Genomic DNA, 72,089 nt, shown 5'->3' with positions numbered 1-72,089 from the left:
TCATATTTTCTCTCAAGTTTGGAGAGGGTTTTGTGGGAGACTTGAAGAAAGGAGTTCATCCTCCCCAAATTGGAAGTGGGTCTTCTCTATTCTTCTTCCTTTGCTTAAATCAAGGTTTAGTATCTTATACCCATTTGATTTCTATCATTTTAGGTATAGTTTCTTATTTCTTGATGTGTGGCTAAAAGCCCCAATTCTTGGGTGTGATTTAGCAAATATGTGTTAATATTATTGTTGGGTCTTGCTTGCTGATAGGTTAGATGCATTTTAATGGTGATTTCACCTAGTGGTTGTGGTCTAATTTAATGGGTTCGTAGTTGCAAATACAAAACCACCCATGTGTTTTCGGCTTGCCCGAGAGGGAGGTTGCGAAACCAAAACCACTAGACTGATGGCCTAAGGAGTGGGTCGACATGAGGTTCAACCCGAGAGGGTGAGCCCTAGTCCCATATCCTAACACTCAGCTCGAGAGAGTGAGTGGGGTAAGGTGTAGGTTGGTCTTCATGTAGGAAATGGGTGTCCGAGAGGAACACATTTGAAACGGGGTAAATTGCCCGAGAGGGAACTTATTTCCATCTAAAGCTTAGCCTAGTCACTATTATCTTGCAAATTTCCTATCGAAAGCATGTACCCAATGATTTATATCAATATATATTGCGGTCACACCCCAAGAACTTCTCCCCATACTTGAATTTTCTCTTTATTTTTGTTGTTTTAGCTATACTTGTATCAAACCCCCATTGATATTTGATAGTTTGGTGTCACTCACTTGAATTTACTTTGTTTTTAATCAATAATTTCTCAAACTAAAGCTAACTAGAACGAAATTGTAGCCTAACTACTATTTTCACTACCACTCCCTTAGGAAACGACCCTAACCTTTGGTTGGGTTACTATATTATTGACGATCGTAGACACTTATACCATAGGATAGTGTCGTTGGTCACGATAAGCATCATACCTTCATTTGGAACTTCCCCGGATTCGCAGAGATGTGGGTATCTCTTCTTCATATCTTTCTCAACTTCCCAAGTAGCTTCCTCAACAAAAGGATTTCTCCAAAGAACTTTGACTGATGCTACTTCCTTAGCTCTCAAGTTCGAATATGATAAGCTATCCTTGATACCAATATCTTCAGTAGGTATAATAAGTGAAGGATCGCCCATGCACTTTTTTAACATGGAGATGTGTAATACCGTATGAACTGCTAACTTTTGTGGTAGCTCTAACTCCTAATCTGCATTGCCAATCCTCTTAGATATTCTGTAAGGACCAATATACCGGACTAAATTTCCCCTTCTTGCCAAATATCATAACACCCTTCATGGGTGAAACTTTCAAGTAAACCCAATCATTTAGTTTGAACTCTAAGTCTCTTCTCCTAGCATCTGTATAGAATTTTTGACGACTCTGTGCTGTTTTCAACCTCTCTTGAATAACTTTCACCTTCTCCATAGCTTGATGAACTAAGTCTGGTCCTATCAACCCAACTTCACCAACTTCAAACCATCCAATAGGAGATCTACGTCTTCTCCTGTAAAGATAAGGAGCCATCTGGATGCTAGAGTGGTAACTATTGTTGTAAGTGAACTCAATGAGAGGTAGGTGATCATCCCAATTACCCTTGAAATCAATCACGCAGGCCCTCAAGATATCTTCTAAAGTCTGAATAGTGCGCTCTGCTTGACTATATGTCTGAGGATGAAAAGAAGTACTTAAGTTCACCTTAGAGCCCAAGCCTTTCTGAAAAGATTTAAAAAACTGTGCAGTAAATTGTTCTCCTCTATCTGAAATAATCGATACCGGATGCCTATGAAGTCTTACTACCTCTTGAATATGCAACTTAGCATAATCTTCTGTTGAATAGGTAGTCTTTACCGGTAAAAAGTAGGCTGATTTTGTCATTCTATCAACAATCACCCAAATAGAATCATGCTGCCTGCGAGACCTTGGTAAACCTGTGATGAAATCCATATTGATCATCTCCCACTTCCATTCCAGAAGTTCTATATTATGCGCCATACCACTAGGCCTCTGATGCTCTACTTTAACTTGTTGGCAATTCGACCACTTAGCAACAAACTCTGCAATGCCCTACTTCATACTACTCCACCAATAAACATATCTCAAGTCACAATATATCTTTGTGGAACCCAGATGGATAGAATAGCTGGACCTATGAGCTTCCTCTATGATCCTCTCTTGGAGCTTATCCACCATTGGTACACACAACCTACCTTGATACCTCAATACACCATCTCCTCATTTCTCTTAAGCCATTACTTTTTGGTTATGAACATTTGCCTTCAATTCAAGAAAAATAGGATCTTGGTCTTGCTTTTCTTTCACTTCTGACACAAATGATGATTCAGCCCCAATCATCACCATTACTCCTCTTTCTGTGGAATCCATTAGTCGAACTCCCAATCATGCAAGCCTATGCACATCTTTTACTAGTTCTTTATTCTCTTCCTCAACATGGACAATACTACCCATAGACAACCTACTTGAGGCATCAACAACAAAATTAGCCTTACCTTGGTGATATAGAATATGCATGTCATAATCCTTAAGCAACTCTAACCACCTTCGCTCTCTGAGATTCAACTCTTTCTGATCAAACACATACTGAAGACTCTTGTGTCACGCCCCGAAAAAAGGGGCGTAACTGGCACTCGTTACCCTAATACATCGAGGTACCCACTGAAACACACTAGCTAAACCAAACTTGTGAGGCAAAAAGATTGGGCAGCACAACCTCTAAGAAGTGACGTCTGGACCGAGAGGTCATGACCTGAAAGAGAATAACCATACAAACAATGGTAGACAAATTGGAAAAAAAAATAAAGATGTACTATCTAGCCGACGAGGCTACAACAAAAAAATATACCTACTTACACACATATATATACATGCCAAGACTATTGGCTGGAGGTTGAAACATATAAAAAGAAAACCCAGAATATTGTGTCCACAATAGCCTCTAGAAGTGACATAAGCTCTGTCGAGACAAGGCCCCGACTATACCCAAAATGTACAACAAAAGTAAACATCCTCTGAAAGCCCCAGGATAAGATGGAGCTTACCAACTCGTAGTTGAACCTGAATCCTAGCGGGTGAGTCGATTAGAGTCCTTGCCTGTACCTGCTCGCACAAAACAAAAGCAGCGTCCCCAGGCAAAGGGACGTCAGTACGAATAAAAATATACTGGTATGTAAAGCAAAAAGTAAAATCATAAACATTTACTGTAAAAGGGTAATAGAGATACCACCTGAAACTGAAACCCAAATAATCTCTATTGCTGACCTTTAGCCCCCTACTACTTCAATATGCACGATATGTTCATATAATCGTATGTCGTGAATATATATATATATATATATATATAGAAGCAAATGCATGACATACCCAACCAAAAGTTAGCTATGGTGGTGTTTTTCGGTAGCAAACCGACATCATATTCACCAACTTGTGGCCATCTGTGTCTCATACGTATAAATATCGGCAATAGGCCCCATACCTCCCGATTATAGCTCAGGAGTAGAATGCATAGCATGTCATGTCATGGATTTATAACACCTAGGAGTTATTGTTGTCATGTTGCCAATCTTGGCCCGTTTGTAGTCTTGTTCTCATAACCCAATAATAACTTTCATATAACATATAACAATCTCATGGAACTTGATATGTTCTTCCAAATAAGCTTGAAAAGTTAACTCAAATTTTAGAAGGATAACTTAACCTTGTTGATATTTATAACAAGTTTAACGTGACTTACTTAGTTCCTAACTTGGTTCCTAGATAATTTATAAAAGAAATATTTCAAAAACCAAGTGTTCTAATAGTTTACATTTAAATTATATTTGAGAGTTTTGAAGGTCTTGAGCTACTTTAAAGATTTTTTTTAATAATAACCTTAGTGGAAAAAGAGGGTTGGTCACAAGTAGTAAGGGTCTCGCGTGACATTTTAATTCACATCACCCAAGGAAGAATACAAATTCATACGTGCGGACATATAATCAAGGAAACTGTTAAAATGACATGTAGATGTCGAACACTCTATTTATCTGAACAAGTGAAATATCAAAATAACAAAATCATGAAAATAATTCAGCTGAGATCTCAATGTCTTTCACTGAAGGTCTTTCTAGCAAGAGAATAGCAAAATATCACATTCGGCGTTTTAGGAATTTCCCAGGAGTGGTGTTAAAATGAGGGACGTAGCTTCACCTTAACATACTTTTTCAATGAACTATCGAATGGTCGTAGCTTCTTCACGAAAGTTGTTCCTTATGTCCTAAACTTCGTAAACACTATATAAACACAGCTGGTACACACCTATAAACAGTTCATAATTGTTCTTAAATCAGCAGATTTGCAAATGGCCTCAACTTGACGAAATTTCCGTAGAACTTCATAAAAACGATCATAAAAGAGTCTGGAGATGATTACCTTAGTTAACCAAGTGTAACCCTTGAAGAAACACCAATAACTACAAATTTATATCTTCAAAAACTTGCTCCAAACGCAGCTAATAGAAGGGGAAAACGATTGCCACGTGTAGAGATCATGTTTCTAGGCACGGGGGAATCTTTAATGGTAGAAATCATCAAAAACTGACCTTCATCATGCAAGTACTCCATAGGAATCCTCTCTTAAGCTTTATTTCTGTTTTGGAAGTAAAATTAAATGTTTTCATGGCTTAAAACGTTGAGTAAGCCGACATACCACATTTTTGACCCAACCCGGATTCTGCCCCGGCAGTCCGTAGTAAAACCATAACTTTTTACTTCGATGTCTGTTGGATATGGGGTTTTGTGCATTGCAAACTAGACTCGTAGACCTTCGATTTAATGGGTGATAGGTCTTCTAACTCTTTATATATTGGGATAAAATATCTAAGACATTTGACCCAAAGTTAAGAAAATATTATTAGAGAAACTTCGATAACTTTTGCCGACTTTAGTTTCACTAATTTTCTTGACTTCCAAACTTAACATACAACCCTTGTGTTATTATAATACCTCATAACACACTATTCTTAGCATGTTTGACAGTCATAGGCTTATCCACAAGGTATGAGACAAGTTAAACCTTTCAAATGGGCGAAGTTCTACCCGAGCCTTTTCTTTTATCATGAACTTTGTTTGAGTGGTGCCTCTGACCTAAAACTTTAGTTTAGTTCCTTGATATTGCCACCTACTTGCAATCTTAATATCCAATGTACGATTCTGCACTGCCTCAGTTGGAGATGTAGGTCTAGTCCAATTCTGCACTGCCTTTATTTTCTGAGTATCAACTCTAATTCCATCTCTGTAAACAATGTGGCCGCCCAAGAATGTCACAGACTCAAGCCAAAACTCACACTTAGAGAACTTGGCACACAACTCTCTATCCTTTAGAGTTTGGAGAACTATTATGAGATGACTAGCATGATCTTCTTCATTCCTCGAATAGATAGTATGTCATCAAGGAACACAATAACAAACATATCTAAATAACGCTTGAATACTCTATTTATATGGTCCATGAACGCTGCAGGTGCATTAGTTAAACCGAACGACATGACCAGAAACTCATAATGACCATAAGGGGTCTTGAAAGTTGTCTTTGGAATATCACATTCCCTTACACTTAACTGATGGTAGCTTGATCTGAGATCTATCTTGGAAAAACAAGTAGCACCCTGAAGCTGATCGAAGAGAACATCAATTCTCGAAAGGGGATACTTATTCTTGATGGTAACCTTGTTCAAGTGACGCTAATCTATACACATTCTAAGAGAACCATACTTCTTCCTCACAAATAAGATCGGAGCTCCCCAAAGTGAGACACTTGGTCGAATAAAACCTTTATCTAGGAGATCTTTCAACTGCTCTTTTAACTCTTTTAACTCTGCTGGTGCCATCCTATATGGCATAATAGATATAGGACGAGTATCAGGAAGAATATCTATATCAGACTCTATTTCTCTCTCAGAAGGGACTGGAAAGATCATCTAGAAAGACTTCTGGATACTCTTTTATTACTGAAACTGACTGAATAAGAGGTATCTCAACACTACAGTCATTAACTCAGACTAAGTGATAGACACACCCCTTGGAAACTAAATTTCTTGCCTTCAGGTAAGAAATAAAATGATTGTTAGGCACTGCTGAACTACTCATCACTCTATAACTGGCTCATTAGGAAACTGGAACTTAACAACTCGAGTTCTACAATAAATTGAGGCATCACAGGAATGAAGCCAGTCCATACCAAAAATGACATCAAAATCTACCATGTCTAACTCAACTAAATCAACCATGGAAATCTTGTGATTAACGGAAATAGTACAATCACAATAGACTCTCTCTGCTAGAATAGACTCACAAACATGTGTAGAAACACTAAAGGACTCAATAAGTTTCTAAGAAGAACATCAAAATTCATCGCAACATAAGGAGTTACAAAGGATAAACTCGCTCCTAGATCTAGAAAAGCATAAACATCAAAGTTAAAGACTTGGATCATACCAGTGACAACATCTGGTGAATCCTCTTGCTCTTAGTGACTAGTGATAGCATAAAGATGGTTTCCTCCTCCGCCTGCCCCTTAAGTAGCTCCTTTAGATGCATCTCTGTCTGGTGGAGCAAGTGAAGAAGACTGGGATCTATTTCCCTCATTACCGTTACCCTACTTGTTCTTTGGACACTCTCGCATAAAGTGACAATTATTGCCACACTAGAAGTAACCAGTGGAGCCATCACGACACGTCCCTAAGTGGTTTCTACCACACTTAGCACATGCAGGAGGCTTACTAGCACCTTGTTACATACTACCTTGAGAATAGGCAGGTTTAGCTCTGAATTTCTGATTATTGTACTCACATTTGTTCTTTGATCCAAGTGCGCTAGTAGATGATGGAGCAGGTCCCTTTTGTTTTTGTTGGAGGGAAGACCGGTTTGCATTAATCTTTTGCTGCCTGGACTCATTCCCTGATGTCTTAGCCCTCTTATTCTTATACTCTTCTCTATCCCTCAGCTTGTCCTCTTCAACTTGTTGCACATGGATCATTAGCCTTGCTATGTCCATATCCCCTATCAGCATAGTTGTGTTGCCTTCCTTGTTTGACAGGCGAGACAACCAAGAAATGAATAAACTCATTCAGCTTCTCATGTCAGCAACCATCTCCGGAGCATAGAGGGAGATTGTGTGAACTTCAGACTGTACTCATGAACGCTCAAAGAATCTTGCTTAAGAGTGAGGAACTCTCGTACCTTTGTTTCTCTCAGGTCTCAGGGGAAGAAACACCCCAATAAGGCCTCCTCAAACACAACCCAACTCACCAGTGGTGTACCCTCAGCTCGGTTCTTCTTCCATTGATCAAACCAGATCCTAGCGACACCCTTCATTTGGTATGCAACTAGTTCCACTCTCTCAGCATCAACAACATGCATGATCTCAAAAACCTTCTGAAGCTCCTCAATAAAGCTTTTAGGATCCGCAATAACACTTGTACCTGTGAAGCTTGAGGGATTCATCCTTAAGAACTCACAGACTCTGGAAGTACCAGCCACTTCCTGATTATTCTCTCTCTATTGCCTAGCTTAGTTGGTCATAAATTGGCTGAACATCTGGATGGCCTCACAGAAGTCAGTATTGGTGTCCTCTCATTGGGGTTGCACTTCAGGTGCATTAGGTAACCCTTGTTCCTGTGGTTCAATATTTCTTCTAGCCAGATAACCTCTGACAGCTCTTCGTGAAGGCATGATCTGAAAGACACGCACAAGCACGAGTTAGAAGAAACTTTATAGATATTAACTCTATCACACGAAGTGAATGTGAAAGAAGTGAGATAGTTCCTAAGTGTCACAGCCTCTTAATTATAGATGTGGTGTACTTCACACCGATAACTAGGACTCTACCTACACGGATTCATATACTCCCTAGGACTCTTGAACTCTATGCTCTGATATCAAGTTTGTCATGCTCCAAGCCTAAACCATGGGCGGGACTGGCACTCAAGAACCATTGATGGCCCCAAGCGAACCCTTGGTCTGGCTTACTACTCAGCGAAAGACTTAAACACAAGAAAATAGTCTCGAATGATGAACGTATGAAATAAACTTAGAATGTCTTAAAAAAAAGCATTCAACTAGCAAAGATGGTAATCAAGTCTCAAAACATAAGCCAATAACAAAATAGTGACAAATGAACTAACTAATTGTCTATCTATGAAGCCTCTAAAACTGAGATGGATGTCGGGACAAGACTCCAGATCATCCTAACAACTGAAAACTATTAAAGCAAGAGCAAGGAGGCTCACCAGAAGACTCTGAATGTTCAACTGGATCAACGAAGCGTTGGATGCTGATCCTGGTTACTTGTATCTGCATCATAACAATGATGCATGACAAATGGTGTCAGTACATTAAATGTACGAGTATGCGAGAGGAAACCTAAAACAAGACATAAGCTTAAAAGGAACTGAACGAACAAACATGGTCTCAATTCAACACAACTGAACTGAACTCATTTCAATATAGAGTAGTATAAAGAAGTGCAATATAAGGAAAACCTTTTTAAAACATGGATAACAACTCTGTGTATTTAGAAATACAATAGTAACTCTGTATGTATACAAGGATACAACATGAACTCTAAATGTATATAAAAATACAATTAGACCTGTGTATATAATAATACAAAATACTTCTGTGGGAGTTTCTCTAACCGACAACCATCACTTAAGAGCTATCATGATGATACGTCATTTTGCCTCACGCTGCCAGGGACATCCTATACCTTACCGATGGTATAGGACCTGACTACTAAGTGGATCGACTAGTCTATTCTAAAAAGCACTAAGGAATCATCTAAAAGTATGACCCTTTTCTATCCATGATGGCTACATGGTTTATGGGGGCTGGGAGTTGTTTGAACTCTCCCCTATATCGGTGTTCAATACTACTCTAGAAATATGATACTAGCTCTTATGTTTAAAAACATAACTTCGTTCTGTGGTTTGAGATAATTGCTCAATACTTATTTCAAAGACTATTCATGGAAATCAAAGTTTCCTCTCTTACTTAATTGTGAAAGCATTTACTCTTTACTGAAAACTAGCTCAAAGGCTCCTTTTGAAATCTCAGTTTTCTTTCTTGTTTAAATGTAAAAACATTTTACTCTTTGGGAACACATAGTCCCGATATAGTCTTTTGAAGAAATGAACTTCAGTATTTACTCTTTACTCTACTCAAAACTCAAGTTTTGAAACAAAGTTAAAACATTTGTAAAAGACTTTTGGAAAACTCTATGAACTTTTCTCGACTTAACTCTTAACTTTTCTTGAATTGAATTATGGATTCAAGGCTCATGATCTCATGTTACTGGTGATTTCATTTTGTTTAGACGTACCTTAAAGTGTAAAGATCAACTAGAAAACATAGGTACTTTACAAGGGAACTAGTACAGAAAGAAGTGGGAAAGGGTAGAAGATCTGGAGTCCCTAGCGCTCTGAGTGGCGCGGGGCGCCAGAGGTTAAACTTTAGACACTGGCTTGGGGCGCACTGGCTGGCGTGGTGCCCCAGAGACCATACTACAGATGCCTGTGCGGGGAGCTCTGACTGGCACAACGCCCCACCCCTTTTCCCCGAATTTTGACGAATTCTCTTGGTCGTTTTTCAACTCTAAATCCTCTAGATTCAATTGGGTCTTTCCCCAAACATTTAGATTCGACTATATAACCAAAATATGCAGGAATCTAGTCAAAACAATGTCTAATTTCATGAATTTAAATCAAGAACTTCTCAACAACTTCAACAATCAAGAACCCAATAGAAACTTCAAACAAATCCATCAAGAACTCAATTTCTATACTTTTAAGAACACAAATTTGCTGAATAAAATCATGATTGGCGTGTGGGTGAACTAACCCAACGCTATGTGATCTCACATACCTCGTAGGGATCTTTCCTTGGCAAAATCCACAAGCAATTCTTCAAGAACTTGGCGATTCCTAGCTTCTTCTTCTCTTTTCTCCTCTTATTTTTTCTTCTCTCAAAACCCTCACTTAATTTCAATAGCGTAAACCGAATTCCATCGGTTGAGACCCCAACTTAATTACCAAAAACGAATTTAATTAATTGGGTAATGAAAAGACCATAATACCCTTCTAAAATCCGGTATTGACTTTCCTTAACTAGACAACCCAACTTCAAATGGGAATATCTCCCACATACGAACTTGAAACTGAGAAAACTCAGCGGCGTTGGAAAGATAATTCAAAGATCTTTCCTACGGTATCCTGTAGCACCCCTAACTCATCCTGATCTTGGAGTTATCATCGTTTCAAGTTGACCCAAAACTCATACTTAACTTTGTCAAACTTTCCGAATTTGATTATTTCCAAAAATGATTTCTTTCGAATTCTAAGTCTTTCTAGTAGCGGGAGTATCTGCCACAGAATCTTAAGTACCCTGAAAATGCCTGCATTGAACTTCAATGAGTACGTTGGATTGAAAGACAATCTAATATTTTTGTCAAATGAAAAACTGTAAAATATGTGTGTACATGTATATTACTTAATCGTGGTTAAATTTTATGGATTCAATTCTTATTATAATTTTTAACTTGCTAACTCGTTTATGTGTGCTATTCAAGTAAGAAAATACTGCTCGCATTATATACTCCAGATTATTCTTAAAAATGATCCGCATGTGTTTTCCATCCATTGTACACCAAATTTGAAAATACAAAACGTTCGACTACGCTAGCAGCACGGCACAATCCTCCAACTAGAATAATGAAGTAATTCTGAAGATAAATAGGACCCGAAACTTATGATTAAGGATGAAGGAATGCTTACCACAATCCTTGTTGATAACATGATGCAATTTCAAATGGCAAAAACTTGTTAAAGTATTAACAATGAGCTAGCTTAATAAAAAACACAAGATCATTCTATAAAGTAAACATTGGGCACGTGTGTGCACGGGCACACATTATCTAGTATATAATATATAAGTATCATTACATTAAGGTTGTTCAAATTGGATGTTCATTTGAGAATAAATATGTACTAATTATAATTTAATTAGTTTTTCATTAATAATTTGACTTGAATTAAAATTAATAAACAACATTTTTGAAATTTTTGGTTTTAAATTATACTAATATAGAATATTTAAATTTATTTTTACTCTTATGGTATTAAACAATTCATGTGGAAAGTTAAAATTTGATTTTTATTTAATAAGAAAATAATAGCTTTATTTATAGCTCAATATTAATATATGGCAAACTAAAAGCATAATTGATCATAACTATTAGAATAATATTATAACCAATAAAATTGTATATCAAAGCATTTGGTTAATATGATCATATAAATAGTAATAATCTATTAGCATAACTATTTTTAAAATACATTAACAAGTTAATAATAAAATTTATAAATTACTTTTAATTTAAAGTATGACATTTAAATATGAATACGAATACTAATAATATAATATTGACTAGTGTGAAAATGACTAGATAATTGGATTGAAGTAGGTTATTTTGAAAAATAGAAAATTTATATTTTGATAATAAAGTATGGGTAGATTAAAAGTTGATACTTTTAGATAGATAGTGAGAAACTTGAAGAGGAATGTAGACACTTTATACTTTGTACAAGGAGTTAAGAATGGATGAAGAAAGATTGGGATGTTTATGGTGCTCAAGTTGTCTCTTGGAAGAATGAACGAGGAGAAGAACTACGGACGGAATATATGTTTCGCTTTCATAGGTGAGATCACTTGCCAATGTGTTTTTTAAAGTCTATAATTTATTCAACAGCCTTAGTTTGTCTATATATGAAGCTTGGTACAACAGGGCAAGTTCTGCCGCTGACACAGAATCTATGGTCATTAGATAGTACCCCTTTGGATCCATCTTCCTCTGGAAGCCAGTCATCAGTTGACCTCATCTTTCAGCCATTCGGAAAGATTTCAAAACATTCCCTAGTAGGTATGCTTAGGTTCATGATGCCGTTAGTAAATAATCAATCTTTTTAAGAGGCTCACCACATTTATGGTGGTCTCATGCAGTTTTGAGCTCCGGCTACATGTATCGCTGGGTCCTGGAAGGCTAACATTGATACCGTCTGTGAAGAATACTGATAACAATTCCCTTTCCTTTATATTTGGTCTACGCAACTACTTGTCCGTATCTGATATCAGGTCTCAGCCTGTGCTTGTCTATTCATATAATCATTACAGCTGAGCCTAAAAGAATTGTTCAATACACTACTAAAAAATCACTATTTGCCCCCCTAAAAAATGTTCAATAGCTACTCCCACAAATATTTTGATTGAATCAGTGAAAAAAGAATAAAAAGTACCTCTTTCACACAAAAAAAATTGGAAGGTTCTCACTATTTCAGTCATATGTGTTTCTTACCATGCATTTTCTCAACGAGCTAGTTCGGTAAGAAATGAGTGGGAAAATCATATTCTATTACAAAAATATTCCACCAATACACGATGGGAAGAGACCTTTGTAGTAGTGCTAACATTTGACTATGTTGAGCTATCTTCCTGTATAGATTGATTTATTCGGTTGATCTGTAGTGAGGTGCGGGTTGAAGGACTAGAGACACTTGACTATATGGATTGTTTGCTACAGCGAGAGAGATTTACTGAGCAAGCTGATGCTATTACATTTGATGGGGAGGTATTCTTCTGTGTCTAACTAGTTAATACTTGACAAGGCTTCAGGTTAAACTTCCTTATTGTGAATTCTGGAAATTTGAGTTTCAGTTGTTAGTTTATCTTGAATGGAGCAGTTTAGTTTTTCCTTTTCCCCAGACAGACAATTGTAAGGATTTTTTGTTGCTGAATATTGTTAACCGTGTCAGGTCCACCATGTTTACTTAAGTACACCTCCAAAAATTGCCATCATAGACCATGGGAAAAAGAGAACCTTTGTTATGCATAAGGAAAGTCTACAAGATACAGGTCTGTACAATCCATACACTCACTAGTTACTTATTTTTGTATCTTTTAAAATTGATAAATCATTTTGGCTGACAGTTCTTTGGAATCCATTGGACAAAGTATCCAAGGCTCTCCCTGATTTTGGTATGGAGGATTACAAGATTATGATGTTAGTAGATTCCACAAACTTTGAAAAGCCAATGATGTTCTGAAACCTAACCAAGAATGGAAATGCTGTCAAGAGATTGCTGTGGTCTCTTCGAGCTATTGTAGTGGGCAGTTGGATCCTCAAAATGTTCTTTATCAGTTAACTTGAGCTTAATTTAGTTACTTATGGGGCTTCCATTGTGTTGTTATGTATGCTTTGATGTGTATATATAGAGAGCAGTACGATGATCCTGCTATTTTTCATTTTAATGTTCCATGAGTTGACCTGCCCTGTTTATTGATGAGGTCAATGAAACATGAAGTTGTAGTAAGATAAAGTGAAGTAAACAAGGGTTTGTGTGGTTCTCTGTAAATTGCCTGACTTCCTACTAAGTTGAATTCTTTTATTCTCTGAGTAATTATACGGGGTAAACCGCATCTAGCAAAAGGACAAACGAGACCATGGCATGTGATTGAGTCTGAATCTGAGAGATGCTTGTCTTGGCACGAAAAAGTTTGGGAGGATCATCCCCAACGTGACCTAAGTCGATATTGCATCATCACAACCAAGGCAATTCCTTAATTGAGTAGCCTGTAGTACCGCTCCTCGGAGGAAAACCATTATACACTTGTGGCATCCTTATAATGACTCTTCTGAAGATCAACAACCAGTCTCGAGCGTTGCTCTACCCTTCTCTCAAATGGGCAGATTGTTTTATTTATCGAACTCCCAAGACTAGATTTGTAGAAACAATCTGATCTAGCTTTGAGAGCAATTAATACAATTCTAAGGACAAAATTAAGAATAGCAAGAAGAAAGTAAAAGAAAGAAAATAAGATAGAAGGGTAGACACAAGAAAGGGATAAAAAAACAACTAATTCAATACAGAAATGACCTCCTTTGAATATTTTATCAAACACCTAATCTATTAGAAAGACCTCAAGGGAATTAGTATTCCCAAAAAGCCCTTCTTTCTAATCTTCAACACAACCAAAAGCTTAGAGAATCATTTCTCCCATATCATAATGGGATTTGACTCTTTAGCATTGATGAATATTATCAATGGAGTTTGGGAAACACCTTGGAGTGTGACAATAGAGGTCAACTCTATTAATATGATGAGGAGTTCTATATTAGTACGAGTACAACATTCCTAAAGGGAAGGGAATACTATTGATGATTTTTTTTGCAAACTGGGTGTTTAATTTTACAGGTACTCTTGAGTTTAAGAATTTTCATGAAGTGCCAATGGTTTCAAGGGTTTCGTTAAGAGCTTTGTTCAGAATTTCGATGGTACAAAGTGTTTCGACTTCGAGCTCTGTCTGATATGCAAATAAAACTTCTACTTTGACACAACCTCTACTTGTATAACCTACACTTAGATTCTTCTTTCTCTTTTCTTTTTTCAGTTGTATACTCACGAGAATACATTGCTATTATGAAATACAACATAAGACAACAGTACAAGTTCAAGTGAAGTGTGTACTTCACAACTAAGGCTAAGGGAGGTTTATATAGAAAGGTTTATGCTCTTGAAAGGAAAATCCAAGGGTATTTCTCAATCAAAGATATTGAGGAATTTCCTTGATTGGGGGAATTTGTTGATCCATGTCCATACTAGATATGTGCATGGTAAAATTGCTTTACTTTCTTCTTGTGATAATCTTCTCGATTCTCGACTTGATTATCGTTCCTTCCTTCTCTTGATAGCTTTGCGTGATTCTTGGATAGGATTGATGATCTTCAGATTTTGTTATGAGTCAAAATAGGATTGATTACACCATTGGTAGGTTGTGCGAATCTAGATTCCCTTGATTAAGAAAACATATCTCTTTTCATTCTTTGTGTTGCATGCTTGGTTAATTACCTTTCTTTTGGATTTCTTTGTATGCGAGGATCACGATTAATTATAAGTGTCAATAAACAAAATCAACTTATTCTATGGTGTTAACACTACCTACATCGATAAGGGAACACAAAAACAAGCACAACAAAGCCAAAGTTAGATAAAGAACTCGAAATTGGAGAACCAGAAAATGCAAAAGTGGAACTCGTGCATGGAGTCAAAAAATCAACTCCATCACCAGGTTCCAACCTTCAAGGATGTTGTGGCCCGAAAATGGACACAATTTGAGGTTTAATAAAGCCAAACCAGCCCATTCATATTTTTAGCTTTCAGTGTCAAAATAGTGATCAAAAGGGAAATTGGTGGGAATTACCAAGGGAAACAGAAGATTGATTGAACCTGAAATGTGCTCACGAACTTTCCCAATGTAAACCACAAAAAAACACTCAATTTTGACAAGAATCGCCCTCAAAATTGCCAAAAAGCTGAATTGGAAAAGAGATTATGCATGTTGAATTTGTCTTTAAAAGAGTGAACTGCCACGTAAAATTTCCCTTCACGAAGGCGTTGGCCTCCCGACGAACGCGGAGGTCAACAAAGTTGATCCTCCGCAAAATCAGCGAGAGGCCCGCGAATGTGAGGGTTAGGGCAAGTAACCCTTCGTAAATGCAGTAGCATACCCGCGAATGCACAAGCTTGAGGAGAAGACCCTGCACGAACATAGCCAAGGCCTTGCAAATGTGGCGGTTAGGAGGGATTGTCTCTGCTAATGCGACTAAGGGCCCACGATCGCAAAGATGAAATCAGCATTGCCCCAGCAGTACTACATGAAAAGTCTACCAAGGCTATCAAATTCTCCGTTGGTGTTCGAAACTCGTTTGGAACCCTATTAACGTTAAGCAAATATGCTACTAGACTAGAAACAGTATTCCAGACTTAAAGAAATTGATGAGACAAACAGTAGAGGTTTTCTGTCAAAATGTTGACCAAAGTCAACACTTACAAAGAAATACCAAACAAAAATGCTAAATGCTACTAAATCATCATGGCTGCCTTGGGAACCGAACCAAAAGTCATTCTAGATCAACCTCGGCATTCCAGAGATAATCGCTCTAACGAAACTTGATTCCGGGAACATTTACTAATAAAGTTGACCGAAGTTAAATATTAAAGAAAACTCAAAAGCTAAAACACATAATCGCACCAAATCTAAACGGAAGCCTCAAAACCTTAACTGATCATCACACTAGATCAAATCGACCGTTTCGAAACTGATGAAACCAATAGAGTTTTGATTTGATGTTATAGTCTTTGGATGTTGACTAAAGTCAACTCTTTCAAACATTAAGCCTCCAAAACTCAAAAAGTAGCACCAAACTCAATCGAACGCCTCAAGAAGCATGTCACCAAACCCAACACTGCACAAACGTTATAAAGAAGCTACAAGAATGGTGAAATAGTAAGAGCATGCCAAAAGCATAAAAATTACCCTGAGGGTCATTACATCAAGCATTACTGTTTTTGTAGGGCTTTTAAGGTAGTCCTTCATCTTATCCCAACACTTATTCTCAATTAGTAGAGGCTTCATAGAGAGTTGATTCAATTCTTCTTTTCATATGTTTGACTAATTCTATTATTATATTAAGTAATTTTCGTATAGCTTACAAGACTCACTTATTTTAGTAAAGTTCCTTAATTTAAGTTTTTTTTGCACATGTGTTTAGTCTTCCACTAAGTAGTCAGGCAGGTCAAGGATTCGGGGACCAACAACAATTTTTGAATGTTAGCCATGTCTAGGGTGTAGGATCAGAACATGAAAAAATGAGATTTTTCAAATGACTGAAAGAATATGTACGTATCAAAGATTATATTGAATCATTAATTATAATGTATTCATTTAGTCTAAATTGTATTATTTTGAATAAAAATATTTAGGTTTATGATGAATACTCAAATTTCAAACATTTGCAATAAGTCAAAGAAGTTGCATTTGACCCTAAATCTCAAATTCACACTATGAAAAAGTATTGTGTGAATGGTTTTAAGTTTCAATTTGAAAAAGTTTCTAGGTATAAGAAAACTAACAATAGCGGTGTGTGTTCAAGGTGATGTTGGCAATAATGGTCAAACTATTGAATGTTATGGTGTCATTCATGAGACTATTGAAGTAAGATATTTAGGTTGACGTAAAAAAATATAGTACTATTTCAGTATAAGTGGTTTAACCCATCACATAGAGGCACAAGGATGGACAACCAACATAATACAATTGAAGTAAAGCACACCAGATAATACAAAAATTATGAGCTTTTTATCATTGCACAAAATATCTAAGCAAGTGTATTACGCTTCCTATTCGTTACGTTAAGATAAGGTCGATTGATAGGTTGTTATAAAGACTAATCATGTGGGAAGGATTACAATTGGTAATGTGTTAGATGTGGCATACAAAAATGATGTCACAGTTGTTCAACAACCAATTGATGTTGAATTGAATTCTACACTAGAACATCCCCAACACATATTAAAAGAAGTTTTAACTCAGTGTCTTATAATCCAAAAAATGATAAGTGTAAAAGAATTCAACTATCTAAAAGATAATTACTCTAATCGTTCCTAAATCTCCAATTATTTCTCAAGATAACAAAATGCTAGGTAAATTCCCAAGAATAAATCCCTAAGTAAAATCATAGCAAAACAATTTCTAAATAATTTTTCAGACAACTTGGGGATTTTTCTATAGATTAAAAAGGAATTTTTTAAACTTTTTTTTTTTTAGATACCTAGGGATTTGCCTATAGATAATGTTCTTTTGGATATTTTTCCCTAGGTAATATCGCAACAACTAATTTTGTGCAAAATAACGCTAACTTTACCTGCAAAATTTGTTGGGAGTATATGATTCACAAGTAATATATTCTAATATTAAGGAACTTAATAATTTCGCAAGAAAATCCCAAGTATTATATGCGACAATATTTTCCAAATAATATCCCCATTTAATTTGCACTTTTCTAGTAGTGAAAGCATGAACAAAATCGTTGAGGAAATAAAAAACAAGTATTCATCCTCGCTCATTGGCCTTAGTGTGTCCGGTTCTTCAAGAGGTTCCTCCCTTAGCATCCCTTTAGTGAACATATTAGATTTTTTATAACTAATTTTGAAAGACTTTATAAGTCTTTAAATTATTATTTTAGTATTTATGAATATTTAATGTAGTTTGTTATTATATTATGCATATAATGTTTATTGCTTGGTTTGTTACGGAAGGAATGAATTGACGGATAGGGTCCTTTTATTCGTCGTTTTTCTGATTTTTTGTTAGAAAAACTTTCCAAAAAAGCAACGCAGTCTATCGTTTCTCTAAATTCTTTTTAAGAAAAGTGATGCAATCTGTCACCTATTAAGTTTTTTTAAAAAAAATAACAACAAAATGACGCAGTTTGTTGTTTGAAAGCGACGTCATCCGTCGCTTTTTGAAAAGAGTCGAGGACAGAAGAGATAGATGTGAGTGCGTCATTTTTCCATCGATTTTGACAAAAAAAATAACGTAGTCCGTCGCTTTTAGTAGTGCTTATCATGGAAGAGAACCCACAACATTATCCACTTAGATCTATTATTGAAGACTATAGATATTTGTTGCAGGTCAACAAGTCCATGATTAGACATATTAGGAAGATGCGAAATATAACGTATTGATTTTTTCTCTCAGAGTTCGCATTTTAGGATATCGAGTGTTTTCTCCCAGAGGACATGGTCAATATTACTTATGAACGATTTCAATTTTTTTTTTAATTTGTCTTTTTCCACTGTAAAAAAAATTCAAGATATTTATTTGAATATTACCACCATATGTCCAAATACAAGATAGTTATAGAATTAATGACACCATTTAGAGAGTAATTGAGGATCGGTCCATAATAATACCAGTACAACAAGATAGTACCTGAATTATCATGAATGTCATGGTTTAATTTTTGCAAGTGCCTACACCATAAAACATACATCCGAATGATGCAAAAGAATTGTCCCCAACTTGGTGGTTACATCTTATTTAACTCCACATTATGATATACCCAAACCCAACCAACACCATTTAAGTACAAAATATCTCTATTAATAAACATATGGTAAAGATAATGAGCTAATATTTTTCTTGTTTGGTCAATTCAAATAAATACCACTTAAATCCCTAAAAATGATTCTATATATCAAGGTAACGGATTAACATTTACATTGTCTTGTTCAATGCTATTATAAATAAACATTATGCAGCATGGAACAAAACCTATATTTTTAAGGGTTTACCTTTTATACACCAGCGATGTATTTTTGCATTGCATAAATGATATCGAACCGTCCTAATAAGTGACATTAATAGCATGGAATTTAAAGTTGATTATCTTATGCATCTTGTTAAAATAAATTGAGAGTGTAAAATTTTTTTATATTATCAGTATATAAAAGTTAATTAGTACTTGAGGATAACGTACATTAATGAATGAAAATCTTAGTAGCTCAGTTGGTTAATTATCTGAATTTTCATCTTAATTGTCAAGGTTTAATTCTCCACCTTATAATATCCTTACACATTTCTTTTTCCCCCATGTTCATTTTTATTTTATTTTCTTTTTTAATTAAAAAAGAGAAAGTCCAATGAATTTAGAGTAAACCCAGATGAGAGAATACACCCATTTTCTAAAAAGTAAAAGGAGATATAGAAGACACTATCGAATTTTCTAACTTCTATAGAGGGAGCTATACTTTAGAGAGGTCCCTTCGTATATATCTTCAATATTAATCTTTCACTTCTTAAGCCTAACCATAAATTAATGACATATAAGTATTATTCTTTCTTTCCAATTTATGTGACACAATTTGTTTAATTCTTCCATTACTTTTTTTATAATTTAAAACAATTTAACTTTAAATTTTCCCCTTTACTCTTATTAAAATGATCACACGAATAATAAAAAAAAATGTTTTAGACCATAAATTTTAAAAATCTTATTTTATTTTTTTAATTCTATTTCCAATCAAATAGAATGGACATTAAACAATTTAGGTTGAGGATACGTAGTGGGGCCCTCATTACAAAAAAAAATGGTTCTTTCAATTTAAATATGATACAAATATAGATGAGAGTGAGTTGCTAGGATGGTAAGCATCCTCACTTCCAACCTGAAGGTTGCGAGTTCGAGTCACTAAGGGAGCAAAAGGGGTGGGAGCTCCCTCTCGTATTGGTGTTTAATTGTCTAAACCATAAATATTTTACTCCCAAGAGAAATAATTTTAGGGAAGGCCTTATTATAATACATGTTATTATCTTACAGCTATATCAATTATTACTCTTATTAAGAATTTGGTTACTACTAATCCCGCCAAACACCATTATATATAGTTCATGTCTATCTCATACCCTTTTCTTGTACTGGAATATAATAAAGAAACACCAAAAAATAAGTTAACAGATGATTATCATCATATTAAGTATTTTTTAAAAAAAGTTTCACTATAAATACAAGGGAAAATGGTCTGAAAAATACTTCAACTTTGGCCGGAATTGTTGTTACGATACCAAACTTTATGGAGGACCTTTTACCCCCTGCACTATTTCATAGTGTATTTTAAAGGTATATATGTGCTGTCACGACCCGAGAGCACCCCCTAGTCGTAACACGGCTTACTCGACCCCAAAGGGGTCTAATACAAACCTCATAGCTCATTCATTGCATAGACAATAGAAATAGTACTATGGAATTAAAACTTTTATTTAAAACCATACGATTCAAAACACTCATTAACAATTTTTCAAAAGACACAACGAAAGTCTAAGTCTCACATGGCCATCTTAGACAAACTTTAACAAGATAGGGTCACGGCCCTTTACAATCGAAGTCTAAACAATAGTCTTAAAACATAAGGAACTAGAAACAATAAAAGTCCTTGTCCTCGATCTATGAGGACATACCAAGTCTTGGAGGAAAACTCTATCCAAGCACTTCAATCCTAGCTAGAATCAATCACTTGCCGGAACCTACACTTGCAGTAAAAATAGCAGAAATATGCCATTTTTTAGAAATACCATGAACTATGCATGAGAGACATACAATACAAGTATAATCATCATACAAGTCATAACTCAACATTTAGACAAGATCATCATGTAAACCATTATGCTTCTCCAACTCACATCATGCTTATCATAACATCATTAAGGCAATTTATGCAACTCTTTACAAGATCACATTTAAACAAGCTCAACAAGACAGCTCATGAAACATTTAAGCAACTCATCATAGGTGCATATGAACATGAGGAACAAAATCCATGAAAACTCAATTTTTTCTCATATAAACATGAATTCGACTAGAACATACATAACATAAGGAGACCATGGAAACTTATTTTCACATAAGACTCCAAAACATGAAACAAGCTACAATGAACTCTTGGTCTCAAGCTTGAATAGGAATAGAAGGAAAGAGATAAGGATATCAACACTCTCTACAACCTTATTATTCATCATACCATCCCGCACTTAAGGGTAAACCCAACTAAGGATAACATGAAACAACATAACAAACTCAATAAAGCATTCATGACCATAAGGAACTATCACTTACCGATACCTTCATCCGGGTTTTCCCCCTTGTCCTTGTTAGCTTGAAACACATAGAAACAATTCTTCTTTGGAGCATTAGGATCCGGGCCAACATAAGAAGCTTGTTTGGCCTCCCTTCCTCTAGCCATAAGAGTAGGACAATTTCTCACTTGATGATCACTTTGGCAACACCCATAGCACCCACTAGCACCGGCTAGGCACTTCCCATGATGCCTCTTCCCACAAGTGGTGCAAAGAGGTTTAGAAAATGGAGGCCTGCACCTTTCTCCCCATTAGCCTTAGGAGCACTAAAAGAATCTTGGTTAGGAGCTCTCTTCTTGAACCTAGGTTGACCTTGCTCATCGGACTTTCCCCTTTACAACTCCCTACCCTTCCTCTTAAGTTTGGACTCCTCAATAGATTGAGCATACACCATAAATCTAGAAATGTCCATATCATTATGGAGCATTGCCGTACGACTCTCTTCCTCAACTAGGTCGGATATACTCGCCACATACCTACTCATCTCATCTCTAGGGTTAGACACCAAGGATGGAGCATACTTAGACAATTGGGTAAATCTCAAAGAGTACTCTTGCACATTCATGCTACCTTGCCTAAGATTGATAAAATCCTCCATCTTAACCTCTCTTTTATCACGGGGGAAAACCCTACCCAAAAATGCTTCCTTAAACAACTCTCATTCAACGAGAGCCGCTCCAACTGACCTATTGGCCTTCCATTAAGTGAACCAAATTTGGGCCACATCCTTCAATTGATAGGCGACAAGTTTCGATTTCTCAATATAAGTCACCCCCATAGAACTAACTACCTTGTACACGTCATCAAAAAACTCTTGGGGATCCTTTCCCATCTTAGATCCAAGAAATATCAGAGGATTCATCCTCATAAAGTCTCTCAACCTAGAAGCCATAGTACTCACATTGGGGTTCACATTAGACTCAACACCCCTATTTGCTTGAGCCGTCATGGCTTGAGCTTGAGTAGTTACGGCTTGAGCCATCATCAAAAGAGCCGACCTAACTTCCTCATTGGTCATAGACGGAGGTTCAATTGGAACTTGATTTTCTTGATTTCCTAGAGGAACTTGGTCACCTTGAGGACCTAGGTTACCTTGGGGAGGAATTCCCTCGTTCACAATCTCCTCTTCCACCCTTCTTAGGTAAGCCCTTGTATTCATATCCTATAAACACAAGAGAAGGGTTAGGAAAAAGACATCTATAAAGCTAAACTCTAAGGAACGACTTCAAGAATAATGAAAGAAGTGTAACTTCCAACGTCCTATAGCCTCTCGCTCATAGATGTGTCGCGACTCACACCGATGAACAAGACTATATTAGACGTGGCTTGTGAGATATCGATCCTAAAAACCATTTCCAGATTCTTATGCTCTGATACCATGTTTGTCACGACCCGAGAGCACCCCCTAGTCGTAACACGGCGTACTCGACCTCGAAGGGGTCTAATACAAGCCACATAGCTCATTCATTGCATAGGCAATAGAAATAGTACGAAATTAAAACTTTTTATTTAACACCATACGATTCAAATTCATTAACAATTTTTCAAAAGACATAGCGGAAGTCTAAGTCTCACATGGCCATCTTAGACAAATTTTAACAAGATAGGGTCACGACCCTTTACAATCGAAGTCTAAACAATAGTCTTAAAACATAAGGAACTAGAAACAATAAAAGTCCTTGTCCTCAATCTATGAGGACATACCAAGTCTTGGAGGAGAACTCTATACAAGCACTTCAATCCTAGCTAGAATCAATCACTTGTTGGAACCTACACTTGTAGTAAAAATAAGAGAAATATGGGTTAGCACATAGAAATGTACTAAGTATAATGACCATGCAAAAACATGCTTTAAAAGGGACATTTTGGTTGAAAACCATGCATTATGCCACTTTTTAGAAATACCATGAACAATAGCATGAGAGACATACAATACAAGTATAATCATCATACAAGTCATAACTCCACATTTAGACAAGATCATCATGTAAACCATTACCTTCACCTTAAGTAACCCTCATACTATACCTTGTGCAATGCATGGATGGCGTCCCATACCACCATCCACACCAAGGCACCACATTAAGTCACCAAAGGTGAACTTACCATTTAGAACAACTTGGAAAATGATAGATTGAACTTGAGCCTTAACGTTTGGATTAGTGTAACTTGAGGTTGATGTCTAGACTGTTTTAGAACCTAAGTAGGAAAGGTTGAAGCCTAGGGTGCAAGTAAGGGCCTAGACTAGCAAGATTGAGCCAAAAAAACCTTGTTCTTTGAGGGGTTGTTTGGAGATGAGAGTACTTGATCGCCCAAATGATTGGGTGAGTTGCCCTTGTGCTCTAGTGATCGCCTAGTGGACTGCCCATTTGGCCTAGGTGCTGGACCAAACGACGAGCTAAGTGGTAGCTTACAAAGCTGGTTGGCGTGTCGCCCATTGGCCCCCTCCAATCGCCCAATGACCAGTCCATTTAGTGAGCTCACTGGAACAAAGTGCGAGCCAAGGGTGCACTTGGTGAGCCCAAGTGTCCAAAGGGCGAGCTTGGACGGGCAAGGGCAGAATTTTTAAGTTACAACTTTAAGGGTCCTTTGTCCTTTTCCAAAGTTAAGTCCTTATTATTATATTCCTTTCCTAACAACTATAAGACCTTTTTATGACCTAAATCATTTCATTTAAGCCACTCCAAATAGAATAAAAATAAACCCATCTCCTCTTAAATATTTCTCTCTCTAGAAGTTCCCGAAGAAGATAAAGAAGAAGTGGGAGCTAAGGTTTAGATTCAAGGTGGTTTCTTCATCAAATTTCTTAGGGAATATTATTAAAGGTATGATGATCCTTCATCTAGGGTTATCTTTCACCCTAGAGTCAATTTCAATGAAGTTTTCAAAGTTTTCAAGCTCATGAAAAACCAAGGGTTTTACTCAATCTCATGGGTTCTTTCATCAAACGGTTTCAAATGTTAAATTATGATTAGATTGATGTTTAATTGAGGATTTAAGATGAAAATACTCTATGAACCCATGATTTCTCTCAACTCCTAAATTGTGCCTTATGAAGTGGGTTTGTTGATTATGAATGAATGTTGATGGATTTATGCCTAGATTGATTTAGATTATTGAATTGTATCATCATCTATGCATAATTATGGTGAACTGTCAGTGAATTGAGGATTTGTGATCATAGCCTTGAAAGGGAAAGTTTGACCTAATTACATGTTGAAGTAGAATTATGCTTGAGCTATGGATCCACTTGAAAGGTGGAGGTGTTTAATTACTTTGTATATTGTGCTCATGGCCTTGAAGTCATAGTTTGAGGGATTGAAGTATTATCATGATATTGTATATGTGAATGTGATGTGAAGGATTTACATGTGATTTCAATGATAGAATGATGATTATGTTTAGAAGCTAATTGTGTTAGGATCGAATGCTATCTCTCTATTAACACTCATGGATGTTGATGATGGAATGTGAAGGGTTCTATAATTTAATGTTGAATGTGATCTCTTGAATTGGTAGGAATAGGCATCCTTTTCTTATATGATGAATGTATCTTCACTTAATGTCTTAATGTGTTGAATTGGTAGACCTAATGTTGGTTGCCTTCTCATAAATGAATGAAGTTCAATGAAAATGTTAATGAATGTGGAGTCTATTGAAAGGCTATTTCTCAATTGTACACCAAAATGATAATGACTTGTTGTGAAAGGACTTTCTCGCAATAAGGGGATTCTTAGGTGAAAGGCTATTCTCATCTTTGAATCTATGAGCTTTCCAATGAATGAATGTTGGGATGGTATGGATACTCATCCGATAGTTGAGGTGGAGTATCTAGTAACAATCCCTATATCCCATTTTAGTGAATGTTGGGTTTTGATGGATGCTCATCCGGGAGTTGAGGCAGGGTATCTAGTAGCAATACCTTATCCTATAATGAACTAGTGTAATGAATGTAAAGTACTCTGTGGGGAATAATGCCAAGCACCGAGTGGATATGAATTGGGGTGGATGCTCATCCGTGAGTTGAGGCGGGGTATATAGTAGCAACCTCTTGAGATGGATGCTCAACCGTGAGTTGAGGTGGGGTATCTAGTAGCAATCTCCCTATCCCTTAACTATGTGCCCACATAGGTCTAGCTAGTGGATCCACTTAAGCTAAAGAGCAATGGTCCTACCTTAGGCAAGTAGGAATCCCTTATCCGGTGAGAGTGACACCGGTATTCCATGAATTGCTCACATGGTATATGTTGGTTAAAGCTTACCCCCACAGAGAATGTTAATGAACTATGGATTCTTAAGGGTGTACTACTTAGTGTGGGTGGTGGTATGGGATGCCATCTATGCATTGCACAAGTAGGCATTTGAGAGGACTCATGGTATGTTCTTTTATAATGTTAAATGAAATGAATGGGCTCTTATGATGATGTTAATAAGAATGTTGGCTTAATGTATAATGAATGAAGGTGTTCTTAATGAAGCTAATGAAGAATGGGTGACTTAAATGCTTATATGTTTAATGTGAAGATGGATGCTATACTTGGATTGTATATATGGGTACTTCCTTGTTATGACTTCTTGAGTATGAATGTGACTTCAAATGAGTATTTAGTGTGAGTAGTAGTATGGGATGTTATTTGCACATTGCACAGGTATGACTTAGAGTTGTCTTAGATTTTGGTTTTAATGTGATGATATTACTTATGTAATGTTTATGCCTCTTATATGCTTTATTGTGTAAAGGTGGAAAGTTTGGTGACCTTAAGGTGATACCTTAGTGTGGGTGGTGGTATGGGACACTACCCATACATTGCACAAGGTATAGCTTGAGGGTTGCTTGAGGTGAAGGCTAATGTGAAGGTAATGGTTTTATGTTGATTATGTTCTAAAGTGAATAATGACTTGTATGTTGGTTATGATTGAATATCATGTCTCTTATACTTGTATTCCATGAAGTTTTACCAAAATGGCATAAAAGCATGACTTTCAAATAAAATGTCCCTTTTTAAGCATGTTTTTGTGTGGTCATCATGCTTAGTACTTAATTGTGCTAATCCCATTCTTCCCATTCTCTTACTAACGTGTAGGGTTTGGAGATGTTGGTGTTCTATGTTTGAGGAGTAGGTTTCTAAGGTGCTTGAAGATTAAGACTTGGTGAGCCCTCATAGTTTCGAGGAAAAAACCCATTGTGTTCCCTTTATGTCTTTAGTATTGTTTAAGCTTTTGTATGGGCTAAGTCCCCATGTTGTATTCAAAGTATTAGATGGTTTGAGATATAATGTACAAAGTCTGGAAAGTCTACCGCTTGCTTTTTAATGGAAATGTTTTCGATTGTGAAGAAAGTTTTTAATTCCTCTCTGTTTTCAAGTATCTTATGCTATAAATGAGCTATGAGGCTTGTATAAGAGTCCTTTGGAGTCGAGTACGCCATGTTACGACTAAGGGGTGCTCTCGGGTCGTGACACCATTCCTTCCTTTTCACCTTTTCACCATATCCATGCATAAGAGACATAACATTTCATAAGGCATGACAAGGGAATATAACTCATAATATAACCCAAGTATAGCATGCGCATCACATTTAGCATTTAAGAGCCAACATTCTTCAATTACTTCATTTTGAGGACTTTCATACATTAGTCATTAAGACTTAGAGACCTCACTATGACCCTATCAAAGCCTACTCGTGCAATGTATATATGGCATCCCATACTAACACCTACACTTCATAGAACCTCTCCAGTAGCCATAATGCACATCTCACATGATGGGAATAGACATTAACTGACATAGACCATGAGAGCTAAGTCATGGAATCCAGTGTCATATGACCCCACACCGAAGAAAGGTGTTCTACTTGCCTAGGGTAGAAATAGGTAATATCTTAGCTTTGGTAAGAAAACCACTGGCTAATATATATCCTATGTGGGCACATAGTTATGGGATAGGAATATGTTCATTGGAACCCTAGCCTGACATTGGGAGAGATTCCATCTTACCATATCCACTCGGTGCTTATCCTCCATTCCCATAGAGTAGTTCATTCACATTAACATCGTTGTACTTGAGAGGGATACCAACACTAGGTCTACCGACCCAAAGTATATTACACAAGAAAGGGCCACCATCACTAGGTCTACCGATTCAAGGTACATTAAGGGTAGCTCATTAAATTCCCAAGAAGGCTTCCATCTTCATTAGATCTACCAATACAAGGGTCATCATTTCACATATGAAAGGGGCACCATCATTTGGGTCTACCGATTCATAATTTATCATTCATTCATTTATGAAAGGGTGCCACTATCCTACCGATCCTAACACTCAACATTAGAATAGGTCAAAGACTCATCAAGCAAGGGTTACCAACACTAGATTTACCGATTCATGTTCATTAAGTCAAGACACATTCATTAGTTGTTTATGATATTGATGCCACAGGCCTATCGATTCAACAAATACAATACATAGGAGAAACCCTTCACATTCCATCATTCATCATTCATGAGTGTCAATTGAGGATATACTACCAATGACAACACAACTACCTTTTATACATGCTCATCATTCTATCACTGAAATAACATGCATATCCTTCACATTATAATCATACATAGTAATTAAACACCTCCACCTTTCAAGTGGATCAACACCTCCAACACAATTCAAATTGAACATGTAATTAGGTCATAACTTGTCTTCAAGGCCATGAATCTCAAATCATCAACACATCAACAATTTACCATAATTAAGGCATAGATAATGATACAATTCAACAACCCAAAACAATTTAGACATATTTCGATCATAAGCTTTCATAATCAACAATCCCACTTCATAAAGACACATTTTAGGAATTGAAAGGAATCATGGGTTCATAGAGTATTTTTTTTTATCATAAATCATCAATTAAACACCAATACAATCAATATATGACAATAGTAACCATTTGAAATCGTTTGAAGGGAGAACCCATGAGATTGAGTAAAACCCTAGGTTTTTCATGAACTTGAAAACTTTGAAACTTTCTTTGAAATTGACTCTAGGGTTAAAGCTAACCCTAGATGAAGGATCACCATACTTTTAATAATATTCCCAAGAAATTTGATGAAGAAACGCTTTGAATCCAAAACACTAGCTCCCACTTCTTCTTCTTCTTCTTTGGGAACTTCTAGAGAGAGAAATATTTGAGAGGAGGTGGGTTTCTTTTTTATTCTATATGGAGTGACTTAAATGAGAGAGTTCAAGTCTAAAAAGGTCTTCAAAAGGTTTATATGGTTGCTAGGAAAGGAATAGAATAATAGGGACTTAACTTAGGAAAAGGACTAAGGACCCTACAAGTTACAACTTAAAAATTCTCACCGTTCCCGTCTTAGCTCGCCCTTTGGACACTTGGGCTCGCCAAGTGCACTAGGCGACTTGCCAAGTGCACCCTTGGCTCGCCCTTTGTTCCAGTGAGCTCACTAATTTGGGCAGTCCACTTGGCGGACTAGAGGGGAGAAGGGCGACACGCCAAGCTGGTTGGCGAGTTTGCACCTAGCCCGCCCTTTGGTCCAGCATCTTGGCCAAAATGAGGCAGCCACTAGGCAATCACAAGGCACAAGGGTGACCCGTCCAACCCTTTGGGCGATGAACAGCCCCATCGCCAAACATCCCCTAAAGGAACAAGGCTTCTTTCACCCTAACTTGCTAGCCTAGGCCCTTGCTTGCACCCTAAGCTTCCACCTTGCCCCACTTAGGTTCTAGCCTAGACATCAACCTAAAGTCACATTAACCCAAATGTCAAGGCTCTAGTTCAACCTATCATTTTCCAAGTTGTTATATGTGTCCACGTAGGCACATTACTATTTAAAATGATGCAATATTTATGATGTCCACGTAGGCATATATATTAAAATACACGAATAAATAGTACAGTGGGGTAAAAGTTCCTTTTCAAAATTTGGTATCGTAACAACAATTTCGACCAAAATTGGAGTATTTTTCAGACCCTTTACCCTAAATACAATATATTATTTCATGCTAAGATGTAAGAAGACCATGTTTTGTCGGGTTCCAAAGAATTAGAGCGTCATGTGGAAGTTCTAATTGCAAATAATGTGATAAATTTGATGACACAAAACTATACCAAAACAAACATAACATTATTATATGATTTAATCAATTGGCTTACATATTTAAAAGCAATATAAAAGAAAATATTAAAAGAAAATCTCGGCATAAACAAAACTCTTTAAATAACTGATTAAGGATGCTATTGTATTTTTGGTATAAGAAGTTGTGTATTAAATTTATAGAGTTGTAGACTTTTTTCGTTAAGAAAAGAATAACAAAATATATAAAAAATAGATTTTCCTTTCAGTAAAAAAGTAAAAACAATTATGATAATTCTTTGATTTTATTTCAAGAGAAAAAATAAAATTAAAATATGACAAGAAAATCACCAAAAAATCCTAACACGTTTTTTTCCTTTTCATAATCATAATTCATATAGATATAGCTAGATATGGTCAACCTATTCTTATATTCTTCGATTCTAATTATGCCACGTTTTTCCTTTTGATTATCACACAAATTTTATAACTACTCGAAGTCGTTTAATTTTTGGTGTAATATAATCAAAGATGGTCCACTAGTATGCGACCCCTTGAAACCTTTTTTTCATTACCCTAACCTAATTAACCATTATCTATTACTTGTCATTTATGATTTTTTAATGTCCTTTGAAAATAAAAATGCAAAAATAAATTGTTTCATTAAGTTGTTCCTTTTATTTTTTTGATATGTTTATCTCTCATCTTCTTTTTAGAATATATCAAATTACGTGAAACAACATGTAAATAGTAAATGAGTCACTTTATTACGTTCTAGACAATACTCCCTCCGTTTCAAATTAATTGAATTTTTAAGGTATTTTTTATTTTTCAAATTAACATAATTGTTCATTTGACCTAATTTTTCAAGGGAAATTAATGTCCAAATACAAAAAACATTCACTTATACTATTTTTCTTTTTAATAGAAAATACCAAATTGATTTGATCAAAGAAATGAGGTATTTCCCCCTTATCTTAGACTGGAAAGGGGATGTCCATTACCCCATACTGAATTCGTTCCGTCACAAATACTAGTTGAACTTCAAAAAATAATATTTCTTTTATAATTTTGAATAAAAATATTTCCAAACGGCTACTAAATAAGTATATTTGTTTTACAACCTGGTACATTCTATTAGCTTTTACTTAAAATAGAAAATATAACAGATTTGAGGAGTATATAATAATTTTTTTGAAGTCTATAAAATTAGAGGTTACTTTGGTGATTAAGAAATTGTGAATGAAAATGCGGTAACAAAGTAATTAAATGGTCATCATTAATCTCATTTTTGAATCCTACTAAAGAGGTTTAGTTAGAAAAAAGTAAATGTTTGATGGTAAAAGAGGAATAAAGAAAAGTATATTTGGTAGACATGAAAACAAAAGCATTAACATACTTTATCAGATTTGAGATTGGAACATCCAGAGGAAAATCATAGCAGAGTAGTTCAGTAAGAGGAATAATTAATTACAAGGAGGGACATATTCATATATAGATGTAATTAATTAAAGCAATATTGTTGACGAATTTTTCATGTTGGCTGCTAAAATATTTAGAAGGTCCGGGTAATGAAAAGTCATGGGTCCAGAGATTTGTTGATGAATTGGCTCGGATGATGATTCAGAAGTAGAATTAAGTAAATCCTCCGGGCAATTAGAAAGTTTGATGTCATGACCAACATTGCTCTTGTTTTCTTGCAATGGCTTTGGGAAGAATCCATTTAAGGCCTGTTCCAGAAAGCCAGAATTATCACAAGGCAAAATGGGAAAGAAATATTCCATGCCCGAATCGACAGTAGTTGATATCTCATGATAACCCGTGAGAGGAAGTAGTTGTTCGTCACAAGGGTTATTGTTCAAATTATTAATGTTTGAAGACTTGGACGATATGTTGACATCAATTTCATGAAATACAAACATATTCGATGATTTTGGTAGACTTGACTCAAGGGAAAACTGATTATGTGTTTTGGTACAAGTGTAGACATTTAGAAAATCATGAGTAAGAGGAGGGTAAAGAAAATTAGTTCTTGCTTTAACACCACGCATACTTCTAGCCGCACAATCATAGGCACAAGCTGCTTCCTCAGCTGTGCCAAAAGTGCCTAGCCACTTCCTTTCTTTGGTCTGAGGGTCTCTAATCTCCGCTGCATATCGGCCCCAAGGACGACGACGAACACCACGGTATCTCATGCTTCCTCCACCACCTCTGCCTAATTTGACTGATCTCTTAAAAATGCTTGTTTGAACAGGCTTCATGGCATCTTCCATTTACATCAATAATAATGATCCACTAGTTGGTCAGGAGTGAGGAGATCGATTCACACACACACACACACACACATATATATATATATAACAATTCTTAAACAAGTTATAGCTACGTACACAATATAATGTAGTAGTTGGGTCCGGGGAATTATATTGGATTTGTATAAACCATCAATAGCGCTTAATTGCCGCTAAATATGTATTTTTAGATTCAATGAACACTCTTTGTAAATGTACTTAAAATCTAATAACAATTAAGTGATAAAGATTTAGCACTTTTTTTTTGATAAAAGATTTATTAGCACTCTTTGTTAATATATACATTTATTTAACGTAAAAATTTATTTTTTTGTATCAATGGTATTTATAATGAGGTATACGGCTGCATTGCATTTATTGCGAGAATTTACGCGTAGCAGCTGACAACTATTACAAATTAAATTGAAAGTAAAAACATAAATTCTAAATTCATCAAACTTTATGACGCACACGGTTTCTTGATCAGCTATTTATATTGGCAAAATGGTCTGGTGGACCCTTATACTTGTATCAGTTTGTAGTATGAACCCTTCTACTTACACCTTTGTCATCTGGATCCTTAAACTCAATAAAACACAATTTAACAAACCCCTCTGACCATTGACCATGCTTATGTGGCATTAGGATGTCTGAGTTGGCAAAAGTGTGTAACTACACGCCTATTAAGGCGAGTGAGGAGCATTTTTACTTAAAAAAATATTAAAAATTATAAAAAAATAATTTTTATAATATTTTTAAACCATTAATTAAAAAACTCCTTCTTCTTCACCCATTACACCTCCTTTTCAGCCATATTCATCCCCTGCCCAACCCCTTTTTTCTTTTTTCCACAATCTATTTTCATTTATTTAGATTATCTTGGGCACCTCCTTGAGTCAACTAATTCACCGATGGAGGGAGACAACGACGCTAGTGATGCGATCGCCGGACACCATTGATACATAGTGGAGTGAGAGAGAGGTGCAGCTGGTCAATGGAGAGGAAAACGAGGTGGGTGAGGGTGCAAGGATCTAATCATGGCGGCGAATGGTCATGATGTGTGGCGGAGATGAAGGCAGGTAAAGGAAGGAATATGAGTGGTTTCGCCAGCAACAATGGCGACGGCGACGACGGTTTGGGCCATGAAACAGTGGGAAGGGGAGAAACAATAATGGGTAGATTTCGACGAGTTTCATGGCAGAGGTTGGTGTGAAATTGTATTTGTAAGCAATTTGGGGTGTGAAAATAGTAGTCGGTGTTGGATTATGAAAAGTTTGGCCAGTTTTGGTTGTGCGGTGGCTTAGGTTGTTATTACTGTGTAGATTGGAGGAGGAAAGAAAAATAGTGATGGTGCGCGGCGGAGATGAAGACGGGTGAGGGAGAAAGCATATGTGATTTCGCCGACAAAAATGGCACGATGCCGGCGATGGCTTTCTTTTGGTTGTGAAATAGGGAGAATTAGAAATGCCAATAATAAATTAAAATGTTATTATTTTACATTTTATTAAATAATTTTGGTTAATAATTTTTAAAAATAGTTATGAAATAATATGACGTGGCATTAATATATCTGACGTGGATATGACATGTCAATTATATAAAGGAGAGTGAGCTACACACATGGTTGGAAGGGCTTAAAAGTCTCATTTTAATTGAGTTTAAGGGTCCAGATGACAAAGGTGTAAGTAGAAGGGTTCAAAATACAAACTCATACAAGTATAGGGGTCCACCAGACCATTTCTCCATTTATATTCGCTGCCTAAGTAAGATAATATGTACGATACAACACTCACTCTACTACTTAAAATTACAATAAAACAACTACAGTTTAAAACATGTAAAAAAACAATAAAATTCCTTCATGGTGATCCCAAGATATATTTTTCACTTCCATAAGATTCATGTCAACTGCGACAGAATCCTCACTGGTGCAACAATAACAAACTTGCCTCTTCCTCGCCAGCATTATAAAAATATTTTGAATTAGCTACAAACATCACTGCTAATCCATTGCTAAATAGCTCATAGCTAACAATTTTTAAAAAATATAATTTATGTTTAATCTGTCACTAAAAATGATTAAGTACAAGTTTTTTTGTATGACTACAAATTTTTTCGTCCTTAATTCCTGTTATTTTTTAATCTAGCTGTAACGACAACTCTCAAGGTCATTTTGTGACTCCTCCCTCTTTTCCCCTATTTGACCCTACCCATAACTTCTGTTATCTGTTTGAGACTTTCTAGGAGGGGAGGAATGATTCTTGAAGTGACTGGATGCGTTACGGGGGAGCTCTACGATTTCAGAAGTTTTAGCAAAACCAACATTTGGGGTTAGAGGGGCCGAATTTGAGTTTTGACAATTTCACTAGGTATAGAGAGTGATTTATGACATATTTGGAGGGTTGGCATGTTTCCCAAGTCATTCAAGGGTGTTTTAAACCTCTGGGGGGAAGTTTTAATTACTTTTAGATTGCAGTTGACCACAATCAACATTTAGTCAAGATGACCTCAAAATGGTGATTAGATAATTCTAATAAGTTCGAAATGTTTTTTATGATTGTTTGCACTATCAATTTGTATTCATGAGGTTCCGAATGAATATCTATTGTTAAATCCAAGATATTCATGAGTTTCAAACTGCTGTCAACTGAATTTTGGTGCACACTAGTTCCTTCTTTTCATTCATTAAGCCTTGGTCAAGTTTGTGGAGAAGGATTTCATTGGCCATCACATTGGCGAGGATAGAATTCATGCTCGGGAAGACGATATCCAAATCAAGTTGTATATGGACATTGCATTCGCGGGGATCCGGTTGGTTTTCGGCTCACATTTATGATGGCTTGTTGTGTTTTGAAGAACATGTAAGATTCAGACAAAATTAAATCCCCGAATCGAACTTAGACCTCTTATTTCAGATTTTTGAGCTTAGATTGGGGAGTTTTTTTTATGTTATTCAGAGATTTTATCATGGGAGTAAGATATTAAATTCCTACTTGGTATATACCTATTGATTTATTCTTATTTTATCGTTTAAACAATGTTTTGTTTTGATTATTGAATATGAAATTTTAAACATAAATTAAGAAATCGCGTTTAGCTGATTTGAGAGTAAATTGAATCTCCATTAATGTTAACAAGATTTCAAATTGGAATTCCTCACCGTAGGGGTAAAATTATTTTGAAAGAAAATTCCATTTTCGACCTCAAGAGTTTGAGATTGACTTTTTGACCTAATATTTTACGCACTTTTATATACTAATATGAGTGTAGTTCAACAGATCTACTCATGTAGCACATAATTTTGATAGATCGAGAGCTTTTAAAAGAATATTCAAGGAGAAGGTGATTGAGTGAGGATTCATAGCGCGTTTACTCGACTTCTGACTTGGCCTGAGTTATAACTTATTGTATAAAACAATTTATGAAGTGGGATAAATGATGGGATTAGAGTATTTGTAGAGATGAAATGTCATTGTTTCTTTTGATTTGGGACTTAGAAGATTGATGCTATATGACCAAAATGTGTACTCGTCGAATATTACCTTGTTTTTGTTTATTATACCATACCTTGATGAGTTATTTTTCAATGGGCATTATATTGAAAGAAATCTGCTTAGTTGATGAAATGCGGCCTAAGGACACTATTTTGAAAGTAATTTATTATTTGAGAAGGCTTGTAGTTTCTAACCGAAATTTTCTTTATTATTGTGATCATGCATACATATGCTTTCTCAAGAATTATTGGCTTGGTACTATGGAAATAACGACCTGAGCATATTTATATCAAATGGAAAGTGGTCGAAGGATTGGTTATTGATGATACTGAGGATAAATAGTGTAATAGGCTAATTAAAAATGGTTTGGGTAGGTATATGCGCCTTGTGAGCACTCGAAGGGACCCTCCTCACAACATTCCATGGTGGAGAGGTTCTATACCAATAGGATCATTTGTCATTGTATTGCATATTATTATGTTATATCACCTTAGTTCTTACTGATGGTATATTTGACATGTGTTTCACTTTTACATAACATATGATTTTGGTTAGTTGTTTAAACTATTTTAGTGGGTTAGTGAATTGTTTTGTTGATTTTTTAGGTTGTTTAACATTCTTTTTACACTATATATAATTGTTGATTTATACTCAATTTATGTATGCTTCGTATTGAGTATACATACTTTTTTTTTTGTCAGAAGGGAGTTGCTTATATTAATTAATTAAGGTTTAGGCCAACAGAGTTTTGTGCTTCCGCCATGGCGGGCTGTACATTAGTAGTAATAGTAGTAGTTTGGGCCACATTTTGGCCCTAGAAAATTCCAAAAGTAGGATTTAAACACCTAATGTAGATAGTTCCTAGGGTGTCTGCTTCCATCATTTTTTGCACAAACACCGGAGGAACTAACAAAATTTCTACATTTTCAAAAACTTGTTTCTTCATTCCTTCTTTGGCCAGCGCATCAACAACCTTGTTTTGTTCCCCACATACGTGGGATAGCCTTCTTATCACCAGCCTGGTTAGTAAGTGCCTGCACACAACAAAAATATTATCATAGATCATATTAGTATGATTTAGCATTGTAATGATTTATGTTGATTCAGTATTGATCTCAGGGCTGTGATGTTGTGCTCAACAACTAAAATGAGTCCCCTTCGAAGCACAGGGAGTTCGACACCAGTTAGGTTTGTATGAGGTGTCACCTCATGGAAGCCAAGTACCCATTGTCATGTCTCGTTTATGAAAACTCCTCCCAGTCCCCCTACCCCTGGATTCTTGGATACTGCTCCGTCAGTGTTCAGCTTAAAGTTTCTAGTATCCGGAGGATCCCACTTAACTTGGATGGTTGATTTTTGGATGTTAGGGGTTGGGGTTTGTGATAAAAGGAAGTGGCATTCTAGAGCTTGGGAAACGATGTGGTGGTGGGTGATAGGGTCCTTTTGTTGTTGAAAGTGTTGTTATTTCTAATCAGTCAGATGTTCCAGAGGCAGAAGGGGATCAAGGTACCCCAGTCGAACCAGTTATTGAACCTAATTCTTTGGTGTTGTGCCAAAGTCTCTATGTTGACATTGTTCATGTCAACATGGGGTCAAGATTGTTGTTTATGAGGGTATTCTAGAGAGTGGTAGCAGTGGAAGAAGATGTGGTTTATATCTTCCATATGAAAGACGCAGAAGGTGCACTTGGGGTTTATGGGCAAGCTCCTACTGTGGAGGTGGTGATTGGTGGGTGTTCGACCATGGAATAAAATCCAAAGGAAGGTTTTGATTTAATTAGGGGTTTTGGCTTTCCAGATTCCTAAAAAATCTTTGCTAGTGTTCATAGGGTGGTTCTTGGGGATGCTCTCAGAGATGTGATTATATGCAGATCTTGTGGAGAAGAGCCCATTGTTGGTTAGGCCCCAAATGAGAGCATCTTGTTTGTTCCCAATGTTGAGGAGGGAGATTCTTTTGATGATGTGTTCCAACCTCGTTGGTAATCTGAAGGACAGCCTTCCTAGGTCCCATTGGGCATTAAGGTGGACATCTTTGACCCTAAGGGTCTCTTCTTCTTTCAAGATAGAGCCTTCGATGTTCTGTTGAATGGTGTTTAAGTGAGGTATCCAAGTGTCCCCCGAAAAATTCACCTTGTCACCCTTATGTACCACCCATCTAGCGGCTTTAGCACAATCTATCAATCCCTTTGGATATTTCCCTAGGTTCTCGACACGTAATATATTGCATTACATTAGAGGGGATGTTGGTGAGGGTAGCCTTAGCTAGGACAGTCCTGCCTTTCATGTTGAGGGTTTTGGCCTTCCAACTAACTTGCTTTTTCCTCATATTGTCAATGATGAATTGGAAGTCGGCGTTGGTGGGTCTTTTATGGAAAATGAGAAATCCAAGATATTTCCCAAAGGATTCCCAACTCTCAATCCTGAGGAGATTGGAACACTAGGTTGCGACATTGTTGGGACAGTTTCTGGAGAAGAACACTTTGGACTTTGTGAGGTTAACCTTTTGGCCTGAGAGGGAGTTGAAATCTTGGAGAATTTCAGCGATGGTTGAACAGTTTCCAGGGGTTGTGATGAGTCCACAATTTGGACTCATTTAAGGCTTTATTTGGATAGATTTTGTGTCCTCAAATGCTTGTTTTGTGCTCATAAATGATGTCAAACCTCAGATTTCCAGGTATTTGGATTAAGGAACAAAGCATGGACACTAATTTGCAAAAAGGAACCAAGCGAGCTGAAAGAATGAAGAAATGAAGGCCTGGTGATCGCCGAGTCCTCTTGGCGAGTTGCCTAATGGCCTCTTGACCGCCTAAAGTACCAGTGTGCCAAGCTTTGAAGGAGAAAATCAAGTTGGCAATTGAAAGAAGCAGTCAACGTGTCGCTGAGTGGTTCCGCGATGCAGTGTTGGATCGCCCAAAGTTACAGAACTTGAGGATGCTGAAGGCCAAAGCAAAAAAGCGATGGATTAACCAAAGGGCGGATCGCCGAGTTGTCGGTGATCCCAACTTACTGTGCCGAATGGACCTTCACAACATATTTTTGGCGACTATAAATACTTTTTCAAATATTATGTTTAGTATCTTTTGTCAATCAAATTTTATTCTGAACATTTATTAGAGTAATTTTTGAGTTTTGAGACTAAGTTTTCTTTATCTTTGAAGAATTGAAGTTTTCCATTTTTCATAAATTGGAAGTGGGTCTTTGAGATTCTTTAATTTGAACCTTTGTAAAGACGAAATTAATCTTACCCAGTTGATGGAAACACAATTTGGTAATGATTTCTATCTTTTTATGATGTCTAGCTAAAGCCCCAATTCTTGGGATGTGATTATGTGATTATGGGCTGATTTAGCTCATGGGTATTGCTAATTGATAGTTTAAATGTTGTTTAGAAGTGATTTCAATCAGTAATTGTGGTTAAAATTAAAGGATTGTAGTTACAAATGCAATTCTACCTTCATGTTTTTGTCTTGATCGAGCGAGAGGGTTTAAAACCAAGATTACCGAATTGATGGTCTGTGGGTATTGGGTTGTCATGGGTTCAGCTCGAGAGAGTGAATCTTAAATTTGTTTCCACACATTCAGCTTGAGAGAGTGAATGGACTAAAGCGTAGGTTGTTCTTAATTACTTGCTTGTTGGTGTTCAAGAGAAACCAACTTGATTCGGGGTAAATTGTTCGAGAGAAAGTTTATCCCCACTAAAGTCTAGGTTATTCACTGATTTACAGCTATTTACTATCAGTTGCAATTACTAATTTGTCTATGTTATACTATAATCGAATCACATCCCAAGAACCCATTTCATTATTATTTATTTCTTCTTTTTTGTTGTTGTTGTAGCTGATAGTTACAACCAAAACCCCCTGTTATTTGACACTCGCGTCACCCCCTAATTTGAGTGCGGTTTTCCTTCGATAATGTGTATTCCTATGATTGACTTGAACATATTCGTACTTTCCTATTGAATCTTAAACACGTACCATTCCCTGTGGGATTCGACCCCAACTCATGTAGTTGGGTTATTCTACTGATTAACGATCGTTGATGCTTAGAATTGGATGAAGTGTCTTTGAAACATTATTAATCAAAATGGCGCCGCTGCCGGGGAGTGGTGTTGGTTAAGATTCTTTAGTTAAGTTAAATTTTGCTCTGTTTAGTTATAGTTGAATCTACTTATTTTCAGGTTTGGTTTTCGTGTTGCTTGTTTAGCACAAAATAAAGGAGCAGGTCTTGTACCAACGGTAAAACATTGGACCTCTCTCTTTTGAGGATGATGATTCTTAGGGATAACATCCTAAGTTTCAGACAATTGGAGGGTGAGTCAATTTATGAGTTGTGGCAAAGATTCAAGGCTCTATTGCAACAGTTCCCAACTCAAGGAATTCCAGATAACGTGGGAAAACTGACTGATAGTGAGAAGTCTAGAACTATTGAAAGATGATAGAGCTTTAGAGATTGATTTTCGGATGATAAATCTTTCTCAGAACATAGAGTGTGAATAGTGGCTGATCAAATTTCTCCAGGTGGTCTCATCCGACTACCTTATGCAATAGCAGCCCAACTCTTTGATCCCATGTCCAAGACCAACAAGGAGACATAAAAAGACCAAGAATTGGCCACATTATTGATAGCTGTATGTCTTGGCCAAGAAAGTCATGGAATTGGAGGTAGTGTCCAAAAAGAAGGACATGTACATCCTTCTCACGAGTGTCGAAGGACGAAGAAGCAAGCTGATGGGCAAATTGAAGAGGTCCTCTCACTCATTCTACACAAAGTCGAAGAGCACGACAGAGTGTTGAAGGATATAAGAGAGAATGGCTTAATGCTGAATCAGATGACAACCTCTTATTCCATGTTCATTTAGCTACTAGAGTCCCAAATGGACCAAGTGCTGTCTTGTCTCTACCCAGAGCCAGAAAAAGGGTTGCCTTATGAAAATGAGGCAAACCCCACAAATGGAATTTCAGTGGAGACTTGCGTCGTGCCACGATGTTAACTAAGGTGCCTCTTGGGAGGCAACCCAAGTGTTTATCGCTTTATTTTTGTTTTAGAAATAATCATGCGTTGATTTTGTATATTGAAGTGTATAGTGTGTTTGAAAAGTACATGTTGGTGAGCTAAAAGTCCAGTCGGCGACTCGCTGAAGAGGTCGGCGAGCCTGACTTGGACCGCCATTGGACTGAAGACATTTTTAAATTGGAGTTTGTAAAACTCAGTGAGCCCAGGAGCATATAAGCGAATCGCCGACCAGGTTGGCGATCACGACTTTGTCCGCCGTTTGGACCCCCACATTAACTGGAGGTCCTGTAAAACTCGGCGGGGTAAGTGCGCACTTGGCGTGTCGCCGAGTGGGTTGGCGAGCAAAACTTACGTCGCCGAACGGGCGAGAACTGGGCGATTTTTAAAGACCAAAGGTTTAAACTTTCAAACTCTTTCACTTTTCCTCACTTTTAAACTTCCCAAACTCACACCCGCACAATTGTTTCCAAATTTTTGCATTTTTTATCTCGTATTATTCGTCATCTGTGTGTTTGGAGTTAGATTCTTTGCCGCCTAGCTTTACAACTTCTCGTATTCGGCTTCTACGGTTAGTTTTTCGAATCCCAAATCTTCTTTTAGAATTTTTACTCTTATGCAATGATTTTTATCTTAGTGATGTGTGCTGGGCCTCTCTGATAGTGATTGTATGCATGTATGACTATTTTCATTCGAATATCTTACCCGTAATGTCTTTGTTGTATAACTCCCGAGTATTTTATGGCTTAAAAGTGATTAAAATTGTGGGATTGATCTTGCATGTTGTTGGGTCTAGTCGGGTCTAGTCTAACGAACCCGCATTTGTGCCAAATGACATATTTTTCCCAATGATGGATCAGTTGACGTCATTCTTAAAGGCAAAAGTCGTCAAATGGCTAAACTTGGCCAAACAGGGAGAAATCTGAGTATCCCGATGGCATGGGTGTAATGAGTCATAGTCTTATTGTAGGAGTGTATGTTTTGATTTTCTTTTAAGGGGCTGCGGGGTTGAAATTGGAAGTTGGGGTTGAAAGTAGGCACGTTGAGCCGTTTGGCGAGCTGGGTTGAGCTCACCGAACCACTCGATGGTTGGCCAAAGTTCCCCTTTTCGCCTTTAATTTCATGCTTCATCTTGAGTTAGGTTCTGTAACTTTTGGCGAGAAGCCTGAGTTCGCCGAGTGCGCTTGGCGAAAGTCCTTCCTGATCGCCCTAACCCCTAAAAATGCCCTGTAACTTTCAGCGGGCTAGTCCTTGCTCGCCGAATGTTGTCGGCGATTCGCCAAAAGGCCCATCCCATCGCCGACATGCCAAATTTTTTGGAAATTTTTGAGCCAATTCTTTCGGCGAGCCCGATTTGGCTCGCCAAAGTTATTCGGTAACTCGCTGAACTGATCGGCGAGTTTGTTTGCAACTATTTTTCTGCAATTTTACTTGAATTGTTTTTAACTTTCCATGATGTTTGCAAATATGGCTAGACCTAAAGTCGCAGGTAGGGACATTCTGCCCCGCAAGAGCGTCAAGGGAATAACAATCAACGAGGATGCAACTGCGTCCAAGGCTAAGGATAAGGCTACCAAACTTCCTGATATACAGTGAGTTTACGTCATTTTTAATACATTTCACTTAAGAGTTGTGTGTGTCTAGGGACATTTTGTATTAGAACTAATGTTTGTTGTGATAAATTTTTAGGAATAGGCTTGGACGAGGCAGAGAGAGATACAACTAAAATTCTGCAGAAGTGGCCACCAACGGATGTGACCTACGAACCGTAGGTCCAGTCACGGTCCATCAGTGGGAAGACGTGGATTGCTCATCTAGGAACTTTGACGAAGTGTGGAACTACAGAGGCGACCTACGGTCCGTCCAGCACGTCCATCAATGATCACTGAGAGTTGAAGTTCCAGTACCAGATGAAAAGTTCTAAGTGTGAAGCCACAGAAGAGGACCCAAGGACAGTGGATCGACCCACGGTCCATACTGCATGTCTTTCGATTGCAACTAGGAGTTGAAGGTTCCAAACTTCTGAGAAATTGTGTAAGTCTTGAGCCACGGAAGGGACCTACGGACCGTAGGTTAGTATCGTCGATTGAAGCTGCGTCTAGAAAAGTTTAGTTCCTTAGTTCATTTCCTTTTTTTAGGACATGTTTTTCTATAAATAGGGCATGTAAATCTCGTTTTTGGGGATTAGACACCATAGTATTATTTTAGTTCTTGGTATTTTCTTGGGAATTAACTTGCAAACTTTTGGCAATTTGATTTCCTAAATTCAGCTTATAAGAATTTTCTTTGAATTTCAATTGGAGATTATGGGTTTCTTCTACTCAATATGTAAGTTAATGAATTCTTCTTCTACAATTATGAATTGTGTTGTTACAAGCATAAGTAACTAAATCCACAACTAGGGTTGTGGGAACCATGAGCAATTAACAACATATGAATAATAACTAAGTAATTCTTGACTAGTGTTGATGCATGTATTGGTAATTCTTTCATTTAGAAGTCTTTTTAAAGAATGCACGCATTAGAACTCGCATTGTTGCTACTTGCCGGACCAATGTAGTTAATAAGAAAAGAATTATCAATAGAGATTTTGTGTGATACTATCTGATAGTCTAATATCAATTGGTGCGAGGGTGAAAAGTAAGCCAGACATTGACGTGATGTCTAATTTGATGTAAATGTTAGGGTTAGTAAATTATACACACATAGCCAGACCAAGGTGCGGGTTGAAACTTCCTATTTGGCGGACCAAGCACTTAGGAATACATAACTTACCACTTTGCATGTGATACACTAGAAAATGATTACTATTATTAGGATTACCGTATTAAGAGCATATGGAGAACGCATACACCCTAGTTTCTCTCTCTCTCATTGATAACAACAAAGTTTGAATCTTGCTCACTTGTTACTTGACAACAATCAGTTATTTGTTACACAACCCTCCCCCCTTACTTGTCTCGGAAATAAGTGTTGACTAAATGGATATAAGAGTGAGTTAAGTTTAAGTCTAAACCATATTCCTCATGGGATCGACCTCAACCTACAAGTTGGGTTATTTATTTGACAACGATCGCATATACTTCTTTTGGGAGGTGTAATTTGAGTGTATCAAATTTTGGCGCCGTTAGCGGGGAATAAGGCTTTTAGATTAAGTTTAACTACATTATTGAACTTTAGTCAATTATTTCCTAATTTTACTTTTATTTTTTGTTTATTTTCTACAGGTTTCTACTCTATTGTTTGCTTAGTACACGGAGTCGAGGCGAACCATTGACCCCATACGATCAAGAGTTAAGAAGAACTTTGAGAAGAATGAATAATCAAGGGGTCCAAGTCAACCCAATCAGTGGGAATCTAGGTGATGGAGTTAAGTTGCAGCCTCCTGGGGTTGTCAATGAGAATGCTCATGTTCAAGGTGATAATCTAGTTGGAGATGAATTGAGGGTGCAAATTCCGCCAGAACCAAGGTTGCAATGTAACTACAGGGTCAAGTTTAATACTGTTGAATCTGAAGGACCCATTGTTCTCCCTCCACTACCTCCGGGGCATACATTCTTGGTGACTAGAAATTTGATGCAGATGCTTACAACGAGGGGTTTGTTTTCTGGTATGGCTTCAGAAGATCTGCATGGGCACATGGCCAAGTTGAGGAGTGTTTGTAAGAGTTGTGTGGGGAGACCGGAGTTGGATATGAATGTCATTGGGTGGATAGTCTTCCTTCTATCATTGACCGGTGATGCTGCTGCATGGTTTTCTGAGCTCCCGTACAACTCCATCCTTACATGGTAACAATTCCACAAGGTGTTCATGGCCAAGTACTTTCCGTTTTCATAAATGCTGAACCACAAAGATAAACTCAATAACTTCTTGGCACTACCTGGAGAGTCTGTGAGTAGTTCATGGGACATGTTCACTGCATTCATTAGAAGTGTTCCAAACCACCGCATTGATGATGAGTCACTGAAAGAGTATTTCTATAGAGGTCAAGATGATAACGATAAGGATGTGCTTGATACTATCGCTGGAGGATCATATGGTGAGTGCAATTTTGAGGAGATCGCTGAGAAACTGGAAAAGATTTCCTGAAACAATATAGCATGGGGCACTCAAAAGTCTGACACTAGAAAAAGCACATTTGTAGTTCAAGCTGCACCTAGTCAATCTGCCAATGACATTCGTGAGGAGATGGCGCAGATAAGGACATAACTTGGGTTGGTATTGAAGCATGTAAGCGGAGGTACAGAAAAGGTAAATGCAGTGAATTACTTGACTAGGACTCCTCCACTACCGGAGGAGGAATGTTACTATGAGGAGGATGCCTACTTGGTAAAAGATCAGATGGGGGGTTTTCGAGCCAACGCCCAAGGTTCCAATTCGGATAATTGGCACCAAGGTCAAGGAAACCAAGGTCGGAACTGTGGTAACTACAATCAAGAGGGTCAGTATGTCCGAGATGTGAAATACAATCGCGACAACAACTACAACCGAAACAACTATGGCAATAGGGATGATAGAATTAGGCCTTATATCCCTCCACAAAATCAGGAGTCTGGTAATAGGGAAGCTGGGGGTAGTATGTCACATATTGAGGATATGATGCATAAGATGATAAAGAGGCTTGATTCGACTGATAAGAATGTGAAGGCGATGCGAACGACTTGTCTGGAATCGGTCAAAAAGTTGATACCCATGCAGTGTCGATCAAGCAACTTGAGCAGCAGATGAATCAGTTCTCCACTACAGTCAACCCACGTCAGCCTGGCACACTTCATAGCAACACCATCCAGAACCCGAAGAATGATGGGCATTGTATGGCAGTCACTACTCGAGGGGGTAAGAAGACCATTGATCCACCTATGCCGTCTGAGGTTGAAATTGTAGTGGAGAAAGATGATGATGCGATTGAGGTGACTGGAGAGTCAAAGAAGGCTATAGAGAAGGAAGAAGAGATAACCCAAAAAGTTGTCCCTGTGCCTAGACCTCCACCTCCATTCCCATAGAAGTTGGTAAAGAAGAATGAAGAAGGGAATACCGTAGGTTTATTACTATGTTGAAGTAACTTTCCATCATTGTTCCGTTGATAGAAGCTTTGGAGATTTGCCTAGGTATGAGAAGTTTATGAAAGATTTGGTGACTAAGAAGAGGGTTGTGATTTTGAATATGATGATAGGTTGCAACATTGTAGTGTTATTGCTACAAGATCCCTTGTCAGAAGAAGAAGGATCCTGGTGCCTTCACTATTCCATGTACCATCGGGTTGTTGCATTTTGCTAATGCGTTGGGTTATTTGGGTGCTAGGATTAATCTGATTCCATTCTGTATTTACAAAAAGTTGGGTTTAGGGGCTCCAAAACCAACTATGATGCGATTACTTATAAATGATAGAACTGTGAAGAGACCTATTGGTGTTCTCCAAGATATGCTTGTGAAAGTGGAGTCATTTTTTTTTGCGGGGGATTTTGTGATACTTGACTGTGAGGTTGATTTTGAGGTCCCCATCATCCTAGGGAGACCATTCCTTGCTACTGGGTGCGCCTTGGTCGATATGGAGAAAGGGTAGATGAAATTTTGATTGAATAGTGAAGAGGGAAATTTTAATATGTGTAGGTCCGTGAAGCTGGAAAGTGATCTCAAGTTAGTGTCCGTGGTGAATCATATTGTGGGTCAAGGGTCTGATTTGTCTATTGAAGAGTGGTTAGGTGTTGATGCACTTGCATCGGTAATGATGAATTTTGAGGGTGATGGTATTGTGGACTATGATGAGTTAGTTGCCACACTTGATAGGTTCAAATTTCGTTCTAAATCAAAGAAATTTGAGTTAGATATGAAGAATCAGGACTCACCAACCGCAAAACTGTCTATTGAAGAGGCTCCAAAATTGGAGCTTAAGGTTTTACCATCACATTTGAGGTATGTATTCTTGTGGAGAGATGGTACTTTACCGGTCATCATTGCGGCCACTTTGAATGCGGAACAAGTTGAGGCTTTGGTTTCTATGTTAAAGAGGTTCAAGAGGGCTATTAGATGGACTATTGCGGATATTATTGGGATTCCTCCTGGCATTTGTTCTCATAAAATCCAAATCATGCTGGATCATAAGCCTAGTATTGAGCACCAAAGGAGACTAAATCTGCCTATGCAAGAGGTAGTGAAAAAGGAAATCATCAATTGGTTGGATGCTGGAGTCATTTATCCCATTGCAAATAGTAGTTGAGTTTGTCATGTTCAGTTTATGCTCAAGAAAGGTGGGATGACTGTGGTACCTAATGCGAGAAATGAGGTTGTTCCGATGCGGCCCGTGACTGGATGAAGAGTATTCATGGACTACCGAAAATTGAATGCTTGGACAGAAAATGACCACTTCCCTATGTCGTTCATGGATCAGATGTTGGACCGCCTTGCTGGTAAGGGTTGGTATTGCTTTCTTGATGGTTATTCGGGCTACAATCAAATATCCCTAGCTCCGGAAGACAAAGAGAAAACCACATTCAGTTGCTCTTATGGGACTTTCGCCTTAAAACATATGCGATTTGGGTTGTGCAGTGCCTCAACGACCTTCCAGCGTTGAATGATGTCGATATTCTCTGATATGGTGGAGGACACTATTGAGGTATTTATGGATGATTTCTTTGTGGTAGGTGACTCATTTGATGGTTGTTTGGATCATTTGGCTGAGGTACTGAAATGGTGTGAAGAGTGCAATCTTGCGCTCAATTGGGAAAAGTGCCACTTCATGGTGAAAGAGGGGATCGGTCTGGGTCATCAGATTTCTGAGAAGGTTATTGAGGTTGATAGAGTGAAAGTTGAGGTAAAAGAAAAGCTTCCACAACCTATCTCTGTTAAAGGTGTTAGAAGTTTTCTTGGGCATGCATTCATTTTTAAGAGGTTTATTAAGGATTTCTCCAAGATTGCACACCCATTGTGCAAATTGCTCGAAAAGGAGTGTAAGTTTGATTTTGATGATGCTTCTCTGAGAGCATTTGAAGAGTTGAAGGAAAAGCTAGTTTTCACACCTATCATTATTTCACCGGATTGGGGGCAACCGTTTGAGGTAATGTGTGATGCGAGTGGAGTGGCGCTTGGTGTTGTTTTGGGACAGAGGCGAGAGAAAATTATTCATCCTATTTACTATGCCAATAAAGCTCTAAATATGGCTCAAAAGAACTATACAGTGGTTGAACAGGGACTCCTTGCTACGGTTTTCATATTCGAGAAATTTTGATCCTACTTGCTTGGTACTAAGGTCATAGTGCATACTGACCACTCTGCATTGAGGTGTTTGATGGCTAAGAAGGATGCAAAATCGAGGTTAGTTTGATGGATGTTGTTGCTACAAGAGTTCGATTTTGAGGTGAAAGATAGAAAGGGGACAGAAAATCAAGTTGTCAATCAGTTGTCCAGATTAGAGGAAGAAACTATGCTCAAGCTAGGAGATGGGGCTGAAATTAATGATGTTTTTCCAGATGAACATGTATTGGCGGCTTCTCATGATCTGATTCCTTGGTTCAGAGACTTTGCTAACTACTTAGCAAGTGATCTGGTCCTATCAGATTTGTCTTTTCACCAGAGAAAAAAGTTTATGCATGATGTGAAGAAGTTCTTTTGGGATGAGCCTTATTTGTTCCATATTTGTGCTGCTAGGATTATTCGTCGTTGTGTGCCCGAGAGTGAGATGATGAGTATACTATAGGTGTGTCACTCTTTGCCTATTGGTAGGCATCATAGTGGAATTCGGACTGCGCATAAAATTTTGTAGTCTGGGTATTATTGGCCTACCATCCACCAAGATGCTCATGATTTCGCCAAGTCTTGTGATCGTTGCCAAAGAGAAGGAGGAATTTCAAAGAGGCAAGAGCTTCCTATGAATCCGATATTGGTGATTGAGTTGTTTGATGTATGGGGTATTGATTTTATGGGTCCATTTGTGAGTTCACATGGAATGAAGTATATTCTTGTTGCGGTTGACTGTGTATCGAAATGGGTGGAAGCAATTGCGCTTTTAAAACAATGAAGGTAAAAGTGTCACCACATTCATGAAAAAGAATATCTTCTCCAGATTTGGTTCACCTAGGGCGATTATCAGTGACGGAGGTTCTCACTTCTATAATAAGTTGATCAAGGCACTACTTGAGAAATATGGTGTCCGCCACAATGTAGTCACTCTTTACTATCCACAGTCTAGTGGGCAAGTTGAAGTGTCCAACAAAGAGTTCAAGTAGATTCTTGCTAAAAATGTGAATGCTAATAGAACTTATTGGTTAAGGAGGCTTGATGATGCTCTATGGGCCTATCACACCGCATTCAAGACTCCCATAGGTATGTCCCCCTACCAACTTGTATATGGGAAGTCTTGCCATTTGCCGGTAGAGCTTGAGCATAAGGCTATGTTGGCACTGAAGAAGTTGAATATGGATTGGGGCACAACATCGAATCATAGAGTGAATGACATGAATGAGCTTCATGAGTTTTGCCTAAGAGCATATGAAAGTTCTGCCTTGTACAAAAAGAAGATGAAGAAGTATCAAGATCAAAAGATTGAAAAGCGTGAATTTGATGTGGGTGATCTGGTGCTTCTATTAAATTCTTGGTTGCACTTGTTTCCTGGCAAGCTCAAGTCCAAGTGGACCGGGCCATTCATAGTCACGCAAGTGTTCCCACATGGAGCGGTCGAGCTCGAGAACAAGGAGGGAACAAGGTTCAAGGTAAACGAGCAAAGGATCAAGGTCTACATGGGCAAAGAAGAGAGTGTGCAAGAAGTGGTTGAGGCCTACTACTTTGATGAAGTCTGAGTAATCAAGGGGCCTGCGTCGTGCCGCGACGTTAAATCAAGCGCTGCTTCGGAAGCAACCCAAGATGTACAATCCAACCAACTATATGTTTTTCTTTTCAATTTAGGAGTTTTCTTTGTTTAGTTGTTTTTCCGTAATTCTTTAGATTGCCATTTTATTTTTGTATTAGTGTTGGCTAGATATAGCATATAGTCCGTGTCTAAAAAGTGTCCAGAAAATGTAAAAAGAAAGTCCTAACGGTTGCTACATGTGCAGGGATGAAAAACCCAAATCTGTAGAAAATGTCTATTGAAGAGGTCTACGGACCACATCGATGGTCTGTGGTTCAATCCACGGACCATCAATAGCGGCCGTAGATCCCCAGGTAAGTCCTCAAAATTTTCTAAGTGTTGAGTGACCTATGGACCGTAGTGACCTACGGACCCTACCCACAGTCCGTAGGTCGACACGACCCGTAAACGAGGTCTCGTGGGTTCGAACCTAGAGTTTAACCGACCCGAACAACTTTTAAAATAAAAATCCTTTATTTTATATCCATCCCCCACATTTAAAACTCCCTCCCAGCCATTTCTAACCCTTTCCTCTCCCAAAAATCACTCCATTAAACTCCCTAATCCCACATACCACTCCTCAATCACTTCCCCAAATACCTTTATCTCTCTTCCCTCTTCCCAAATCCTCATCTCTATTTTCCCAGTGATTCCATTGTCTGGGTTCGGTGACGAAAGGCTAGCAAAAGGTCTACGGAGTTTATTGTCATCACATAATCACCAACTTCCAATACTTGTAAGGTAAATTACTTCACTTTAGCTCTGAATTTCAGTATTCATTGTTCAATACATGAAGTCACAAAGTGGGTCTTGACCTTGGGACGATAGAATGTGATTGTGCTATCTTTGTAATCAAATAGCTCAGGGTAAATAATCTAACTGGAAGTTTCGACTTAGGGTTCCTAGTTTTGTATGCTACAAAAGTTAAATAACGAGTATTCAGAACCCTAGGGATGACAAACTATCATAAATTGTTTTGAAATGCATGATTAGACTTAGATTGATTGTTTGAAGTTTTAAATGTTGAAAAAATGGTCTAAAAATGAGGCATGTCTGATACCTGGCACAGATCTGCCCACGAGACTCCATCCACGGACCGTAGTCGGGTACGTGGATCTGTTGCACATGGAGAATCCACTAAGTGTGGAACCACGGAGGTGGACTACGGTCCGTAGGTCAACCTACAGACTGTTCTACACATCTGTGGTTCCCATCAGAGACCCAACATTTTAGGAACTTTCACCTACGGAGGGGACCCATGGACTGTAAGTGCCCACCGTAGGTGGCCACTGATGCTACTGTACATGAATTTTTTTTAGTTTTTGTTTTGGTTCGTTCTTTAGTATAAATTTTTTTCGAGTGTGTTATTGGTTTATTTTGGTACTAATTCCTCCTCCACAAGTACCATGACTCCCAAGAAAGCTCCGACCTTAGCTGCAAAGGGCAAGTTGAAATCAGTGGCACCGTCCTTCCGACTGAGGGATGAAGATACTGATGCAGAGGATGACCTTGCATATATCCCACCCACTACTAGGACATCCACTACGGCACCATGTACTACACGGAATAAATCCTGGCAAGTGATTCCCAATATGGTCACTGCCTCCTAGGCTGATGAGGAGGATATACCGATTGGTTCACCGGATGGCTTTGAGTCTGCATCTACTTCCGGCTCTAGCTCAGGCTCCGCATCCGGCTCCAATTCACATGGTAGAACTGCCTCGTCTGATGAGGCTTCTAGTGCTGGGGACATTCCAGTGCCACCAAACACCGAGCCTTTTCTAGTTGCTGAGAAGGCAAACCGGTGGTCTGTAAGTGGTTAGTGGCAAATATACAGGGATGCCAGGATGATAATTGAGAAGGAAAGGATGTCTCATTTAGTCTCTGATAAGCGTCGGGTTCTCATAGGCAGCTTGCACACCGCACCTGCCATTCATGAGCTCTTAAAGAGACACAGGAGCGAGTGGATGGCCCGTAGCTCAGGGTCCTATGGCGAGGAGATCATGAGGGAGTTTTATATTTCCTATGTAGCCACCCTCCGAGGATCCATTGATAGAAGGGCCAAGCCCGCTGCGCAGGCTCCACTCACACCTACTTTAGTTCATGGGTTCTTAGTTGATATATCGGAGGCTACTATCCACAAATTCCTCTACGGCCCAGGCCACACTCTAGCAATCAACACGATCGAGTTTGATTATTGATGGGACATCGTAAGGAGCGGGGCATTCTAAAGGAATGCAGAGTAGAGGGAAACTTTATTGCGCTGGTTGGCCCATCACATTGCTACAGACGAAGAGCGCATCGAGTGGATTAGCACCCCGAGTGTAGGAATTAGGAAGGCCACATAGAATTTTGTGGCCAAATTCTTCTGGCTATTCATGCGAAACCCAGTGTCTCCTACTAAGGCAGACAATGTTCTTAGTTGGGACTGCGCAGTCATAGTTGCAGCCTTCGTTGTAGGGTTTGAGATGGATTTTGCATGCATGCTTATTGCGGAGATACATGTCACGACCCGGGAGCACCCCCAAGTCGTAACAAGGTGTACTCGACCCCGAAGGGGTCTTATACAAGTCACATAGTCATTCATTGCATTCAATAATGATAATAGTGCGGAATTAAAAACTTATTTACATCCACACATTCAAACTTCATTAAAACAACTTTAAAAACACACAGCGGAAGTCTAAGTCTCACATGGCCATCTTAGACACATCACAAAACATAAGTAGGGACACGGCCCTTTACAATCAAAAGAAGTCTATTAAGTCTATTACAAGAACCTTATCATAAAATTATAATAGAAAAGTCATGTGCTCGACATATGAGGACATACCACAAGATCTTGGAAGAACTTCAAGTTCCAAGCTTACTATAGAACCCGCTCACTTTCCGGAACCTACACTAGTAGAAAATAGAGAAATATGGAATTAGCACAATTAAGTACTAAGTATGATGACCATGCAAAACATGCTTTAAAAAGGGACATTTTGGCTAGAAACCATGCATTATGCCACTTTTTGAAGTATCATGAACAGTTGCATAAAAGACATACAAGACAAGCATAAACATCAAGTAAGTCATAATATCACCTTTAAACAATATCAACATGAAAACCTTTACCTTGGACCTTCACCTCAAGAAACCCTTATGCTATACCTCGTGCAATGTATGGATGGCGTCCCATACCACCATCCATACTAAGGCACCACATTTAGGTCACTTAAAGTAACTTATCATTCCTTTCTTTCACCTTTGCACAATATTCATACATAAGAGGTATATCATTAATTAAGACATGACAAGGGAAAATAACTCATAATATAACCCAAGTATAGCATGCATCTCATATTAAGCATTTGAGAGCCAACATTCTTTAATAACCTTATTTAGGCCACAATTGTGTCACATACATTAGGATTTAGAGAAACTCACTATGACCCTCTCCAAGCCTACTCGTGCAATGTATAGGTAGCATCCCATACTACTACCTACACTTTGTAGAGCCTATCAAGAAACCATAATGAAATCTCACATGATGGGAAGTAAGCATTTAACCGACATAGACCATGAGAGCTTGTCATGGAATCCGGTGTCATAAGTCCCCACACCGTAAAGAGGTGGTCTACTTGCCTAAGGAAGACCGGTATATATAGCTTAATGGATCCACTAGCTACCTATGCGGGCACATAGTTTATGGGATAAGGTAGACGATCATTGAAACTCATGCCTAACCATTGGGGGAGTTTCCATCTAACCAAATCCACTCGGTGCTTAGCCTACATTCCCATAGAATAGTTCGTTACCTTGACATTATCACATATGAGAGGTGCCATTGGCCTACCAACTCCAAATTACATTCATTAACACGTGAAAGGGTGCTTTAAGCCTACCGTTTCAAGGTTCATTTAGGAAAGCTCATTAACTCCTCTTGAAAGGGTGCCATGGGCCTACCGGTTCAAGTCTCATCATTAACCTTCATGGAAAGGTGCCATAGGCCTACCGACTCCAAGGTTCATTACTATCATTAATGGAAGGGTGCGATAAGCCTACCGATTCCAAGGTTCATTATTATCATGAGTGGAAGGGTGCTACTAGCCTACCGATCCGAGGATTCAACAACCAATAATATAATCATTTAAACAAGAAAATGATGCACAAGCTCTACCAATTCGAGATATGCAATAAATTGGAGAATCCTTCATATTCTATCATCAACATTCATGAGTGTCAAATTGAGAAAAATCCTTTCAATAATAACACATTTACGTTCATAACATGATCACATTAGCTCCATTAAATGTCCATTCATAAAAATGTCATGTAACACTTATATTTCTCATACTATGCCTTCAAGGCCATGGTCACAATACATTCCATAATTAAACACCTCCACCATAAGTGGATCAAACCAAGCAAGAACAATTTTTTTATCCATAATATGAGATTAAGCCAACTTACCATCCTCCAAAGCCATAATCAACAACACTCAAGTCCCAACCATTTTTCTTACCACAAGAGAATTCTTCCATAACTTGCCCATAAGGCCACAATCCTCAATTATCCATATACCAACAATTCATCATAAATAGGTATAGAAAACCATATAAATCAACAATACAATCGGATTTAAACACAATTTCATCAAACATTAAATCATAGGCATTAAACCCACTTCATAAGCAAATTATAGGCTTTTAATGAAAACATGGGTTCTTGAAGAAGTTTCATATAAAATCATCTTAAAATCATAAATAGAACTTCAATTCACCAATATAATGACTTTGAAAACATTTTACCCATGAACCCATACCAGGAATAGAAAATAGAAGTTTTGTTCTTTGAAGGCTTTTGAAACCCGTTTTTTTTTTGGACTCCTTGAAGGAAAGATAATCAAGGATCAAGGGTCACCATACCTTTATTAAGATTCCCCAAGAAAATTGATGAAGAAACCACCTTCAATCCAAGCCCTAGCTCCAAGTTCTTGACCTTCTTAAAATGGAGGATTGTAGAGAGAAAAGTATTTGAGAGGAGGTGAGTTCTTTTTAATTCTAATTGGAGTGACTTAAAATGGAAGAATTTTGGTCTAAAACGGTTTTATAATTGCTAGTAAAGGAATATAATAAAAAGGGCTCAACTTAGGAAAAGAAATAAGGACCCACTTAAAAGTTTCCACAAAACCCGTCTAAGCTCGTCCTTTTTGACAGTGCTTCCGTATTTTGGGCATAACTTTTTACTCCGAGATCGGAAAAGGGCAAACTCGGTGGCGTTGGAAAGAGGAATCAGATATCTTTAATTGGATAGGTAATGATCCACCTAATTCATTTTGAGCTAAAAGATATCATCATTTGAAGTTGACCCTAAAAGTCGTAACTTTAAAAATCTGCCCCTTGCTTGTCTGTTGCAGTGGGATTACTCAAAGGCTGGTCAACTGGGCAGTCCACTAGACTAACTTGCTAGCCTAGTCCCTTGCTTGCACCCTAGGATGCTACCTAGCTCCATTTAAGTTCTAAAACAGCATAAACATCAACCTAAGCTCCCACTAACCCAAACGTCAAGGCTCAAGTTCATTCTATCATTTTCCGGGTCGTTACAATACACAAGAGGGCCTTCAAGGCCACCACCACCTACCCTTTCCCATGCCTCATTTTTCAGCTGTGTAGGGATGTTGGAGTGCCGGTTTGGCAATGTCACAAGTTGATCCAGGCGACCAAGACCCTAGATATAGGCCTAATTTGAGATGAGGCCAATGTGGCGGCACCATGCAGAGAGCCACAAGTTGAGGTTCCTCCATTGGGAGCATACTTGGTAATAGATGTGGAGCAGATACAGGGTGAGGAGCCTGCCCCTTCAACCCCTACTAAGGATGCCCTGACTTCCCATTCTCCGGTAACCAGTCAGGCCCCTAGTGCCTCCATAGCCACTCACTCTTCAGGGTCTGTGACAGTACTTCTAGCCCGTATTCAGAAGCTAGAGGCTCATGTGGCCACACTACTTCAACATGTGAGGATGTGGATGCAGTGAGCGATTGAGAAGTCCGTGACTAGGGTTGAGCAGCGGATGGAGCAGATGATGGACCGTAAGGTTCATGTCGTTCACCAGTGCCTTGATGAATTTGAGCTGCGCGTCTTAGAGTGTCCAGCCCCCACCACATATTTCTCTTCTTTTCGATCGGAGTTGGCTAGTCTTTGGGCTGATCTTGACACTCTTCTAGCTCCACCTGAGACTGAAACTGAGTTGGCACCCACAACACCGGTTAATGAAACGGTGTTAGATGCACTTTTCCAAGATGAGATTCCACCACCTTCTTGTTCCACTCATGCTAGGAAGCAACCTCGCTCTGATAAGCCTTCTGATGACACTGAGGCTGGGAGAGCTCGCACGTGAGAACGCCAGAAGATTGTGGTAGCACGGAGGGCCTGTATAGTTGATGAGGAGATGCACCAGTAATGGGCTAGGGAGGTAGGGTTGGTGCCTCTAGCAGTGTGAGCACCACTGATGGTGCGGTGAGAGTTGAGGTTAGCACTACTAAGGGTGTTGAGATTGTTGATGCGGGCACTACTGAGGGTGATCCGATTATTGTTCCAGCTGGCTTCGGGAAACCAGACCCACCCGCTTATTGATAGGTCTTTGGTGCTATGCGCCACAAGTTTTCTTTACCTGATCCTTTATTTGTTACTTTTTGTGCATTGGGGACAATTGCAATGTATTTTGTTGGGGGTGGGGTAAATGGATTGTGAGTGATGAGGTGAAGTCTGAGTAACCCAACTCATAATCCACTCTTGGGGTTTTCTTACCTGTGTTGGTTTCCCCCAAGATACTGTTTTAATTTCTGTCGAACCTGCATGTGTTAGGGTTGTATGTGGAGAAGCATGAGAAAGAATGAAACATGATGGCATAATTAAGAAACAAAAATGGTACCTGTCCAAAAGTTGTGATATGTGCTAAAATCTGTAGGCTAGAATGAGTTGAATGTGTTGTCTCTGAGTATGATATGATAAAGAACCAATTTGATCTCATGACTTAAGCTAAAACTTGAACTAGGTAATCTGATAATCTGATAATGAAACAATGTGCCAAGAGTGTGTGAGGAAAGTTGATTGTTCAGATAGTTTGTGCCAATCAAGAACTTGCCCCGTTGGTCCTACGAAGATGATCTAGGCTAGAAGTTGGGAAGTGATCATAGACCATTGTTGAAATTAGTCCACATAAGCCTAAAAGAATTCAACCAAGTGAAATCAATGTTCCCTTTGATCCAAACAATTGAGCATAAAATTGGCCATTTCTTTTGATTCACCTAACTCACCTTCCTTAAAAAAAGTGTTTTGGCCTTGGTCCCTCCTTGGACATGAGCACCTTGCTTAGGCCAAAAGTCTAAGTTGAGGGTGGCTAATGCTAAAACTAACCTAAATCTTGGCCTTAGTCTGACATCAAATATTGTGCACCTCAACTAATGGAAAATCCATAAGTTGAGGGTGGGTATGAAAGAGGAAACTGAAAGGAAAATGGGTATGAGAAGAGTTGTGTGTTGAAAAGAGAAAAAGAGAAGATAGAAGAGGATGCGACTTGGTGCCAAAGAAGCAAAAAGATGATAAATAAAAGTTCTGAAAAATAAAGAAAAATAAAGTGAAAGAAAAAGGAGAAAGTGAAAAATAAGAACTACAAAGTCAAAAGTCACATCTATGGTGAAAAGAGTCAAGGAAAAGAAGATAAAAAGAAAGGATGTCAAAAATAGGTCAAAAAGAGGAAAAAAGCCAATGTAATGTCAAGGAGGGCAGAAAGTCACTAAAAAGTACCCAAATGTACTACACCTGACCCTGAGCCTACGTTACAAGGTAAGAAAAGTCCTATAATGATCCTAGAAACTAGTTTGGAGAGTCTAAGTAGTGAAAATAAGGGCATGCCTATGGAATTGAGCACTAACTGTACTTGAAGTTACTTTTGAGCATGAGTGTTGAATGAATCCTTGTACTCAAAATCATATTCATTGTGTGAAAAAGGGATTTCGTTTGAAGTAAGGGCACTAGTTAAATTGTCGTAGAGTTTGTACCTTGGTGATAGTGAAAAAGTGTATGTTGTGTGTCTATTGGTCGATCTTTGTCATATCTTGAGCCGCATGAGTTAGCTTGTTGAGTCTAAGAGAAAATATTTGCACTCGAAAAGGGAGTCGGGATAGAAAGCCATGTGATTGCTTGTGTTTGAATGTCTGCTTCTATACAAGTGTCGTTTAGAGTCTTAGTGCGTCGCTTGAGGACAAACAACGAATTTAAGTTGAGGGTGTTGATATATCGTGAGTTTACAGTATTTTTAATACATTTCGCTTAAGAGTTGTGTTTGTTTACGGCTATTTTGTATTAGAACTATTGTTTAATGTACTAAATTTGTAGGAAATAGGCTTGGACGATGTCGAGAGAGATACAACTGAAATTCTGTTGAAGTGGCCACCCACGGAAGTGACCTACGGATAGTAGGTCCAGTCATGGTTTGTCAGCGGGTAGGCGTGGATTGTTCGTCTGGGAAGTCTAAATAAGTGTGGAACTACTGAGGCGAGTGACGGACCGTAGGTAGACCTATGGGCGTCCTGCACGTCCGTCAATGATCACTGAGAGTTGAAATTCCAGTACCAGATGAAAAGTTCTAAGTGTGGAGCCACGAAAGAGGACCCACGGTCCGTACAACACGTCCGTCGATTGCAACTGGGAGTTGAAGGTTCCAAACTTCTGAGAAATTGTCTAAGTCTTGAGCCATAGAAGGGACCTACGAACCGTAGGTCAGTTTACGGTCCGTAGGTTAGTATAGTCGATTGAAGTCTCGTCCAAAAAAGTTTATTTCCTTATTTCATTTCCTTTTTGTTTATGAAATGTTTTTCTATAAATAGGGCATGTAAACCTCGTTTTTGGGGGTTAGACACCATATTATTATTTTAGTTCTTAGTATTTTCTTGGGAATTAACTTGCAAGCTTTTGGCTATTTGATTTCCTAAATTCAGTTTATAAGATTTTTGCTTTGAATTTCAATTGGAGATTATGGGTTTCTTCTACTCAATACGCAAGTTCATGAATTCTTCTTCTACAATTATGAATTGTGTTCTTACAAGAATGAGTAACTAAATCCACAACTAGGGTTGTAGGAACCATGAACAATTAACAACGTATGAATAATAAGTAAGTAATTCTTGACTAGTGTTGATGCATGTATTGGTATTTGTTCTGTTTAAAAGTCTTTTTAACGAGTGCATGCGTTAGAACTCGCCTTGTTGCTACTTTGCCAGACCAAAGAGGTAGTTAATAAGAAAAGAATTATCAATAGAGATTTAGTGTGATACTATCTAATAGTCTAATATCAATGGGTGCGAGGGTGAAAACTAAGTTATACGTTGATGTGATGTCTAATCTAAGGTAAAGGTAAGGGTTAGTAAATTAGACACACGTAACCGGACCAAGGTGCAGGGTGAAATTTTCTATTTGGTAGACCAAGCACTTAGGGATACATAACATACCACTTTGCATGTGATACACTCGAAAAGGATTACTATTGTTAGAATTACTGCGTTTAGAGCTTATGGAGAACACATACACCCTAGTTTCTTTATCTTTTATTGATATCAACAAAGTTCGAATCTTGCTCACTTGTTACTTGAATACAATATTCCTCGTGAGATCGACCACAAATTACAAGTTGTGTTCTTTATTTGACAACCATTGCTTATACTTCTTTAGGGAGGTGTAATTTGAGCGTATCACTTCCCACAACAGGTGGGAAAGGAAAAGGAAAAGGAAAAGGAAAGGCTTCTGCGTCATCAAAGGCCAACTCCAACAGTGACGGTATCTACGTCACTCACCTTACCACTTCTGAGAATGATCACTAGGAGCATCAGGTTGCAACTTTTGAGCTTGATGATGATAAGCTAGTGGCAGTACAGAGGGCAGAGCTGCTATCCAAGATGATGAATGATCAGTCTAGGATCAGGACTCCCCAGGCCACCACTACTACTCCTCCCGCTCCAGCACAGGTCGTGGTCCAAGCACCGCCAGTACAGGGTTCTCCCTTATGGTCTATGAACAAACTAAAGACTGAGGGGCTGAGGACTATCATAAAAGAGAAGCGATTGTCGACTAATGGTGTCATTGACATGTACCCAGAGATCACGAGCTGTCTGTAGTCCCATAAATTCCAGCTCTTCACCAAGCCCCATGACCTTTACATTTCGAGTTGGGTCCGTGAATTCTACAGTGCTTACAGTGCCTTAATACCACAAGGGAAGAAGCTGGCAACTAATTTCAAGCCGGTTGACTACTTAGTTGTCAGCGGTAAGAGGGTGCAGTGTGATTATGATACCATCAATGCAGTCTTAGAATGCACTACGAGACTTGAGGATGACTATCAATACAAGATCAGGACAAAGACGCTGGAAAACATGAAGAAGTGGTTGGCTCTCCTGATATCAGACGGTATTCTTAGGTGGCTTGAGGTTGGGGCAGCCATTGAAAAGAAGGACCTCAATGTAGCTGCAAGGTATTGGTTTGGCTTCATCAGTAGTACCATCATGCCATCTATGAACGAGTCAATTCTCCACCATGCAAATGCAGACTATCTTGGGGGAATCACTAATGGGACACGACCGAACCAGAGGATGATTATTGCACAAGAGATGTGATGAGGGCCAATCAGCACTCGAATTCCCTCCCCTTTTCGGCATTGATCACCGAGCTGTGCTGATGGGCTTGAATTCCTAGAGATGATAAGAAGGATGTGGATGTGATTTCCACATCTTCTACTGATATCCAGAGGACTGAGGTGGTGTATTTGAAGGATGAAGCAGAGAAGAAGAAGGCAGCCCTGGTGGACTCTTCCCTAGTTGTGGATATTCAGACACTACCTGCAGAGGAAGTATTGCCTACTCCGGCCCCTAGGCCTTAAGGTACCTCTAGTGTTGTCCTTTTGATACCACTAGTCCCTCTGCTGCTCCATTGCCTCCCAGATCTGGTACTGCTGCTATCGCCTCCCCGCCCATGCTTACTAGGGCTGCATTTCTATGGATGGGGCAGCTAGCTCATTCTGCTGATTGTCGTGCCGCCATACTAGAGGCCTCCATTCCGGGCATGATCCAGACAACCTTTGCTGATGTTGTGACACCCTTGAGTGCTACCATTTATGCCCTTGCGGCTAGGATAACAGTGTGGGAGCGTGGCCAAGGGGCCACCGAGGAGGTGACCGCTCTAAAAGCCACTATTGCTACGCTGAGGAGAGATGTGGACCAGCTAAAGACCACCGACATGTCTATGATTTTTGGGACGGTGGAGATCTCAAATATGCCAGTAGATCCAGTTATGCCTCCGACTACCACCATAGATGATGTTCAAGCCAAAGAGGTAGCGGATCCTGAGTTTGAGGTTGATACAGATGAGGAGATACTTGAGGCGGCTGAGGAAGCTTCTTATGAGGGTCTTATATAGACTGATGAGGCCATGGTAGATGCAACTGTGCATATATCCTTGACAGACACACTTTTGGCAGCCCCTAGTGGATCTACCACTGTTGATATGACTCCAGGCACTAATGATCAGAGTGATGCAACTGGCATTGATGCCTCAACAGATGGAGCGACTGCGTAGACAAGATTTCCCTTTACCTCCCTCTCTGTCTTATTTTTATTAACTTTTGGATATTTTCTTGCATTTGAGGATAAATTGTTTTTGTTTTGTGGTGGGTTGAGGCCCACCTTTTGTGAGTATTGTTTTGGTTATATATTAGGGTTTTGAGCTATAAATTGTGTTTAGCACTGCTTTTGTGGATGGTTGAGATTGTGGATCCTTGTTTTAATTGTTAATAATTTTTTAGCCTTCCAAAAATTTTGTGCCACCTCTTGATTGTGTTTGAATGTGGTTGTTCTCTTGCAAATTTGAGTATCGGTCTTGATCAATACTGATGACTTCAATAGTGCTAATAATCGAACAAAAATGAATGTGTAGCTACGATGAGGCCAAATGAAGCTGCGTAGACAATATGTGAACTTTTGGCATCTCGTTGTGACTAGCCGGTTATCGAATGAGTCTCTCGTGATGAACATTGCACACTAGAAAAAGTGTGAAGTCTTGTTTGATATTGGTGCTAATTCCTTGTGTGATGAGCATACCATGAACCATGTGTGATGACACCTATAATTTTCCCCGTTGGTCCAGTTGACTAAGTGATGCAAATCTCTTGAAATGATCTTAGGCAACTTTGAAAAGTGTGAAACAATTCGACATTATACCCCTTTTGTGGCCAACCTTGTGAGTGTGTGATCTTTGCTTGAACACCCTTTTAGCCTTAGCGTTTTCTTGGAAGAAACTTGATGAAATTGTCACCTTTCTTTATTCATTACCCATAATCCTCATGATTTGTGATTTGCTTAAATATCCAACTTAGGCTTTTTTATTCATTACCCATAATCCTCATGATTTGTGGTTTGCTTAAATATCCAACTTAGGCCAAAAGCCTAAGTTGGGGGTGCGGTGAAAAGAAAAGGTAAATCAAGAAATGCAAAAAAGTCCCCTTTGACCCATGATTTAGAAAAAGATGGAACCCCTCCATACAAAAAAAGGAGAAAAAGAAAAGAAAAATGAAAAAAAAGGATGAAGAAGTTTGAAATAAAGTTGTGAAAGTGCAAAGAAAATGGGGTGTCCGATATTTCATAGAACTTGAAAAATGGGGTGACTTTTGAGCATGAATGAGAATGAAGAAGAAAAGGGAAGAAAGTGTTGTCACACCACATTTTATGAGGATAGCAGCCACTGAGCCTAAATGACCATACATTTACACTCAGCCCCGTTACAAGCCTTGAAAAGACCTTTGTGATCTTGAGTGAGCTGAAACAAGTGTTGGTTGGAAAATAAGGGTAAACCAATGGGTGGATTCATACATGTGATCATCTTTGTAAGTGTGAGTGTTGATTGTGATTCTGAAGCTATAAATTTTTGAACCATTGTGTGTGAATATGGAATCATTCTTTGTGTGAGGGCATTTGAGTACTTTTGTTGAGCTTGAACTTGCATTTGAACCAAGTATGGTGAACTTGACAAGCTATGATAATGGTGAGTCACAACTTGAATCTTTGAGTGCACAATTGATTATTGCATGAGTAACTTGAGTCTTTTTGTGTGAATTAATGTTTGCATAATCAAGACACAACTTCCGATGCAATGTCTACGATCACACAATAGTTTAGTAACCCAACCAAGGGTTGGGATCGTTCCCAAGGAAGTGGTTTTGAGAATTAATAGAAAAATAAAATTTAGTTCTAACTAGTCGTAGCTAAAGACATTAACGATTAAAAACATGGTAAATTAAAGGGGGACACAAGAGTGTCAATTAACAATGGGGGGTTTTGTCACAAGTAAGTAAAAGCAACAAAATAAACAACGATTTCTAAGTAATGAAAGGGGATCCTTGGGATGTGACGGAATACGGGTTAAGCTAGATTATTGGGTACATGCTTTCGATAGAAGATTCATAGAATAATTGTGACTAGGCTAAACTTTAAGGGGGATAAGCTCTATCTCGAGCAACTTACTCCGTTTCAAATGCATTCCTCTCGGACACCCACTTGCCGCATGAAGACCAGCCTACGCCTTAACCCACTGACTCTCTTGAGCTGAGTGTATAGGATTGAGACTAGAATTCACTCTCTTGAGTTGATCCTCATGTCGACCCTCTCCCACTGGCCATCAATTTAGTAGTTTTAAATTTACGACCTCTCTCTCGAGCAAGCCGAAAAAACAAAAATAAACTTGTATTTGTAACTACAAATTCATTAAATTCATCCACAACTACTAAACGAAATCACAATCAAACAACAATTAAAGTATCAGCAAGCAAGACCCAACAATTATCTTAACCTATATTCTCTAAATCACACCCTAAGAATTGGGGTGTTTAGCCACACATGTATATGATATAGAAATTTATACCAAATTGAGCTCGCATTCAATTGGGTATGAAGATTTAAGTCTTGGTACATGCAAAAATTGAAGAATCCTAGAGACCCAAATCAAAATCTTGAGGATGAAACCCTTTGGATCTTAAAGTCTTCAAGACCCTCTCAAACTTAGAGAAAAAATATCAAAAGTACTATTCTATATGAAAATTATAATAATTGTTCGACCCCTAAAACTACAACTCTAACTAGTATTTATAGTTTTCACAGATTTGTGTTGCAGTGGATCATTCGGCATCGTTAGCTGGAATCGTCGATCAACTCGGCGATTCGCCCTTTGGTGTAGTTCATCGCTGTCTTGCACCTACCTTCAACATCGTCGTGCTCTGGGTCAATGGGGGATATGGTACTGCTTCACGGAACTTCTCGGTGATGCGCCGACTTCTCCCTTTTTCCGCCGACTTGATCCTTTCCTTCAGGGCTCAGCACACTGGAACAAAAGGCGAAGTAAGACCCTTCTGCGACTCGCCAAGTGGACTCGGCGATCCTCAGGCCTTCATTTCTTCGTTCTTTTCAGCCTTCTCGTTCCTTTCTGCGACGTAGTGTCCATGCTTTCCTTCACACTTCAAATACCTGAAACTTAAGGGTTTTCATCAGATATTGAGATAAAATAAGCAGTTGAGGACACAATTTCTATTAAAATATAGCCCTAAATGAGTCCAATTTGTGGACTCATCAACACCCCCAACTTAAACTTTTGCTTGTCCACAAGTAAAACTCAAGTTCAACAAGGATGTCTCAAACAATATTACATAAGACTCAATTATAAATGTATACAACAAGACTTAATTTACATATGCAAGGATCAATTGTGTACTCAAAGATTGAAGTTGTGACACTCCATTACCAAAGATTCTCAAGCTCGCAATACTTGCTTCAAATGAAAGTTCAAGCTCAACAAAAGCCTTCGAATGCCCTCACACAAATGATGATTCCATTTTCACACAAAAAGGTATAATCAACTTAAAGTTTAGGAATCAGATACAACGCTCACACTCACAAAGATGAACTCAATGCATGCTTTTACCCATAGGTTTGCCCGTATTTTCCAATCAACATTTCTTTTGACTTTCTCAAGATCACAAAAGTCTTAACAAGGCTTGTAACATGATTGAGTGCAAAGGTATGGTCATTTAGGCTCAGTGACTTTTATCCTCATGAAATGTGCTGCTCTCAACACTTCCTTTCTTTTTCTTTCATCATTTTCATTAGTGCATCATAGGTCATCCTATTATTAGCTTCCCATGGATTGTTCGGAACCCTATTTCTTTGGTACTTTATTCCACAACTTTCTCTTTTTTTCTTTTTTTATGCAAGGGTTCCATTTTTCTCAACACCGTGGGTTAAAGGAGGCTTTCCTTGAACTTCTTGACTTTCCCTTTTCTTTTTCACCACACCCCTAACTTAGGCTTTTGGCCTAAGTTGGCTATTCAATTAACCACAATTCAAGAGGATTATAGGTAATGGATTAAGAAAGGTCTAGTTTTCATCAAGTTTCTTTCAAAAAAGGGTAAGGCTCAAAGGGTGTTCAAGAGAGAATCACACGCTCACAAGGTAGGTCATAAAAGAGGCATATGTTAAATTGGTTCACACTCTTCGAAGTTGCCTAAGATCATATCAAGAGAAAGTCTTACTTAGTTAACCGGACAAACAGGGCAAATTCTAGGTGTTGTCATGCATGGTTCCAGGTAAGCTTATCACACAAGGCATCGACACTTAAGTCAAACAAGACTCCACACTTTTGCTAGTGTGCAACAATCATCACAAGAAAATTGATTTGATATATGGATAATTACAACGAGATGCAAAGAGTTCACATATTATCTATGCAACTTCATTTGGCCTCATTGTAGCCGTACATTCATGTTCGTTAGATTGTAAGCACTATTGAAGTCATCGGTATTGATCGAAACTGAGACTCAAATTTTCCAAAGAACAACTATATTAAATACAAACAAGAGGTGGCAAATTTTTTCGGAAGGTTCAAAAATCATTCACAATTAAAAAGATGGGGCCACAAGCTCAAACATACACAGAAAGCAGTATTAGCACGATATAAACACAAAAACCAAATATAAACAAAACACAAACACGAGTAGCACACAAAGGTGGGCCTCACCTCACCACAATTGAAAACCATTTGTCCTCAAATGCACAAAACAAAATATCCAGAGTGTCAATAAAAGAAAGATAGAGAGGGAGGTAAAGAGGGGATCGTGTCTAATCAGTCGCTCCATCTTTCTGGGCATCAATGCCCTGAGTGTCGTCCTGGAATTTGACAATGGCCCCCGGAGCTTCTTTAGAAGATTCAGCGACAACTGACTTACTAAGATTGTCAAAGTCATGAGCCACCAAAAAAGAGTGGATAACTATAAATAATCCACGTCTCCGCGAGGGAAAAGTGGGGCCTTGGGGGTTTGTTTACTTGTTGGCACTGGGCTTCTTTCCCTCATTTTCCGATTTGGATGGGTTTGTTGCCTTTTCATTTTTCCTGAAATTTTTCACTCTTATATGTCGGGGTGACATATTTCTTCCAGCAACTTTCGGTCTAGCCATTTCTGCAAAGCTTTGAGAAAAAGTTAGAAAGTATTTATACAAAAGCAAGGCAGTTTAGTTGTAGAGTCATTTCGCCAAACCAATCGGTGAAGTGCACAATCACTCGATGATTCGTCGAGTACACTGCATAGAAAATATAAGGGTACAGACAAAGGGCTAACAAGAAGACTTTCGGTGAGTCACCGAGTGCTTTTGGCGGCCTCATGCTTCTCACCGAAAGTTATAGAAGCCACAACATATGAAGCATGATAACATAGGGATAGATAGGGTGCTTAGGCAAACCACAGAGTGGTTCGACGAGCTCGTCATAGCTTGCCAACTAACCTTACGTGCCTACTTTTGACCCAACTTCTTGAACTCAGCCCCACAACCCTCGAAAACAAAATTAACGCGTGCACAACTCAAATTTGGCTTAGACCCAATGACAATCATGCACAATCCATAATTTTCAGCCATTTTTAAAGAAAAATCTTTGGGAATTAACTTTTTGACTTAGCACGGGCACAATTTGTGAACCTAACAGGCAACTAAATGTTGTAATCTTACCAGCAAGGTCCAACTCTATGGTACGACTGATGAGTCCAAAAATTGGACTAATTTAGGGCTTTATTTTAATGAAATTAGTGTCCTTGAATACTTGTTTTATCTCAATACCTGATTAAAATGCTGAAGGTTCAGGTATTTGAAGTTTTAGTGGAAGCATGGACACTTAGGCAGAAAACGGAGAAAATAGTGCTAAAAAGAACAAGAAATGGAATCCTGCGATTGCCGAGATTAACTTGGCGAGTTGCCGAAACGACATGAACCGCCCTTCATTCCAGTACACAAAGCCATGAAGGAAGTGGATCTAAAGGCGAGGAAAGGAGCAGTCAGCGAGTCGCCGATAAGTTTCGTGAAACAGTGTTGTACCACCCAATGATCCAGAATGCGAGGATGCTAAAGGAAAGACACTGAAGGTGATAAGCTGACCAAAGAGCGGATCTTCGAGTTCATCGGCGATCTCGACTAATGTCACCGAACAATCCTCCGCAGTACAATCTGTGAAAACTATAAATACTATTTATAATTGTAGTCTTAAGGGGAGTGATTGGAGTGTGGAACATTTATTATTATTATTTTGCACTTTAGAACATATTCTAGCTAATATTTTTCTCTCAAGTTTGGAGAGGGTTTTGTGGAGACTTGAAGAAAGGAGTTCTTCTTCCCCAAGTTGGAAGTGGGTCTTCTCTATTCATTTTCCTTTGCTTAATTCAAGGTTTAATTTCTTATACCCATTTGATTTCATTATTATGTTAGGTATAATTTCTTTTTTCTTGATGTGTGACTAAAAATCCATATTCTTAGAGTGTGATTTAGCAAATATGGGTTAATATTCTTGTTGGGTCTTGCTTGCTAATAGGTTAGATGTATTTTAATGGTGATTTCACCTAGTGGTTGTGGTTTAATCTAAAGGGTTTGTACTTTCAAATACAAAGCCACCCATGTGTTTTCGGCTTTCCCGAGAGGGAGGTCACGAAACCAAAACCACTACACTGATAGCCTAAGGAGTGGGTCGACATGAGGTTCAGCCCGAGAGGGTGAGCCCTAGTCCCATATCCTAACACTTAGCTCGACATAGTGAGTAGGGTAAGGCGAAGGTTGGTCTTCATGCGGAAAATGGGTGTCCGAGAGGAACACATTTAAATGGGGTAAGTTGCCCGAGAGGAAACTTATTTCCATTTAAACCTTAGCCTAGTCACTATTATATTGCAAATTTCCTATCGAAAACATGTACCCAACAATTTATCTCAACTTGTATTGCGGTCACATCCCAAGAACCTTTCCCCATACTTGATTTTCTTGTTTATTTTGTTGTTTTAATACTTGTTACAAAACCACCTTTTTGATATTTGACACTTTTGTGTCACCCCCTTTAATTTATAATGTCTTTTATCGCAAATGTCTTTAACTACGACTAACTTGAATGAAATTCTAATTGGTTATTAATTCTCAAAACCGCTCCCTTGGGATACGACCCAACCCTTGGTTGGGTTAACTATATTATCGATGATCGTAGACACTCATACCATAGATCAGTGCTGTTGGTCACGATAAGCATCAACAACTTAGAGAATGAAGAAGTGAGATTTCCTAATCATCTAATAGCTTCCCATTCATAAATGTGGTGCGCTTCACACTTATGAACAAGACTCTACTAGCCCCTTAGCATATCATAATAGCTTCCCCGAAAGGTCTCATACAAGCCCCTTAGCATATCATAACATAGGATAAAAGAAATAATGCAGAATTTAAAACATTATCCATAGAATCGAAGTCTTTTATAAGAGCAAATGGAAGTCTAGACTTGTCTCAATTAGCCATCTAATACAATCTTTGAATCAAATAGGGACACATCCCTTACAATATAGTCTGAAAATGAAATAACTAGAAAGGAACTACAAATGACTCATACGTCCTCAAATCATGAGGACTCACCACAAACTAGGAGAATAGTTGATTCAAGATTGAACCAAAAGAAGATCACCTCTATGTCTGGACCCTACACTAGTGAAAAAATGTAGGAAAATATGGGCTAGTACAAAAATGCACTAAGTATGATAGTCATGCATAAAAACCTTGAAAACGTGCTAAAAAGGTCATTTCAGTTTAAAAGCATGCACTTTACCAAGTTTGAGAATCGTCATGAATTTAGTGTAAAAGCATAATTCATAATCATATTCAACATATAGATCATCATAGCATAATAGAACCATATCATAAGTAACCCTAAGTCATACTTGTGCAATGCATGGATAAGATCCCATAATCCCATCCATACTAAGTACCACTTTTAGGCAACCATAACCATACTTACCATTCTTTGATATCATCCTTAGTTAATACTCTTAGACAAGGAAAAATTCACCTTTAACAAGTCATATCAAGGAAAGCAACTTATAGCAACAATCCAAGTTAAGCATCCATCATTACAAATAGCCTTCATATCAACATACTTAGTAACATCATCATAAGCATATTAATTTCATAAAGAATTATAACATAAAGCAACACACCATAACTACTCTCAAATCCTACTTGTGCAATGCATGACTGAGATCCCATACTCCCACCCACACTAAGTAGTGCTCCTTGAGAAGGCATAGTTCATAATCATTCATGAGAAGCCTATATGTTTTAAATTCCGCACAATTTCTTTTATCTTTTGTTATGATATGCTAAGTTGCTTGTATAAGGCATCTCGAGGTCTTGTACACCATGTTACATATAGGGTGTACCCCTGGGTCATGACAAACTTGATATCAAAGCACAAGGTTTAGAATGGTTCTAGGATGATGTCTCATAAGCCACGTCTAGTAGAGTCTTGTTCATAGTGTGAAGCGTGCCACATTTATGAATGAGAGGCTATTAGATGATTATGAAATCTCACTTATTCATTCTCTAAGTCGTACCATAAATTTTAACTCAATAAAGTATTTCTCCTTATCCGATGGTCTTCGAGATGTGACTACTCGAAGGGCTCATGCTACAAGGAGCAAGAGAGAAAATGTTTGTTTTGATGCCAACTATGGCTATGTGATTAGATAGGACTTGCTATGCTAGATTTAGATGTCATTCTTAGGATGGATTGGTAGAATTATTATGATGCTCCTATGTGATTGAAGAACTCGTATAGATGAAAAAATTTGATAGTGCCCGAATGAGCCTATCCATGAGTGGAAGGGGGGAAAGTCTATGTCCTAAGTTTGGGTTATATGTTGTCTTGAAAATGACTTCAAGGGTTGCATGTAACACCTAGTTAAGGTGAGGGAGAAGAGTTTAAGTGCTGACCAACTTCAAAGAGTTAGTTATCTTTTAAGATTGATCTTAGGTATAGTCATTTTAGGTAGTGTGTTTAGATGATACCTAGATATGATTGATTGGTAGACCCCACCAAGGGTGATGATATGGGTTGAAATGGTTTAGAATTGTCTTAATCCGACCTTAGTAGAATTGAAATATACATGAGGATAGATGTTTGGCCGGCAAAGAGGTTGCTCTATTTAGGATGAAAGTGGTCACAAAATGAGGGATTCTCTAAAGACAAAGGCTACGAGAAGAGAGGGTAAGCAAGTTCCTCCTAATGGTTCCGGTATGTTGATAGTTCCCTATATATGCAATTGTTTTATTAGATCCCTATGCTACTTTTTAGACTTTGATGTTAGCCATGGTAGGGTTTGGATGCATGGTTTCTAAAGCTCTATTGGTTTTAGAACCTGGAATGGTTATTATGAGTTTATGGTTATGTCGGTTGGGATTGTTTGAAAGAAATGGTACTTGAGGTTTTAGTAGGGGGCTTCTTCCTAAGGGTGAGATGGTATGCTTAGATAGCAAGATTGTTGAGAGTCCCGATATCCTCATCTCTCTTCTTCTATTCCTATTCTAGCTTGAGACAAAGAATTCCTCTTTGCTTGTTTTATGATTTTGAGTCAGATGTGTTATATGTGTTTTCCATGATCTTGTTATGTTATGCATGTTCTTGAGAAGTTCATGATTAGTAAGAAAATAAGTTTTCATGATTTATGTGTTCCTCATGATTGTTGTGCATTAAGTATGTGTTGCCTATATGCTTCATGAGATGAATTGTCAAACATTATTTATTATGCTTTTGAGAGTAATTTTATAATTGGTTTCATGTTATTGAGTTGAGCATGCTTTGAGTTGGAGAAGGTAGTTCCTCCAATGAATTTGACAATATGTTGAAGTTTTCATGCATAATGGGTTGTTAGATGTAGTTCCTACTTCCTTGTGTTGCATTGAGTATGTTGAGATGGAATTGATGTTTCCTCATTTGAAATGTGCATTATTTTTATGTTTCATGCATGATGGGCTACTAGTCTTGAGTCTTTAATTTCGTAAGGTGTCTAGATTGTCATTCGAGGACGAATGTTCCCAAGGGGGAGATAATGTAACACCCCGAAAACTAGTAGGCTAAACTAGAGCTTTACATGAGGAGTCTAGAGTTTGAAGTGAGGGTTAGAATCGTAAATGTGACTACCCGTACTTAGAATGAAGGGTTTAGCGTCAGGGCGTCAAGGTACGACCCCCCAAGGACCAACCAAGGATCCTTGAGGGGGACCCAAAATAGCCCCTAGAAACAGCCCAAAATTGGGTCCCCTACGGATGGGACTCACGCCCAGTAGGTGGACCTACGCCTCGTGGTTTGGTGTCGTGGGTCAAGGGGCCAACATCGGAGTTGCAAACCCCAACCCACGCCCACCAGTATGGTCCGTGGGTCAGTGCACACCCCGTAAGTGTGGGTCGTGGATGGGGCCTATAAGTTGGTTTAAGTTAGGGGTAGTTTAGGTAATTCCTATTTTAGTTAGTATGAAGTGAAGTCATTTTGTATAGTTTTAATTCACCTATATAACCCTTTTTAATTCATTAACCAACCCATTCACTTCATAAACTCCCAAAACCCAAATCAATAACAAACTTTTCCCTAAAATCCTCTCTCTAGAACTCCAAAGATGAAGAAGAAGAAAGGTGAAGCTTAATGAATGTTACAGTCTGAAGAACACCTCATCCAATTCTAGGTGTAAATGGTTGTTAAGCAATATATAACCCAACAATTAAGTTAGGGTCGAATCCCACAGGGAGCCGTACGTGTTTAAATTTAACTAAGAAGTACGAATGTGATTTAACTAGATATAATAATAGAAATTATTGAAACAAAAATGCAACAAGTCAAAAAGGGTGACACAAATGTCAGATGGGGGGTTTTGGTTTGCAATTATCAACTACAACGCATCCACAAACAATTTGAAATAACAATAAGGAGAGGAATTCTCGGAATGTGATCGATTATAGGCAAATTTTGATATATGGATAATTGAAACTACTAGTAAAAACTAAAAATCAGTGAGTAGGCTAGACTATAAGGGAGATATCTTTCTCTCGAACAACTATCCCGAATCAGGTGATTTCTTTCGAATATCAACAAGCATAACAATGAAGATCACCCCACACCTTAATTTATCCACTCTCTCAAGCTAGATGGGTAGGTTTGAGTTTAGGATTCACTCTCTCGAGCTAAATGCAGCTCAACCCAATACCTACAAATCATTAATCAATAATCTCAGTTCTAAAACTTCTCTCTCGAGCAAGCCAAGAACACAAAGTTAGAACTGCATTTGCAACTACAATTTGTAAATTAAACCACAATTAATGATTAAACTCACTTTAATTTA

General features: G+C 38.2%; 1 protein-coding gene and 2 pseudogenes across 1 annotated transcript; 2 read left to right on the top strand and 1 right to left on the bottom strand.

The window, feature by feature from the left end:
- Positions 1–11,840: 11,840 nt before the first annotated feature.
- Positions 11,841–13,278, top strand: LOC125855997 (putative glucose-6-phosphate 1-epimerase; annotated as a pseudogene).
- Positions 13,279–31,200: 17,922 nt separating this feature from the next.
- LOC125855996 (ethylene-responsive transcription factor ESR2-like) lies at positions 31,201–31,965 on the bottom strand. The gene has a single exon (XM_049535611.1). It carries the CDS (start codon positions 31,963–31,965, stop codon positions 31,201–31,203), a length of 765 nt encoding a protein of 254 aa, XP_049391568.1.
- A 12,334-nt stretch (positions 31,966–44,299) lies between these two features.
- LOC125855995 (uncharacterized) lies at positions 44,300–60,248 on the top strand (annotated as a pseudogene).
- Positions 60,249–72,089: the final 11,841 nt, after the last annotated feature.

Source organism: Solanum stenotomum, chromosome 2 (genome assembly GCF_019186545.1).
Source record: "Solanum stenotomum isolate F172 chromosome 2, ASM1918654v1, whole genome shotgun sequence".
Taxonomy (NCBI): Eukaryota; Viridiplantae; Streptophyta; class Magnoliopsida; order Solanales; family Solanaceae; genus Solanum; species Solanum stenotomum.
Note: the sequence above shows the minus strand (reverse complement) of the source record. Positions and strands in the feature narration are given on the sequence as shown.

Bases quoted from the DNA above. Each gene is read 5' to 3' on its own strand.
- LOC125855996 (XM_049535611.1), bottom strand. From the start codon at position 31,965: ATGGAAGATGCCATGAAGCCTGTTCAAACAAGCATTTTTAAGAGATCA.